Source organism: Varroa jacobsoni, unplaced genomic scaffold (genome assembly GCF_002532875.2).
Source record: "Varroa jacobsoni isolate VJ856 unplaced genomic scaffold, vjacob_1.0 scaffold_1201, whole genome shotgun sequence".
Classification (NCBI taxonomy): Eukaryota; Metazoa; Arthropoda; class Arachnida; order Mesostigmata; family Varroidae; genus Varroa; species Varroa jacobsoni.
In genome coordinates, this window is record NW_019214103.1 from 34178 (window position 1) to 98178 (window position 64001).

The window sequence follows — 64001 nt, forward strand, 5'->3', positions numbered from 1 at the left end:
GCACTTGAGCCTACGATACACAATCAACGTAAAAACGTCACCGCTCAACTGAGACTGTATATCAAAGGATAATTGTCACGTCAGATTATACGTCTCATTATTACAAGAGTAACGCATAATTGATCTCGTTTATCAATTCTAGCCATAAAATGACTGACAATATAGCAAAACACTACATGCTCGTCTCAGAAGCGCTGACTGTGTCTGGCCGACATCGCCGCGCACGCAGATTTAATTCGAGGAAAAATTATAGGACACTTCATTTATATGTTGTCTCAGTAATGAACTCCGATATAGAAAAAAAAAAAAAAAAAAAGGAAAAAAAATGTCGAAGGCTCTGGTTTTTACTACTAGAATCAAGACATCGCTTGCTTCGATAAGTACCTAAATGAATGTACGCTAACACAATATTCTCGTACTTTGAAGTGTTCCAAATGTCGACGAAAACGGATCTGAAAGAACGCATAATTGTCGACCGCGATGCGAGACCATGTAAAGGAAATGAATTATACTTGGAGTGTCGACATAAAAGACTAACGAGTACGTTTGTTGCGGCAAGGCTTAACTTTTCTGCTTCTTCCGTACTTTGTAAGCGCGACATGGCCATGTTCACTGGGCACAAGCCGCTATGAGATGATTTCTTACCCACGATGCTAAAAGAAAAAAGCTAGCTCATTTCTTTCGCTGTCAACAAAATATTACTAAGCAAAAAGCTTTCAACTACGCTACACATGTCAAAATAATGTAGCGTTATTCAGGTGCACCTATCACATAACCTACACATGGTGTAACAGTCAAGCACCGGTAAAACGCCCCCGTTAATTCTATTGAAAACGTCAGCCTTCCTGTACGAAAAATGTACGTAACTGACGCGTCCTAACCATTCGAGACCAAGCCTCATCCAAACAGCACCGTTTTTTCTTCTGCGGAACGAGTGTCTATTGACATTTATTTCGAACGACAGTTGTCTGAATCGGATGCCAAGCTATGGGGCGCAGCATTACCATTAAAAATTCAGAACCTCCTCGAATACGAAGCGCGAAAGCAGTCAACAGGCACATAATGTTATTTGTTCTGATAACATCGGCGTTGACGTTAATCCCCGTCGCACACACAGATGCACTGGTGATTATCTTTGAAAGTCCTATTATTCATCCGGTTTTTGTTGATGAAGGGATGATGTGAGTTCAGTGAGAACGGAGCATGTCGCGATCGTTTACCAGGCCTGGATTTCATAGTCGAATCGCCTACACGGCCCTATAGGACCAAGGACAAAAGGCACAGTACCGTTATAGAACGCGAAAGATGAACTTGCTCATATCTCATGACAGTGTGAAAATAGCAACTATACAGAGATCGGGTTGAACGATTGTCAACCTTAGACAAAAGCTCACCATGCGCTTATAGAGCTTATTTGTACTTAGCATAGGCTGAGCAGTTTGTATGATTAATGTATGCGTGTACACAAACAACTGAAAGATATTTTGTTTACTTTTCCGGAAGGATATGAGAAATCGGAAATTTGGAATTTGCCGATTCTGGAAGAGACAACGAGTTGCGTCTTTTCGCACTGAATAAACTAACTGGTGCCGGAATTTCTGGAAAACGCTCATATCTTTCCCAGTCGTTAAATAGCAAACGTAACATAGATAGCAACCATATCAAGCAGCCCGTCGCAGCTGTGCTCCTTAGCTAACACAACAGTCCCAACCCGGGGACTATGGCAAGCAACTTAGTTGAAGACAAATTAACTCCGTGGACGGCTAACAAAATCCCATTAAAGTATTGATTATATATTTTTATATGTGTTACTATGATTTTTTCTCTGCTATAGCTGTGTGCTTGCCGTGGATATCTTTGTTGCGTTTCCCACGTTGTCTATGTTCATCTTCGTCGATCTTTAATCGTTGCATTTTAGCTGGCCGAGTCGGGGTGACTCTCTCGTGTCTGTCTGTGTGCGCGCGTGTGGGGCCGGCGGATGGGTTGAAATCTATTTGACTCTCGATTGCGGCCGTTTTTTCCCGGTACGCGCTGCCAGTGGCGGTCTTGGGAGCCGCACGCGGCCCACGGCCATGCCATCGTGAGCTGCACGCATGAGAGAAACCACTGTTCTCTTGGCGTTGAATGGTTTGGCAGAAGTTGGAGCGCCATAGTTGCATAGCGACCGGGTTGATCAGACCGTGAGAGATGCCTGGGCCGCAACCTCGCCGCTTTCTCAGGCCTGACAACAAGGATGGCGGCGCCGGAGGCGACAAGCAGTCTGCTGAAGTATTAACTGTGGCTGACCATCTGGCTGCATCTTGATTGCCTACCGGAAGCTCCACCAGTCGAGTGCTAGCGATGTTGCCTGCGACTCGTTGGTCTTGCAAAAACTGTTTAGCCTTTGTTTCTCTCTATTCTTTTTGTAACTGTTTTTCTTCTATTGTCGATACCGTCGCCATCGACAGTGTCGCGGCGGTCCCCTTTCACAGAGCTACGTCTGTGCAAACGGATCGCCCGGCGCTGATCAGTGCTCGACTTGGGCCCAACAGGATACAACGGTTTGCTCTACTATCCATATAATCAGCAGATCCATACTGTTCCAGCGGATAATGTGGTCGAGATACAGCGACGCAGCCCCAGCCCAGCATATCTGCATAATATGAAAAGTTTCACATTGTGGTCTGTTTACTGCAGACTAATTGACACACTGTCCACAGCAGTATCCGGTATCAGGAAGAAAGAACGGAATAAGGCACGACCAGCATGTCGTTAAAACGATCGATACTGCTGGCGTTTCTGTTCAACACTAATAGGCTTGTGCGTGTGTTTCTCATCCCCCCCCAGCCGCCAGTTCTCAGGCACACTTTCCCCAAAACGGAAGACGGAACCGAATTCGGTTCTCCTTTGTAAAAAGAATGATATCGAAAAAATACTGTGTTTGTGGCACACACGGCTGACGTATATGTAATAAAATGTTGACTGACTGACTGACAATTTAAATTTTGCATTTGAAATTATCATACTTCCAAATCTAGCACTGCGAACACGTACTGCTCAGGCTGTGCAGAATTAGCTATTCGAAATAACTTTTTTTCTTTTGCCTTTCGCGCGCTGGAATGGGTACATCACAAGCATGTCCAGACTACTGAAAACGCTCGAACGATCCCCAATCCAACGCGGCATTTTCGATCGATGTACCCATAAATCAAAATCAATACCCAAATAAGTTACGATCTAAAACTGCCCGCGCCCATGGATATGGGCAGTCGCTGATTGCAGTTAGCAATTTTCAAAACGTCGCGTTCGGATGCCGCCGGCCGAATCATTAGGGTTATGCTATGACAATTCTTTTTAACATACATATCCATCGAAGAATATATATCGTCGCACCATATAAAGTAATCGAGGCATTACGATGTCGGGGCGTTGCTGGTTGGTCTCATCAGATTCATGTAATCTAGTCTAGTTTTTAGGCTGTCTGCTTGATATTTATCATAAACATGAATGAAAAAAAAAATACAAATATATAAATAAAGCTCATGTTGTTTGTAAACGTTTTCAGCGGCCAGTACGCAGCGCAGAGTACATAGGGACTCTCACTTCTATTTCTCTAATCCCGCGTACCTCTTTTTCTCATTCTTACTACCTTTCCGTTTCATACTTTTCTCTTGCGTTCTCTTGTCTACGATCCTTTTCCATCTTTCCCGTCTTTAATTATACATCTATCGATGTGACCCATCGATTTTTCTGGTAATTGGCGTTACTAATCGGCAATGATTTTATGCTTGTTTATGGCTTCTCTACAGTCATATAAACATAAAAACATACCTCTATATAAACGCCATGAACAACGAAACAAAGGCCGCCTGAAGACTGGTAAGGCCAGCCACACGCGACGCTATCACGTGCACTTCATCCACACACAGATACAGCTGCCCTTGCTATGGCTGGTTGGTTGTGGTCGTTGACGCTGTAGCAATTGTTATTGTGATGCCTATGTGCATTCTATCTTTATGACATATTACTTATCCGTTCGGCTGACTGCTGGCCTGGTTGGATGTCACGCCGTCCATTTGGTATTGTGTTTGTGAGTGCGTGCATCTACGTGTATGCGAAAATGTTCATCCCTTCGTAAACATGTCCTATTGCAGGTCACCCACCGCGTCCAAACACTGCTTGTCGGATGGTACTCAAATTGTAATGGCTAACATAGAAGCAGCAGCGTCAGCGCCACCACTAAGCCACTGATATTTTCTAAGACCGGCCGCAATGTCGATAATATCATAATAATAATAGCTTTGTAATCATGGCAGCAATGTCGGTATACTAATAGAGCAGATAAGGCGACGGATAGAGCTATGGACTGAGACTGATCGCGCAGGCCAACATTATCCGCTCTGATGCCGCGCGCCGTATCGTGCCATCTGCTTTGAATATGTTCGTTTGGTGAAGAAAGGAACGCACGAACGAACCAGTTAAGTAGATGGACTTCACCCGGCCACGTCTGTCGATGGTCTCGTCAAATTGGCCGCCGGTGTGGCCGTCGTATTGTCGCTTTCGCTTCGCTACTGCATTCTGCACCGCTTCGCTAATTCTTCCAGCCAGATCTTCTACAGGTAAGTCGGAATCAGCATGTGCAATGTGTACTCTATGTACTGCTACTACCGGCTCCGCCATTGCTGCTTATATTATTCTGTAATTCTGTGCTTTGTCTGCATCCGCCGCTCCCAAAAGCCATGCTATATTGTACCCCGTCGGGATCCCTTCGCAGTAACAACAGCAGTAGGAACGGAATCAGCTCACGGTAGCGGCACAAACAACAGGGCACAACGACAATAGCAGCCATTTAGTTAGAGGACTGATTAATGGCTTTGTAGCAGAAACAACAATAACAACAGCACCAGCTATGGTAATGGCTGACGTGGTGATGGCGGTAGCTCGTTTCGGCATCATGACCGTGGTGGGACACGTAACACAGAGATAGGAGAGGCCAGTCTGCAAAATGGCCACAGCCCAATGTGAGTGCTAATGGCCTTAGTCGAGCTCTGTTTCCAGCATAACACGCCGAACACACAGACAGCATCTCGAGTTGATCACTCCCGAACGGACAGAACACAAATGCATAGATATATACGTGTCTAAGCAGCAGATAGTTTTTGGTCGACATACATCCAAAAACGTGCGCGCGAATAGACTGAGCCTCTTACTTCATTGCCAGCAGATTGTGGCAGTTCCGATACACTTGCGCCGTAAGCAGTACGTTGGGGATTCTTGCTCGTCAATATCACTCTTGCACATGTGTGTACACGTCGATTTGTTACAGATGCAGTGGGTATGCGTTGAGCGTAGCGGCCCTATGCAGAGCGCTCAATTAATGACCCCTTTTTTCTTCACAATAGAGGTACTGATTTTTCTTGTCGCAGTTATTCGATAAAGTGTGTAAGATCTACCTGTCGATAAAAAACCATACTCCTGTTGGACTTAGAAGCGCAAGAACAGGTATACATATCTATACAGGTGGACTATAAGGTCTAAAAGGCACATATGTTTGCTACGTTCTATGATTCGAGACTAGCACTTCGCCAGTCTGCTGACAACAATCCAGCATCTGTGTCCTATTTTTTGTGTGTTTTTCTGGCTTATCCTTTTTGCCGCTGGCGTTTCCATCGATATCCCACTACAGTCGACTTAATACAACAATAATATTTGTAAAAATGCGCTTGTATGAGCTATCGATATAAAACATTTTCGTAGATAGCTTGCAATTACCGCCACACTCTGACTCACGCAGAGAGAAAGCGACGTTTGAGACCCTAGTTTGACCGGACCGCTAACAATCAGACGCTGCATTTTCGTCCATGTTTGTTTCCCTTTCTTCATTTCGTATGGCTTTTTTGGCAAACGTTTCTGTAGGAACAAGACTCGCCTTATTGCGGTTAGCGGCAGCAGAGTTTCTAGCACTATCGTTGTCTGAAAAATAAAAATAAACGATCAATATGAACTTGATCGATTCGATCACGATTATTCGAACGAGATTATTGATTCGATACCAATTCGAAAAACGATAGAGAAATAAAGCTAAAAAGAGTCAATGGCCTACCAAGTTGCGGATGTGTCAATACGGTATCGTACGACGCTGCAGCATCTACGCTTTTTTTGCTTTCCCTGTGTGTACGTAGTATATGTGTAGTAGCACAGTAGTGTAAGCGTACGCCATCGAATGGGAAAATGGGCGACTGATGCCGAAACAAAGTACGACGATGGGAGAACATGCGGCAAATCGCATGACGATTACGTCTACAATCGGCCTCAAACGTTAAAGCGTGTCGAAACTTTCAGATGAACGCGGATATGCGACACCGAACGCTTATCCTCCATAATCACCACGAGTAATGTTCTGACCGACGACAGGAACGGCAGCAGTTAATAGGATTCCGGCAACGACAAGCGCGGCCTCATCGTTGTGGCAGCATTATCGCGTTCATGGGCGTGCGTTGGGTTACTCCTAAATAAAAGCTATTATATTGTTATTATAAACGACGTTGTTGTTATTATAATTATCATCACTGCGGTTCAACACAAGTTTTTTCGACCACACTTTGGTTAAAAAGGAAACTATCTATCTATCTATAAGGTGTCTAAACAACGTATGTGTTGTTCGTACCTTTTTTTGGCGGCCAACGTAATTTTTTCCCATGTCGCCCAAACCGTTTTGCAAAATAAACAACGAACAGGAATACCATAGTAATAATAATGATTATGTAATTATTATTTTTGTACGAACAGACTTAGCATCCTAGAACACTGTCTATCGGAGCTTATCGTACATTATAGACAAATAGCGATATATCTCCGGGTAATAACGGCAAACGTTTTCACGTCACGTGAAAAGCGCTTAAAAAGCACCCGATCCCAAAGAAAACGAGACGGAGCTTGTGTTTCCTAAAATATCCTCTTATTATCAAACTTGCCAATGGATAATTGTTCCACGAAATCCTTTAGTACATACTATAATTTTTATACTTATTATACCTACAGATTATGTATATATATCAAGGCGCAAATAAGCGAGCTCAATTTTAAAATCAGTGCACCCTGAATAACAAATTCGCTAAGACAAACTCAAAAACAAAACAAAGCGTAGCCAATATATCATAACAAGCACGACGGTAAATTTCCATCAACCGGAACAAAGTCCTGAATTCGTTCGGCGTCGCCCCAGCGTTCGCCCTTTGCTTGGATATGTCGTCATGACCACGAGGGCCCCATAACCTGCGAATACAGAATCACAGACAGAATTCTGTTTTATCAAGCACAAAAAATAAATTAAGAGTTTTGTCCGTTTCAGCAAGGCGCTCGTGACCCGTTAGCGACAACGATAAATCGTCATCCATCACAAAAGTGAGAAGAGCGGACACGACCTCTTATTTTGGACAAAAATGCGCACTGGCTCCAAGACAAATACGAAGGCGCTAGTTAGTAGAAGATGGTAAATATCGATGCAAAGGAACTGATTTGAAAACACATTTGAAAGGCCTATGCCAGCCTTATAGGTGAGTATCCCAAATGTACCGTAGTATAGATAGAGGATTAAAGCTATGCACCGTGCAAGGAAATAAAAATAACATCTAGAACCTCGCACAAACGAAGTAGCAATGAAATCAATCTCACCTTTGAACTCGTGTAATTGTTAGTTCGTCCAGGAACTCCCGATGCTTTGGTTTTTCCACATCAGCATGTAGTTCGAATAAAATGTCATACTTCTAATAAAAATAAATACGTACGAAGTTAAAATAAACTTGTGCTTGACGCAATTCCGTACTAACGTTGAGCGTATTTATTGAAGTACAGCACTAATTAAAGCGTTGCATAGCTGGAAATGGTTTCTGTTATGATTCTGGGACCAGCAAATTGGAGCTCTATCATATAACATACCATAGAGGTGACGCGAGCGGGTTGAAAATAAAAATACAGTATGAATACATTTTGTGCTTTTCGGACACATTGGTTAGACATAAAATAATATCTTCTGAAATATATTATCGTTATAATGTCTTTATGCTGATTTTTGTCGATACGAAGCAATTTCAATTTTTTTTCTTTAAGCTTAATATATTATTGAATAATATTGGCTTGAGGTAAAACATTTGTTCACGTCTGGCCCCATACGGTAAGTGTCTGAAACAACGGACTCAGCTTATTCCCTGGGAATCATAAGAGTAGGGTCAGCCGAATTGGGACTCTTGGGATAGTTATGATTTGTTTTAGTTCACTTTTATGTAGAGCATTACCTTCTAACATAAATGAACTGAATTTCTACAGATTGATGATCATAGACAAACAGACCTTTATTAGTTCCATTGATTCAATTATATGGATAAATGTGTATTAAAAACTATATATCTGATACTCGCCATAGGTTGCTCTAGAGGCACATTGAATGCCCTCGTTAAAAAACAACCCTAAATATATATATATTTTTTTAATTTTAAATTAAACTACTTGTCACCGCTAGAATTTTTGATAACTACTACTTTTTATTTAAAAATGTACTGTACTTCCCAACTAAATCTTGAAATTTGGCTTTCATTTATGTAAAGCTAGAAACTAATTTTGCGTCAGAAAATTTGACATGTGAGGAGGAAGCTATATATATAATTTTTCTGGACTATTAAAAGTTACCTGAAAAAAAATTTATTATGTGAGCTAACTAAGTTAACCGAAGAGTATTATTTGTCCTTACTTGTTGAAGACGCCTATGTCCTTATTTAGAGATGAGCTACGAGGGTTAATCAAGCTGTCGAAACTTCTTTTAAAAAGCTATCAAATCTGACAAGTTTTTAACAACGACATGTGTGTGATACGATGAGTACGAAAATAATATAACTAAACTTTGATACATTTCTAAAGTTTCAATTTCATGTTCAATATTTTAAAGTCGCGATTTCATGTCTGCTCTGGTCCATATGGTCCTACCCCATGGTAATTTATAAATGATCATGTAATTTGACCAACTGTTATTACCTTTATGAAGCCTACATAGCCATTAGCTTTAGAATAGGTGAAGTTACGATAGGAAAACGAGCTGATCATCTTGTTCCTTAATGATGCAGTAAAAATTGAACAAAAGAGTGAAAAGAATAATTTGCTATTCCATTACAGCTTTGCCTTTTGAGATTTGGACAAAAACAAAGTTCCCGTGATGCGAACTGTCCTAAAATTGACTTGCGCGTATCTGAAGAACTCTATTTAAATTTAAAATTACTCTTCACTTACTAAATAAAAAACAGAGTAATCTCATAGCCCGTGTCCTCCGCCAATTGATGTCGGTTGATTGCATCGTATCTTTCTCGTACGAAGAAGAGTGAAAACGTAGAATTCACAATTCCTTTTATATCAAGCCCAAACCGTTAATTCCGCCTCTCATTGATCATGTACCGTACACAGAAAGGGTCATAAGTCTTCTAACATAGTAATCCAACGTGAAATATATCTGATTCGAAGATTTGCCAAGAGAGCAATTGAATAATATACAAGCATATACGACCTGTCTTCCTCTCGCGAATTGAGACTACTTAAACATGTAGCTAAAAGATCGGCGCGTGACAACCGCACACATGAGAGGAGTACTTAATCAAGTGTATAAACTGTACTCCCGCGCGACGCAATCGCGGAATTACCATTAGCTGAAAGTGATGGTATCACCATCGCTGGATTGCTTATAATTTAATTCAAAATTTTCAAACAATAAACGCGTATGACAAAAAAAAGTAGATTAAGTTCTTTTGATTGTATACGATTTTAGGCTGAAAGAAGAGCTAAGAACAGTTTTTTTTCCAAATGACTCCTGATTCGGTCTGATCTTGCCAGAAAGCGAGCAAAAGTCGTGTATACTAATTACGGTTTAATTCGAATTTTTTCTATTCTGGCAGCAGTGTCGTTATCATCGTTAACATAAATTAACTTGCATCAGACAATGGCGCACGGATTTCCCGGGTGATCCACATAGGTACACATTCATACCAACTGGTTAATCGATAAATTTTCATTAAAAAATTCGCATAATTTCGGATTAGAGTTGTACTGACAAATAGACGCAACGTCAACGACCGTCTGATTCAACTTCCAGTGTGTTTCGATATCTGAAAGCTATTTATTATCGTGGACTGCTGCTTTAAAGAGTTTATAGCACTCCATGAAAAGTTTAATGCCCCCAACGAACTTCGAAAGATGTTCAATAGTGTAGAGCTGGTCAACTTAAACGGCTTAAGTTTTTTCCCAGATTTTCGACATAGTTGCTTACTATCGCTGGTAAGTGAAGGCTTGCCACATCACCGACCGCAGCTGATTGTTGTGACCAGATATCAGCTGGATCGGATAATATTTGTATTGACCCATCACCGCTTGCATTGTTTTGTTACGAAGTTAGCCAGCTCAAACGGGTGCTCATGATCTTTTTTATGTACAGCCTTTTTTACATATGCCTGAATTGTTTTATGCTAAAGTCGGCCATTGTAAAGAATGAGTTGCTCATTGATCGCTTCTGTACATTTTTAATCACTCGTGTTCTACAAGCCTTCCACACTGCCTTGAGATTAACTAATCCAAACTATTTCAACACGTTAGTGTGTCTTAGAGCAAGTACCATGCGAACATTACTTAAATGGGATAATCAAAGATAATAAAGTATGCCTTCATACTGCTTATTGCTGGAGAAACTACAGAACCACGAAGTCATTTTACAGCGAAAATGATAAATAAAGACGATTTTTTAACCTCGATTACCTGTATCCCTGGTAAAAAAGGAACCTCTGACGCTCACCATGCTCAAAATAAAAATAGGACTTGTGCAAAAAATACAAACCTCAGGAGCTACGTACCTTCCGGTTGCTGTTAGGTACATTTACGAGTGTAAATAGCCCGCAGGATTACTTTGACCATTCTTATAATATGATCAATAATATACTGCGCCCTTCGAATTCGTTTCGATTAGATCTATTGCCAAAGCTGTCTGTCTCTTTCATATTTAAATCCGAATGGCGGGTTCGTAAGAAACTATTCAAATAATTTTAATGCAAGGCCGTAATATATAATGGTGTAATGAACAGTAGCTCAGTGTAAACCATAAGCAATGGTCTGTCGTGAATGTGTCGCGTTGTAGCATAGCTGCAACAGAACTTATTCAGAAAAAGAGATTTATAATGTCCAACACAAGTCGAAGCCAGTGAACCAACGCGGAATTCTTCACTCGCACTTTTTGAGGTAACCGGATGCGCAAAAGTCGCTCATAAAAGAAATGAAAAGTTTCTGGGCGAACGCGCCCGAAAGGCTCAGGAAGGTGCATGAGTGTGTGCCATGTCGATGCGACAATGGCACTAGACCTAGGTGAACCTATGCGGGTGGCTCGGTCTAACCGAGCTCGTAGTCCGTCATGCTGCAGTGTTGACAGTGAGCATTATAGATGAATTCGGAACACTCAAGGCCATTGGATTATTTTGAACGGAAAGGACATGCGCCAGTGGCATGGCACATTGCCGCATCGGGGCAAGCGGCGGTAGCAAGTTTGAACAACCGGGTCACACATCGCCTTGGTAATAGTAAATGAAAATAATAATAAATGTACAAATATATGAGTACCGTGGGGCTCTATGGGTCAAAACTTAACGCTATGGTTAGAACACCCGGTGGGTGCTACGGTAAAGCAAAAATTACACCAATATATTTGTTAGTAGCCTTTTTTGTGATCTGAATGATTTGCTACAAGCTATATATTTTGGCGAAAATATCAGAAGATCACTATACCGTTGGTCCATATAACTCGACTATGTAGGATCATATGGGGTAGAAGTGGGGTTATATAGGCCACTAATGATTTTGTACGAGAAAGTCCGTCCAACAACAACAATAGATACTTGGCCAAAGAAAGCAGTGCTCTCATTTGCTGCCAAGCTACACGGGTTGTTTTAACATGATTCGTTTGCCTATCTTTACATGAAGTTTTGCCGCGCAATGTGAAGCCAGTGTTTGAGGCGTGAGGAGAAACAACAGCAATGCGTGGATCGTTTTCCAAAACCAAATTACTATCTGCATGATTCTGGAGTAAATCATTACTAATGGTAAACTTTAATTAATTATTCCTAATTGATTAACATGTCGACAGTATTGTTTCATTTGTGGGTCCGAAGACACAGAACTGACCTGTACTCTTGAGCCAATCAGTTCTTTTATTCTCTCAACAGATGGAGCATATTCGACATTCAATTTATGTACGTTCGAAATGGCACAACGTAGTACGTTTTATTAAACGTAACTTACTTCTAATTTCCTGAGACATTCTATAATAGTTCTAAGAAGTTTTAAAGCAGACATCGAGGACAAAAAAATAAGCAGTTATCTTGCTAGCCCATCATTTAACATTTTTAGTGTCAAAATTTAAAACCAACTTTGTCTTGCTTCAAAAAGTGGAGTGGCCCATATAACTTTACCTTCACCTATATGTAACACTTTTCACGTTGTCATTATTAAGATTTTTGTGAATGGAAATGATTGATTTCTATGAAATAATATGATTCATATCTAAACATTCGTCTTTATCGTTGTTTTTGTATGTAGGTATTGCTAGATGTTGATCTGTACCGTTATTATGTTGAATGATTGTAGTACTGTGGGCTTAAAACGTACTTATTTTTACTGTCGTTTTAACGCACGTACAAATGTCAAAGATGAATATTACATCACCTCGAGAAAAAGTTCCTTTACTACACGCTAACCCAATAGGCGCTTTGTTGTCAGATACATACTGCCCAGGATACATGCGTAGCACCTTGAAGTGACATTTCATAAACGCTTTCTTATTGCATTTGCGAAACCTATAGACTACGTTGAGCGTCCTAACAATTTAGGTTACCCTCTAATTTACCGCAGTAATGCGTACAACAACAAATACAGGTCCATAGGACGTGTTGCAATGATGTAATGGGGAATACTTATAGATGTGCTACGCTTCTGTGAAAAAGAAATTAGGGATCAACACCATCGAGGAACCTGAATTAAATGAGCTAGAACATCAACGATGAACCCTTGAAGGTGTAAATCAGGTATTTAGGATGGCACTGGGGTGAATATACTACAGTGCGCACGCCGCCAAATTGCGCATGTGTACGAAACACTGCCCTTTGTTCCCGCTTTTCCTGAAAATTGTGTTTTGGAAATATCATTTGGCTTCTCGTCTCTGTCACTAATAAACATTTCGTCTGAATCAAGTCAGGTGAAACCTGTAATTCTCCCCCTCTTCCCGTGTGGGGTAATATGAGATCGGGAGGTTTGCGCCTAAAATTGTTAACTTAGTCCTTAGTTAAAGAAAACATCTTCACAAAGCTCAACTCGATATTTTTAATTGGTATATTTTTTGATTATCGAGCTACCAAACTGCTTGAGAACAATGCAACGGTAAAACAAGGATAGCTGATGTCGTTTTTTCGGTACATACACCACTTCTACAACTAAGCAAGATTCAAAGGTGTTATTTATTAGAAATTGATTTATTTCAAATTTCTTAATTCAAAAAGGTTTTTATGATAATTTTTTTTATTTATAACATAGGCAGTTGTTAGTTTTATTATGTATTAAAACCTCTATTTCAAGAGAAATTGTTTAGTTTTAGAGTTTTTAATAGGGGCAAACGTTGTCCTGATGAATGAGTTTTTTTGCGTATGTTTCGGTAAATCTTTTAAACCAGTGCCATTTCAATTAATGACACTTCACGAAGACGCTAAGTACTGACAAATTTTCATCTAGATGTCTTGGCAAATTCGATCTTACTGTAGCTTTCGCCTCGATGTTCGTCGATATCGAGAAACAGGGTACTGCTTGAAGGACCGACTAATCAACTGAACGCTTTAAACGCTCAGGTGATCTTGCCAATTTCGTAAAGCTGAACTTGAGGTTCATAAAAACGAAGTGAGCTTAAGAACGACGCATGAATATGAAACAAAGTTATTCAACAACTTTAATGAATTTACCAAACTACCTTTACCTCTAGTGCCCTAAACCCAAGAAAGGGGCTTAGCGTTTAACTGACTACTCGCTTTCTCATATGGCCCGCATTCTACTTTAAATGGCTTTTCTGATTAAAGAAGATTCAAGTTTATTAAAAAGTTTATATTTGCCCGCCGACTTAGCTCTCTTTGGTCAGCTTTAAAAGTCACAAATAAACGAACTTTTCTTATCTTATAGGCATGAAATACCCTTGCTGGTTCTTATTCGGGTTTTTGTCGTCTGCTAGCAGTTAGTTACGTAGAACTGGTCTACCAGCACCCTTTCAGTGTATTTACTACTTATTGTGGTGAATGCGACGGCGCGACAGTATCTCGTTCTCTTGGTCTATGGTGTTGGTTTCTTCAGTGTATTACGATCATTGCCGCCTATTTAGTCAGTACATTATTTTGTCGTCTCAAAGTGTCTCAGGATATACTACATCAATGGAGTTTGTCGTCTGAGCATTGGCGATGCGGGTATCATCCCTAAGGTTGGTGTCGCTGTCAGCGCTGTTGATGCAGCTGCAACACAAGCGATCTCTCTCGTTGTGGTTGCCGATTCATAGAACTTGGTCCGATCGTCGTGTCAGTGGCGAACCGAGGTCGCCAATATTCGAAAATGGATGTAACGTAAAAGTTCGCTACAGCCGTCTGCGGCGTGCTGTGCTGTGCAGCTGTGGACGAGTGGCGACCGGTGCTAGATGGTGTTGCTGAATTTTGAAGATTTCTAACAAGACGGCTTCTGTTGCCGCCGCCAGGCGTCGCGTCAAGTAATCGATAAGTAGGTGCTCTCAAAATTTCACTCATTGCCGGTAGATCTCATCAGAGCATTGGTGACGTTTAACAAGTGGTTGATTGCGCTGCGAAGCACTACAGATATGGAGAGCTTTAATTATTTATTTGTGGTCGAAAGTGTGTAACCCATCAAAATGCTAGCAAACTTTGCTAGCCTAACAACACATTAATTAAAGCAATTTCTGAATAAAAGTGCGATTAGACTGATTGCAATTGTATAAAAGTAACTGGTAGCGAGGAAATTTAGAACAGCGTTTTTTTTGAAAACGTTAACTACCGGGGTATTTTTTGTCCGCAAGTTAATAGTCTAGTGATATGCCATTGTTCCATGGATAGGCTAGTCGATTCCTAGCCACAGTGTCATACCGGCGTTGCACCGAGGTTGCTGTTAATCGTTACGATTATATTAATAAATAGATCTGCTACTGCAGAAACCACTTACTGTAAGTCGCCTATATTTATTTATAATTTATATGGAAAATTAACAACTCTGATTCAACTCAATAACAATAACCTTATATAATATAATTAACTACAATATATAAACACATTATTTATTATTTCACAACAACATAAATCTAGCTGTGTACCTCTGTGTACACCGGAATATAAAAGCATATGTGTGTATGGGCCACTGGATATACAAATATATGCATCGATATTTGCTGCGATCTGGCCTATACCATCAACTTAAAAATATATTTATCGAACCTTTATAAACACGCTATACTACGTGTATAGGGCAGTAGACGATAACGAAACATGGTCGGTCATCTGTATAAGCAAAAGGTTAAAATTCGGTAGTTCATGAGACCTCCTAAATTGTATAGGCACCAGGCAATCAGCATGACTGTGGTAAAATTCTTCAATCCAGTCTATATACCTTTTCCGGTACACTCAGCGCTCGAAACGTACAGAAAGACTGTACTCAATTTTTTTGTAGATCGATGTTACTCACAGATAAAATACTGAAAAATATAATTTACCCCAATGGCTTTTACTTGTAGGAAATAGGACGAATGTTCTACTGCGAAATCTTATAGCCAGCTCTCACTTCCTTACTTTTAGAGAATGGTATTTCCCTTGCTTTCATATGTTTTGTACATATATATGCTGACTTGTTTTTGTCCTTCTCATAACATAGGTTCGATGAAATATCGCGATGGCGGCAGAAACCGACGGTACATGGCAGTCTGAATGCATATTGCTGCGCCCAGGTGCCAGTGGCCATTTTGGAACTGTTGCCTTGGTCCGTCGAGGAGAACAACGTATGGTGCGTCACGTTCTGCATCGCGCGACCAGCGTTGAAGATCGGTGGCAGCGACTACGCGCACTTCAATTTCCGTCACACGTCAACCTTGAGAAGGTTGTGCGAGTATTCGTTTCGCCCCAAGAGATCGCCATTTACACGGAACATTCCGGTGATTTGACTTTGTTCGACTTTATCCGTGGCTATTTCGAGCCGATGGTCCCCGAACCGCAGGTGCTGAGATGGATGTGCCACATCCTAGATGGACTACAATTTCTCCACGTATACGGACTACAGCATGGTAATCTTTCAGCAAGAAACATCTTGTTAATTCCCGGTCATTCAAAGCTTCTTCGTCTAACCAACTGGACCATGTCTATGTTCGCACAACGATCGGATTCACGCAGCGACCTTGAATCCCTTGGCTCAATTTTACTCGTCCTTATAACGCTCAATTCGGCTTTAGATGGTCGCAGTCTCCCGCAGGACACCGTGACGTCATTATTAAGGAGTGGCCAGGCGTATTTTTCCGACTTCTTACTAAACATTACGCATGACCTCGTCACGAACTCGATGGAAAGCGTCTCGTACTTACGAGGTCTGATGGCTGCACCGGATGATTTGTTATACGGAAGTCAGCCAGACATGCCCTCATTAGAAGGCGATCAACATATTTCGCAGGTGGATGCTTCACCGGTTCATCGACGAGAGCGGGCTCGTATCTTGCATCAGCTTGCCCTAGAAGCGGCTCGGGCGTCTCATGGAGCAGTACCAAAACATCCTAGTATGATTGTCACCTTTTTCAATCTGTTCAAAATTTCTATAAAGAGTTGGAAACGTGTGCTCAAACGCTTTCCTTTCGTTTCAAATAGCTTCAACGGTAATTTTGGAAAAAGCGAATGGTATGCGGGTGATGGTGTGGGAAATTCGGGTGCTTTATTTGGCAGAAAGTTAGCCCGAAGCGCGTCCTGTCCAGGACTATTTTTTCGAAAAGCAAATATCTTTCAAGTCAATATTACTGAAAAGGTCACAGGTTAAAAGAGCTACTGTACCTGAATGGTGAAAGATAGAACCATTGCCATAGCAAAAGCCGAATATATAGCGCTTTCTTCTAGACCTGAACAAAATCATGTATAGGTTCAGTTTTTGCAGTGCTTTAATTAGTGTTTTATGTTTTGATACGGTGAGTTATATTTGTATAAGTTTATCAAAAGGAAAATAGTTTTTGTTAAAACTGCTAGTTCTTTGTGGATCCAGATCTGAAAGAAAAAAACTAACGTTGAAGCCAATACTAATATTTCAAGTGTATAAAGCTTTAGACCCAAAAACTCTACTCACTACTGTTTTGTGTCGCGTAAAGTAGTCTTTTGTTTTCCTTTAAGACGATATTTTTGTCTATTTTACTGTCGAAATACGTAATTTGTCTTCTCCGCAAAGCACAGAATAAAGGAACTTGCTGCTTGTCACAACGGTTTTTTAATATCCAATGTGATTTATGTTATATGTATAGTTTATACATAAGTACGAGTATATAATATTTATTTCCACCATGCGCTGACGTTAATACACATCTCATGCAATGACTTTTAGCCCTATTACATTTATGACTTCACGCTCACCGTTATTGTGGTAGCATAAAGATGTAATATTCACGTTAATTAACATCATGCCTGTTAATTCGTCCCCAAATCGGTACTTCTATTATTGTAGTCGGTTTGTGAAGATAACAGAAATGGTCTAGATTCTTTACAACGAGGTGTTTGAATATTTGAATTTCTTATTTAAAAGTATCTGATGATTACGTGTCCTTTTGTCTCATTAGAACAGTGCACATATCCTTGTCGTAACGTTCGTATCCTTCAGAATTTATACCTGCATATAGAAACGTGCATTCACTTGTTTGTGAAAACCGCTATGCCAAGACAGGATACTGATATCAACCGTTATTTAGACAACATAACAGTATATCGTGAAAACTAAGCGGAAAGTGGCTTTTTCGTAACTGCATAAATTGTGAAAAGACTGCTTGGAAAATAACAATGCTGCTCCATGAGTACATGATGTCAAAATGAATTAACTACTTGAGATGCTGTAAAATCTTTGATGAGTGGTGTCGTTCGCGTTACCAGTTTATATATAGCTGGTGCTACACGCTTGGACTATATAACGCAGGATAAGTCACGATCAGTTTAAGTGCTCATTTTATGTGGATCTGTCCTTGAAACACCCGGGCGAAACCTATGCAGACGCCGAATATTTAAAACCATGCGAAAATGTGTGGTCAGTTATTAAACTTCACTTTTACATGACAGTTTTTTCTACTTAAAATTCCTTTATTAAACTGAAGAATAATATGAATATTTCTTACATTCGCGTTTAGATATTTAAATCTAACTAGCGGTTACGTACGTAGTTTACTAATGTGGTACGTTCGCTCAGATGTTCCTCATGATCTGATAGGCAGTCAACAACGGATAAACTGTACCGACGAATGGCGATGTGAAAATGCAAACGTGTAGAAGTTAGCTATGCTTATTGAACGAAACACATTAGCTTGAATTTTTTATCAACTAAATAAAAGAAATAGCTGTACAAGCTAAATTTGTGTGAAGTTTTAAGAATGCAATGATTTCTTGAGTATAATTAAACGGTACCCAAAGTATGTTTGGCAGTTTATCTATGAATCAATCTGTAAACGTGTTGCTATAGAGAGGACTTTTTTAAATTCATTCTGCGGGTATGAGTCGTATACACTCAGATCAACGTAAAACTTTCAAATAGGTTTTACACTAATCCTAGTTTTTGGTTCTTTTACTTTACTAAACGTTTTTTTATACTAAATGTTACTGATGAAGTAGCGAATGTAGCTTGCTCAGTTTGTTAATTACAGCGGAATTCTACACTTTTTAAGCTATACTACCACTGTCTTATCTTACTCAAATAGTAAAAAATGTGAGCAGTAGATCTAGGTATATATATGTGAGTTGTTGTGATTACCCGTACGGTTAGCTTCAAAACAAAGCATTACTGTGGATATCAGAAGCGTAACGTGACGCTGTTCTTACGAACATCTTGTCACTATATATATGTAAATATACATACGTGTATCAGTAGTTTACCTAAATGTCCGAGTTTAGTGGCTCTTTCATGTATTTTCGATGCCTTCATGGGACGATGGATACAGGATACAGGATACACAAAGTACACGATTTTGCATACTGAGGTTTAATTGCCATGATATCATGATAAAAAAATCTTTATTTGCTTCATAAGGTACACCGAAAGAATCTCAGAACAGTAGAATTTTTACGAACTTAACATGCACTTTAATTTATGAAGTCTTTGTTAAATTCTGAATTCATTACTGCGTAATATACCTCAAAGAAATATTGTGATTAATTATTTGTGAATAGGCTTTTAAGCAATGATGTCTGATGAGGCATAATTTCTCATTGGAGTCGCTTCGGTGCAACTATATTTGTCAAAGAGCATTCTGAGAAGATCCGTGTATTTTCCGTTCATACTTGTATATATATATATATCTTAGATATTTCTTTTGGATCCGTTGCAAGTTAACAAGAATATGTCAACAATATTCTAATAGCACAAATAAAACAAAGCCATTTTTTAAACAACCGTACGCGCTTTTCCTACTAGTAGAAGAATGGGACAGTATTGAGTATTGATATTTTTTAAATAGAATTAAGTTACCATCTGTGGCTTACAGGTGTGAGTTAATAATATTAGTTCATGATAATAGCAACATGCTGTACTCGTAAGCCAATCCAATTTGATGCGTATCAAAAATAATATCAATTAAAGTGTTTTTTTAGAACACTCGGGTACTCAACAACGCACATTTCGCATTTTCGTTTCTTCAAAGCTAATTTTTTTCTCTTTATTATTTTGTAATCTGCTTATTGATTGCAAATCAAACTTATTATTATTCAAACTAAATGGTAGAGCCGATTTTCACTGTACCACTTGCTGCTGTATGGCTATGGAGAATAAATAAATAGAGGTACGTCGCATATAGACTTCGAGCGCATTTCAAACAGTAAATTTCTATAGTAACAATTTAGTTGCTCATCAAATCCTCTACATTCATATATACCGCCGAACAAGTTGTGACGACTGATGCTTTAATAATTGAGTTTACACCAGAGCTTAGAGTGCTCTAAGCTATACCAGACAGTACAAAAAAAAAATTGTCAGCAGAGTAAATAGACAATATGCTTCCAGTGTGTTTACCACAGCTACAAAAAATTATAGATCAAACTTCCAGTTAAGGTTGGTTTTTTTCCCTCTTGTAGTACAACTGTTCTTTTTTTCTTTGTTCCACTTTTCGTGTTATCGGCAGCCGCATCGTAATATGTTTATATTCTATACAATCATGAGCCAGCAAGATGTCAGGCAACCGAATAATTCCAGTCAACCACCGGATGTTCACTGAGGAATCATTCTGAGTTATACTTCGCTCTCTGCTCACTAGTGCACTGTTACCCAAAAAGAGCCCTTAGTGGCTTTTTTCAAAAGGGGGAAGTGAGACCAGATTATGTTCTGTGCCACCTCTTTCAAGTGAGCACTATTTTATGTCATAACCCTTCAGCTTATATTGAGCACTTCTTGGCTGAGTAAGGAATGATCTTAACAAATGATTTCAGTCGGTTTACTCTGTGGAACATAGAATATACGGGATACACCCAAGTGGCGACAGGCTGAATCACATGAAAACAGAAAAAAATACATTTATCTGCACTCGTTTCGACTCCATACTGTCCGGCTGGCCGAACACTTTCTTTATATAGATCAGCACGTATAGTCAAAATCTTTACGAGGGTTCGCTTGTCATTCTGTAGTATAGGCTTGTCGTTTGCATAGCAGTAATATAGGGCCCTATAGTGGCTTTAGCGTTGATTCAGACAGAGGACGTACTCAGATATTGCTACTTGAGACACTTCGTCTTGATGTTGTGTTTTTAGTATTGAGTAGTTTTTACTCAGCGGTGACATCATCCTCCAGTGATGGCTTCCGTAGAAGACCTACCTGACGAGGTAAAGTTGCGAATCATACATAGAAATATTGTTATTATTTATAATATGTCATAATAAATCTATCTGTACAGATGTCGGTATACGTCTCAGTGTGTTAAAATAATCTAGAGTGGACTCAGATGAAAGTTTCTCGAAGAATTTTACAGAGGAGAGGTATATAAACGTAAATAGCCCAAATCCCAGATAACTGAACTAATCCCCGCTGAATTCAAAGTATGTATATTACTGTTTTTTTTGTCGTTGAAACAGATTTAAACTCAATTCCAAAAATATATCTTAGCTTTGCTTTCCTTATTTTTGGATATTCTCGATACCCTTAAAGTTTTTGCATCCAGGTGTGTTTTAGGTCTTAGGAAGAGGGAGAATCACGGCGAGTTATATCAGATGAATGAAAGGGTTTTAACGGCACTGGCTCGACCGAGTTTTTATGCAACAAAAATGTGATACGAGTAACGACGTGTAAATCGGAGAATTATCATGACGAAGAATCCGCACCCATTTTGGCGGACAGCATTATACGCTTTTCTTATAATTTTTCGTAATACCCTTTATGCTCCTTCGGAATGTATTCAAGACGCCTGGTTTCGTCATAATCGAAGAAGATTGCAGAAAATAGGCTTAGTTTTTACCATGGACTTTGTAGTAGTTTGTAGGTTGGGCTCATATTTGAAGTGATAAATGGATAAGAATAAACGTAATAGCCATACCCCCACGTGTCGCCACCTGTTATGACACGTGAGAGCAGGTTCTGCTCCTCTTTGAGCATGTTAAGGTTCTACATAAAAAATTATTGCAGGCGAAATAGTTAAATAGTCGTTAAAAATTCGGAATCTTTGACCCTATTTGTATCGTGAGCCTCCTTGAATTCGAATGATTTGCTGTAAGCATCCCTTGTTTGAGCTAAATAAGGTTGAGAAACGTGCTCTTATTCTCTTGCTTTACCAAAACCTATACGTTTTCTTAGCATTATAGACCAGTCCCAAAATTGTGTGAACACGTTTCTTATGTATCCCTTATATCCATGGACGCTGAAATAATCCAATCTTCCACATCTGCCACATGTTTTTTGTTATTTAGCTTTTAGAGAAATTATTGCTTTACTTGAGACCTGGGGATCGTCTGAACTGCGCCTCTGTATGCCAACGATGGAATGTAATTTTGTGCGGATCAAGAATGGTTGAAGATGTTCGTCTTGTTATAGCCGAGGGTGGGTTGCAAAGGGCGATGGAAGCCTTGCAGGAGTCTAGCAGGGCATATCCTTCTTTACGAATAGTTAATGGTAAGTACTAAATAACGGCCGCGCTTATTGTATCGTGGGGTCGCGTTAATTACGGTTTTATATTTTTACGGTATAGAAATATATTAACAAACGGTGCCGTAGTTAGTATGATCTAGCCAGAAGCTTCTCACTGTCTGTTTTGAGTTCTCGTTGTGTGAGACTGTTGTTATTTGGGTGCTGCTGGAACACATAAATGGCAATTACATTAAAATGTTGTATATTTGTCAACTAAATGTTCTTGATAGTACGCCATTTGTGTTTATGAATGTTTTTACACTTTTACTAAATAACTAACACAAAATTGTGTGTTGTGTAAGCTACCATAGTAAGGTCTGTAGGCTAGAGGCAAGCAGTGCCACATTGCGCCTTTGTGGATGTTTCATGTCTCAAGCGTTCCTAGGCACTCTGTATGACTTCAACGGATCGTTCTGGGAGCGTGTTGGTGAAAGTTTAATTGAGCTTCATCTCGATGATTGCGATCTCTCGGCACTTGTATTCTACGCGATCCTTCGGGCGTGCCAGAATCTAAAATCCCTTGAAATCACAGGTTAGTATAGTATACAGAAGATTTTACACTAAACGTTGTCCTATTTATTCGCTCTGTGTTACCGTTTTATTAATGCGCCGCTTTTATTGGAAACATTTTTTCAATACCAGAAGTGCTAATCTATTAGTCGTAGTTACCTGGATTACCTGAATAGTAGTTCACCGAATTTGAAGCCTTTTAGACAATGACAGAAAGGAATAGAATAAAAAAAATCGACTTTAAAAAGTTCAAATCACCAAATTAAGATGCTAAATTTTATTTTCATCTATCACTGCGTTTGTAGGATGTTCAAGTTTAATGATGTCAGACAGTTTGTTGCGTCCTCTGGAAAATGTCTCAAGGGAGAAGGTTCAAGAGTCGCTACGTGGAGTCCGTCATCTTTCACTGAAATCCAATCGCTACTTGACGGATGCATCATTTCACTGCCTACTTGAGTTAATGCCTCACCTAACATCGCTCAGTTTGGCCGGCTGTACTATTCTACAATTTCATCCAGCAGTCTTCAAACGCTTCCACACCGAAGCAATCGAATTCAGCACCACCGTGGTTACGTTTCAGAATGTACTAGCCTGTATGATGAAATGCAAAAGTCTATTTACCGCTCTCGATTTCAGTCAGACGCCGATTAACGCCAAAGCAATGGCCTGCCTCGGTGAGTTATACCGCGATCATCTGGTCGAACTTCGGCTTAATCGATGCGATCAGCTGACGAATAACGCATTTTTGTCGATTGCGGAATGCCAAAAACTCCGTGTGCTTTCACTGGCCAGCACTTGTCAGGCTAACGACGCGCATCTTGAAGCCATTCTAAAGAAGACGGTGGATTTAGAACATTTAGATCTTCAGGGCTGCTACAGAATAGGAGATTCAGCATGCCACGCTATTTCCGGATTGAGAAGGTATGTTTTTGATTATTTTTAGCTATAAGGGAAACACAGAAACAGGAAATCGATACAAGCATCCCCTGTATCGATTTCCTCTTTCTGTGGATCAGTTATATCCAAGTCGACGCATTCGAAATACAACTAAGCATTACCTTATGTATGTCCTATCGATGTTTTTAAACATGTTTTGCCAGAACAAGTTATTCAGCAAGTCATTTAGTTTTCTAGACTACCTAAACGAAAGCGCGCGTATGACACCGCCCGCACACGTATAAGATACTGCTACGGTTATTGGTAATAAAAATTATAAGAAAAGCAAGTACAACAGACGCAACAAATAGGATCTTGTTTTTGCAACGCCTGTGGTAAGTTAATGCTAAATGGTCGAAAGCCTTTAAAGCTTCAAAGATGGCGTAATTTAAACAACCATATATACTCTCATAATGTAAGCCTGCAAGTATAAATTTTGTATAATTGTATTAGGTCCATATATTTCATGTGTTTTGTGTGAAACTATTTTTATTGCATTCAACAGAAAGTGCAGCTTCTAGATAATAAACAGCTTTTCGTTAGATTATAACCTCTTTTTGGAATAAACAAACATTCATATTCTATTTGTTTTCACTTGATTTTCAGATTACGCTACTTGAGTCTGTATTCGTGTGCCGCAATCAGCAACGAAGCATTGAGCAGTCTACAGAATAATCACACGCTGCGCCATTTAGATCTGAGCTATACGAAGTGTGATGTAACGGTCTTCCAGTCCTTGACGGCCCTAACTCAACTGCGTGTCCTCAAGTTAGCAAATTGCCGGCGTTTGGACGACGAGTGTCTGCAGCTGATCTGTGATAATCTTCGAAAGCTTGAGGTGCTCAATCTTGATTACTGCCTCACATTTACGGACGCCGGTGTATCGCAGATCCATAAATTGTCCGGGTTGAGAGAGCTCACTCTTACTGGAGCCGTCGACATTACGGACCGAAGTCTAAACAGAGGGCTCGGTTCACTGGACATGAGGTTACTACAGCTCTGCTTGGCTAGTCAACTGACAGATGCGGCGCTCGTCAGTATTGCCACTCATCACCGGTCTCTAGAGTTGATCGACCTTTCTGGGTGCCCGCAGGTATGATGGCAGACTTTTCAATAGTTTAACATTCATGACCGGATGCAATTTGGTTTAATGAACCGTAAGTGATTTTCATTAACTCAATGTTAGCTAGCATGATATGCTAGAGCTTTTACCTGAAATTTATATTATATAGTTTTTAGACCAAAGCTCTACTTTAGCTCAAATGAAAAAAAATAACTTTTTATACGAAGAGTAAATAAAGAGCTCATGTGTTACAACCAGAAGTGGACCTAGCCTGCATTTTAGTACAAAGATCGTTACACTCGCCTTTCTTTGCTAGCTTTTTGTAGCCAACTTTTAGAATGCTTATATTGTCAGATTATCGAGCTTGTTTTCTGCTTTCTTCGTCGTCCCTTTGTCCTACAAATAGTCTCAAGAAGATTCAACACTATATATATATATATATATATATATATATATATATATATGTCCTCTTCTAATTATTTTTTTAATTCTTAAGCTACATATCTGTATACATATATGTATTTTTTCTGCATAAAACTCATATAGCCCGATGCATATTAGTACAGTTGTGCGGACCCGAAACCATAAGCGCGATATACGACTCAGCAATGAGTCAATCAATCGATACATTTCTTTGGAGCAATACGTTTTTCTCCTATTTCGGCAGCTTGTAGAATAGTTGCCCGAAACACTTAGAGTTTCAGTATTTAAAATCGCTATAAAAGACGCAAGTATTCTTTCGGCTATCTTAATTACTATTTCTTGTTACGATTTTTTGGCTTCCGTTAAATTCTCTTCCGCTATCTCGTCTTGTCATTCCCTGCAGATCACAGATGTGGGGTTGATCTCGCTAATTCAGGGCGTACCTCGTCTTCGAACATTGCTTTTAAAGGGATGCCGTTCTTTAACGGACCGAAGCCTTCACGTGTTGCTGTCACATTGTCCGGTGCTTCGACGCCTACTCGTGGAACACTGTTCGATGTCAGAAGATGCCGTTAATCTCTTCGCACACTTGAGGCCGACAGTTGATGTAAATTAGATTGAGATAATGAAATGGTAAAATGAGATTGACTGCACGGAGAGCTGTGTAACATGCCTCCTACATAGGATACATACGGCATAGTAAACTTATAACAGCTTTATGTTGCCATAAATGCATTGCTTCAGCTTATTATAATATATACACTGTTATTAGAAACAGGGTTTTGAAATTGCCAGAGGCAACCAATGACAGGGAGCGCTACGCATTATCGAACCGTAGCACAGCGATTACTGATGCGAATTCAAAGTTCATCATTAACAAAGCTTATCTGTTCATCTCGCAAACGCGATAATCCCAAATTGTCATTTCAAACAAGCTACGCATTTTTTAAAAGCAACAAGTCGTTTTATTCACAGGTGATGTTTTCATTAACAGGAACATGAAAAATGGGTTAACTATTTCTACATGTATATACGAAGTGCTTGAAAAAAGTAGGTAAGATAGACTCTTTAGAACCGCCCATAACATTCAACCCACAGAATTTTGATTCCAGCTTAACTAGTGTATCAGGAAAATACCAGAAAGTATTTCGGTTCTTGAATACATATAAAAAATACATGTAGAACTTTTTAATATTTTTTGGTACATGAAAGAGGGTGCCTCATTCCACAGTTTAGAGATTAACCAGTAGTTCCGAGTTCAAATTAAAATTTTATTGAGCTTCTGAAAAACTTCAGGTTTTATTCTTGCTGCTCTAATATTCCTTACATAACCTATACAAAATGCTCCGAAAGATCAAAGCCAGAAACTGGAAATCAATTTAATGTAAATATGAACTTACAAGATCTTAGGATATCAACTATTGCGCAATCCTCGCTATCAGCAAGTCTTTTATCAATCATATTTGTGAGTTTCCTTTATACGTAAGCGCGTAAAAAAGTCAATAATAATGGCCACAATGATTTAGAGCGGCCATACACACACGGTGCTACTCTCTTCCTTGTTAACATAGTATATATGATAACGCTTTAGTTGTATTAGTAATTGATAATTCTAACCAATTAAGCAACATCAAATAGCTAAAATCGTTGTAACGGTCAACAATAAGGGTTATTCCCATGAAAAAAGAAACCGTATTTTTAATGTAGGCACTTTAGAGACTTTCCTGCCTGACAGTAGTGTCATTCTATGTTATACTCTTAAATATACATATATTTTTTTATATATATATTATGTTTTTACAGTTATTATATTCATATTTTATTATATACATGAACTGTGCAAATTTCGTCGATGAGAACAGATTTTCTCTCGACAAAAAAGCTGAGCTCATCTGATGAAATGAAATTATTTCCCAAACGTCATTCACGATCTATTCAGAAATATCATTCGTAAAGCCTGTGGCAAGGAATTTAGCGAATTTCACTTTTAATATTAAGATACACAAGTTATTATGCTAGTCGTCATGAAGCGTTCGTAAAAAATAGGTGCATAGCGCAGATAACAAATAGAAGAACAAAAAGTCATTTGTTTGTGTTTAAGACCTTTTATTTACCTCACTTCTACTTTAAACAAAACTCAAGCACTATTCTACTACTATTAGATATCCAAGAAATCGTCTCAGTCGCTCTATACTATCGTCGACGCTGCCGCACCCTTCTTTGAGCCGTATGGGTATTTTCATAGTCCACGAATTCTTGAATTTCGGTTCATTGCAACTCGAAAAATAAGCGTCGAATAACTAAAAATGAGGCCTACATTTCAGCTTCAAACTAGATTTGCTTGTTACTTGATTGATTTAAATAGGCATTTCATGACGCTGCTTGCATGCCCTCAGGACGTCGTTGAAGCCCTAGAAGGCAAACGATCAGATTAGAAAATTGAATAAAGGTAACATCTATCAATCTGACATGCTACCGGCCAAACAAAAGAAATTACCAAGGGGATTTGTATTCTGTCCAAACCTTGCTTAGCAGACAAATAGCTGTGTCAGATGAATGATTAATACAGCGTAGGTTCAATAAGGTACCTGGCAAAGGGTGATATCATGCTGGTTCTTAGCGCACTCCATGAACTGCTTCATTTCAAGATAGCAAGGATCGTCGACAGCCTGTTGGAACGAACGCAACAGGATATTACAAATTAGTCAGTATTTTTTGGATTATAGGTGTGTAACAAAGATCATTATTTATTGTTACTTCTAAAGAGAGGTACTGGCTTAAGGCAAGCCATGTATTAACACCCAAGTTCGGAGACGTTTTTGTTTTCAAAATGATAACAAGCATATATTGCGACATGAGTAACGATAGATAGATAATAACATGAAAAATAGTAAATAAAGCCTTAGTTGTTATTACCGGTTGCTGCGAAACGGGCTGAGATGCAGCAGGAGCATCTGAGGACCCCCCTATACACGAAAACGACAAGATATACAACGCACCAAAAGTTATAGAATTCGCCTGTCTACAAATGAAAAGATCTAACATCATATTTCACAATACGTGCTATCGAAAAAAATATTGGACTTTCATATGGACTGCTGTAATAGAAAGCAGATAGAATCTATCCCAAATAAATTCAACCTACTAAACAATTATACACACCTCAGGGTGAGTAATTATAATACATACCAGAAAAAGCACTGGTCACTGCATGTCCAACAGTGTGACCTACTGCTGAACCCACAGCGACTCCAGCAGCTGTTGTGGCCATCTGGGCAAATAGTCCTGGCTGTTGGGAAGCCTGTGGCGCTGCAGGCGGAGCATGCGCCACCTATCAATTTTGTGATCAAAGGTAGAAAAGATAATTAAGCTATAAATTCGAAACTGATATCGCGACGGCAAAAAAACACTTTGAACCTAGGCCACCACGTGTCCCAAACGTTCAAGTAAACACGTTACTTGGTGTGCTACCACGGGAACAGACGTATCATATTTATCACAATCCAACAATACCTGAGTCTGAGCAGGTGCTAAGGCAGGAGGAGCAGCCTTTGCTGGTGGAGCCGGGGCTTGACGGCGCCTGAAAAATCAACCAAAAGAATGCTATTATTGTATGATGGTAATTAGAAGTCACCCATCAAGACGTAATATAAAGTAGCGATACTAATGGCTGCACGTGCATGGTTTTTTCGACAGCGAATGCTAAAATTTAAATTGTTCTTTGAAGCATAATACATTAGCATCATCTAAAAAGAGAACGTTTTAGCTGGTCGAAACACGCTTGCATTGATTAAAACTAGTTAAAAGAATGAACACTGATCTCGGCTACTACTTATATATATTAGGATATATCCCAGGTAAGCCCTCACACGTAGTCATGGCTAAACGTTGTATAGCTCTTCAATGGAAGCTCTTTGCACGGCCGCTGTTAGCTAGCGAATGGTTACTCCTTCATAAAATGCAACAGGCTGACACAGGTCCTAACATTTATGCCTTTCTTTTCGTCAGTGTCTTTCTCAAAAGATAATTCGAGGCGTTTCCAAAAGATTCGAAACGTTGTTCTATAATTAAGAACAAAGTAGTTGATAACCGCAGCTCGCAACAATGAACCGCGGCTACTCGCCATTCACTCATACATAAGGTTGAGCTGGCGTAACGGTTCAAGTTGGAGAAAAAAACACCTCGAGACGCAACGGAACTAGCCTTTCTGAGGTCTGTAGACCAGTGCCCTCAAGAGCAGACTATGCAAGCTTTACAATCGGTTTTTCGTGCCTACCAGAAAAAGACTACATCAGCATAACATTTATTCGCGTGCTAACATTGAATTACATCGCATGAGAACGCAAAAAGTGTCTGAGAAAAAATTACGCGTAACCTAGCGTCTACTGAAGAAACGTTGACACGTTTCTATTTGGCAGAAGAAATGCTAAAAAAATAGTTCGAACAGATTGTAATGACTCCGTTTGAATTGAGAAATTACTCAACTCGAATTATCTATAAATTGCTTCGTACTGAGAAGAACGATCGACTTGTTTACAATTTTCGTATTCCCTTCAATGATGATGCAAGACAAATAATGCTATAAAACTAAAATTATAGCATTAGGAGCTGATCCTGTTCAATAAGGTTATCAACGACAACATAAATGTCTGGTAACGTCACAGAAATACTGTATTGGGTTATTCCTATTAAAATGGATTGAGAAACTTTTGTCAGTCCTCCAGCACATTCACGTTAGCGTCTAGTGACGAAAATTCAATCTGAAGTATATAGTCGTTAACTGGAGTTGTTGTTTTACAGTACGCTATTGGTTGTACTAGCTATATCATCAAATAGAACAGGGAATAAAAGACAAATGATGATAATCACGTTCGCTATTTTGAATAGCAAACAGAACGAATACGAAATTTAAGGCGGCATAGTGTAAGAATATCACTAATATTAATCCCGATGTCTTATGCAGTACAAATTTACAATGATTTTGTATGTTTAACGTCATTTCAATATGTAACGCGTGGAGTTGTAATACAAACAGTAAAACACAATGCCTACATAAGATTTATTTCTGGTACTGTAAATCCTACACGCCAAAATTCCAGTTCTTTAGAATTTCACGTAAGGTTTAACCATTGATTTAACGAGGCCAGTTGTATATAGAACAGACTATTCGAATGCCCAATATGGCCCACTGTATAGGTATATACCTGTGGGCATATCGAACAAACGTTCCCGAAACTTCTACACAGATAAAATCACATTCCAGTGTGAATTATTACGTACGCGAGCATTTTTTTTAGGTAAGAGAACTTTGTTAGATCAAACACATGTTCCCCTACACTGTAAATCAACCTGAAAGTTCATATTCTAATAGAAACGGTACAAAAGGTCAATTATATAGCTGGAGATCACATCATCACAAATGCCCACAACTTTATCAGTAGCCTTCGGAAAGCAATGCATACTTGCTGCAATAATAAGCCTTAATATCAGTTAAACATAAACCTACATTGGAGAAGCCGAACGACGTTGACGAGCCATTTCACTTCAAGAAAAATGCACGTTTTTCGACAACGGTGCGTGTTAGTTTTGAAAGTCACGGCGAAATGCCCGAAACTGAGCTCATAGAAGTCTATCGTTAGAATAAACTCGGTTTATATATTTTCGATTTCGAAAATCATCTAGCTGTGCTCGATACTTTTTGCAATACTGCTGTTTTTTCAAATTTTGTCAATGTTGCATTTTTCTTTTCCTAGTATTGTCCATTATAGCGTAAAATGTATTAATTAGGAAAATCGTCTTTGAAAGCCAACCTTCTATACAACTACTTCGCCAGGTCCGCTCCAAAATTCAAACATGTGTTTGTACATTTACTTTAACGGTGATTAGTTCCATGATTTGAGTTTATCTGGAGGTAATAAGAAGACGTGTAATGTATTAAATATATATTCGTTATAGTAGTGAAGACCAGTCGTACTAATTCTGTGGTAATGATAGCTACTGAACGTCACTACGACTTAGATCAGTCTATTTAGGGTAATGTTTTCTAATCGACATCGTATACGATAAAACGAACTACTGCGAAAACAAACGGCTATTGCATTAGTGTTTATGAAGGCTTTTAAGTTATTTCGGGAATGATTTACCTATAGGCTGAATTCTTCTGCTGGGGCCGCGTTTGTACCCCACGTTTTTAAGGTGCATATGGAAGAATTATTACAATAAGCTGTATCGAAACAGTTAATCGGAAATCAAAATTATGCGTTTTGCTGTAGGTTAAGAGTTACCCAGTTATGAGTTCCATTTAAGTTGTACTAAGAAAATGTCGCTTTCGGATTACAAATACATTACATGAGAGAACCGTGCGCGAAAATACTCATATACACTTCAGGTGTTTACGTTGTTCAGGCGTAGTAACGGGGGTAGGTTGTAAGAAACCAATGGCGCATCGCGTCTAAAAAAAGAAAAATTCAAACAAATGCGACACGCTGTTCTAAAAGAGTTCTAAACTATAAAATGCCACCATAGGAAAAGGACAGATATAAATAAATGATATGTTTCCTAATCAAAAAGCAGTTCTGTGTTCTAACTTGCATTCCTGTAACTAAACTAAACGTAAAAGCTACAACACATACCATATCGTCACGAGTTTAACCCTAGGGTGTAACTTTATAGTACTTTATAGTAAAGTACTTATATGAATATTTTGGATAATGAACGTTCGTTGCTTATTATTAAGTACTGAAAATTTTGATGTAGTGTGCACCCTTTTTTTGTCGGGATAGCGTACTATCGTAATCTGGACCTTAAGGCCGTGAAGCCTCGGGTTCTCGCACGGTAAGGTGTATATATCAGACTATTCCATCTAGTTTGCAAAAAAGTTTACGGTAATAATTTGTAATACCTTTTCAGCTTCCTAGTACGACATCATGTTCGCGGTTCAGCGTTGCGCTGTGAGGCGTTGTTTCAGCTTGTCAACATATCAACGCAGTATCGTAACAAACTCTCATAGCATCTCTTCTCAGTTCCCGCAGGCCAACTTTGCACACCAGACGGTTTCGGTTCTAGTCAGAAGTCTCAGAGGATATGCAAAATCAAAGCAACGCCAGGGTATCCATTTTTAAATGTGTAATTTACATTTGTTTTACTTGATAACACTTTCTCTATATTAAAGTTTAAGTTCGCTTTTGATGTACGCCAACAGCAAAATTCATAAATATATGCTGATGTTCTGCGCTACCTTGACATACGCTACGTTGTTTTATTACACTAAAATTATCTTAATGATGTACACTCACATAAGCTTTAAGCATTTAAAAAAAAGTTGTCTATATAAACCTCTTGTGCATCTAATAATTCTTTCAGGGTCTACTAGGCATTCATCGGCACGACCAAAAGTCGAACTTAGGGACGACGAATTGTTCGAGGTTATGAGCGTGCAGTTATTTCGAGATAGTATATCACGTGCGTTGCAGAATCTTAGCGATTCTTATCTCAAGCAGTTAACTATTAGCAACGCTGCTGGTATGTATGACTACGGTTCAGCTTTTCCAATTGAAAGCTATTCGCATTTAGTTGTTGCAGTTTTTACGGGAATATGCATGACTTTTATATAAATCAAATGACTATCTTATACATCCTATGACGTACTTAACATTTTTTAAGACTAATTCAATTTATTTGTATTTAGCCAACGTTGAAAGTATCATCGTAAACTTCGAAGGTGAAGAAGTTCAACTTTGTGAGGTAAATTCATTTTAAATTTGAGTGTATGGTATTATTAATACTATCCGTTTTTATCTTATAATGCTGACAAACGTATGCCGTAAACGTAAGTCCGATTTCACCAATTGGATCAATTCGGTTTATTCAGGTGGCACAAATCCAGAAAAAGCCAAATTTAGTGGTTCTACAATTTACCTCGTTCCCAGAAGCGATCAAACCTGCAATGAAAGCTATACAGGACTCCGGCATGCACGCCTCCATGCAACAGGAATCTACTTTCGTGTACTTGCATTTTCCGAAGTACGTTATGAAATACCCTGACGACAGATTTGCTATTATGATGCCTATGTACTGTTCTATTTTTCCATTTTTATTTATTTTTATTTTATTTAACAGAAATTATCTTTTCAGAGTAACTCGGCAACAGCGCGAGGACATGGCAAAGAGTGCAAAGACTCTATTCCAAAAATGCAAAGATGAACTTGCACAGGTTCGTATGCATAGATATGCCTTACACATGGTTGCCTGCAGTGAAGCGACCTTGAATTGTATTATTCGTCATAGCGACGTTACTTACATATACATGTGAATTAGCTTCATGGTAACAAAAGCAATATCCTGCAATGAAAGAAACTTTTTTGAATAAAAGTGTTTATCGTGAACGCTTGTGTACCCGTCAAATAAGTACAGTTTAAAGCCTCATTGGTGGACATTATATTTAGTTTAATTTTCCTGCCATAAGACACGTACTTGTAACTATATAAAACTGAGCTTCTATTTGACAGCATCGCGCTGAAGTGGTAACAGTTTTTCTTTGATTTACATCGGCAGGCGGAACGTCGAGCTACGAAGGAAATTCGAAGTCGTAAAGACGGCCAATCACAGGATCTAATCTACAATGCGCAGCAGCAGGTTTCTGAACTTATTAATGCAATATAGCACGCTTCCTGTAAAGCGATATTTTCAAATTCTACGAAAATAATCGGATTATTTAAACATGTTTTAAAATACGTGTGTCTGCATTTTTCTAATTTCTACGCAATCATTATTAATGACAAATATGATAATCATTTTTCCTGTTCAACCAATGATTCAAGTTTGCAACAAGTTTTTGAAGTAATTCTAAACGTACTGGATCCCTCTATTAAATGCTGTATTAGTGTAGCTAATGATCGGTCTTACAGCAAAATCTCATGTTTCAATTAAATAGGCTAGCCTCCCTTCTTGTGGTGAGTGATCCAGTTAGAAAAATCACACAAATAGCTGATAATGCAATCATTATTGACAAACAAAGTCTATTGTACTGCATGTTACTGACTCATTTCAGGTAAAATACGAAGTGGAGCAAACCGTGATTAAGGCTGAAGCAATGATGAAAACAAAGCAAAATGAATTACTTAGTGAAGGCTAACCATTGTCGGATTATTTCTTTACTTTGTCGTATGCAACGTAGAAAAACGCAGTCAAAAATCAAGACTAAAGTGAATAAATCAATCACTTTAGGCAGTTGAGAACGCTTTTTCAGCTGAGCGGATTATAACTAAAGACACTGCTCAAATAAAGTAGGTATACTTCTGTCCGAGTGTCTGACCACTCATGTCTATTGGTGTGTCTTGTGTTTGCATAAGACACTCTATTTCAAAATAAATAGGTTTTATTATGTAGCCGATTTGTGAATATCCACAGACCGGAAATTAATACTGTCTTTTAAGAAAAATGCTTATATTAGGAACACGTGTCACCTTAATATTGTTGTGTTACTCGGTAGTCGTCAATGGTATCAATGTGCACTTATGTTTAGGCATTTTACTGATTATAGATGTTTGTCCGAAAAGATTTTGACGCAAAATAACATTGTCATCGCTTTTTATAATGTGTAGAATATAAATAAAATGCGTTTCTACAATAGAACTTGATGATATGTTCGACGATTTTGTTTACCATTCTTTATGTACTGATTGTATCAAAATATTAATATTTAATATAAATGGAACTAAAAAACACTTATATTTGATAGAATTAGCGCTATCTCTAGCAATCTGCCTCGTGAATATATTGAGTTTTTGGAATATGTGCTATACAAATTCAGTATACAACAGTTCCAGTAAGTTACAGATACAATTATTGCCGAGTAAATGATCGGCAGGTCCAATCATAGCGCAACAAAGCTGATACTGTCAAGAACAAAGATTTGTTATCATATTGAACTTCGATTCGACTTGGATTCAAAGGTGATATATAAAATTTCTTAACCTCCATGTCGCTGTTAGTGTGTCGTCTTTATTAAACAAGTGTAGGAATAGACACATTTTTTTGTTTGTTACACCATCTGGGTTATAATGGAAAAACGTATCTTTTCTGAAGACGCCTTCCTATATATTTCCTATGTCAGAAAGACTTCTATTTTGAATCCGTAGTTTAAATTCCGTTCAAAAAGATACTTATGCGATTTTTAAAACTAACTGAAAGTCATTCCCATATACATCGCTAAACTGGCATGTTTCTGGACAAAAATCTTTTCACTTTGATCAAAATTGGACACGGAACACTTGTTGTTGCTTGTAATAAGTTCCTTTCTTCTATCAATATTTAGATTATCTAAATCATATATGCACCATGAGAGCATGTGGACACGTTACTCTTCGCAGCAGTCTAATTATTTTTTAATGTAGATCATATGTTGGCCCGTAGTTTGTCACCATGCCAAGTGATTTGGTGTTTTGATCTCCTAGATACTCGCTCTGTTACCATCTATTAAGAAGGCCAGGGGAGAGAGATTGTCTCCGTCTTCATAACACAGCACAACAACAATACAACTGCATCGCCAGTTGGGTGGATTGGAGCGCTGCTGCCATTTTTTCTGGTATTGTACAGCTGCAGAAAGAACTGCGTCATGTACTTCTCAATAATACTCAAAAAAACGAGGAAAAAAGCAGGGAAGGTGCCAGCAGCCCGGGCAGAGGTAAACAATTAAGCAGACGAACTATTATTGACATAGACAGACAGAAGGAGAACGAGTTTGTGTGTTTGCCTACTACGATACTGTTTGTAGTGGTGTCGAGTCTGCCCAGTTCGGTGGGTTAGTGTTTGTCTCCTGATTAATGGTATTTCTGTGCATGACTGTGTGAACAGTGAAGAATCATAGTGTATTTACAATCTGGTTTTTCATTTTTTTTTTTTTATTTATCAAATACGAGCGCCCAAAGACACTCGTACCCTGGCAATTCTCACTAGTTCCAGGTTTTTGCCTTTTAGCTATCACAAGCTTGCACAAAACAGGATAGGTCAGATGCAGTCTATTATCTACGACGTGATATAAAAACACGAAGACGAGCGGTTCGGGCTTTCGTACGTCGGAGCTTCGTGACTGAGCGGTGAGTTTTGCCTAGGGCTGGTTGTAATGGACCGTGGCAATCGATTTTTTTAGTGGCATATCGTGGATTGGTTCGTATTGCGCCTGAATACGTGCCATTTTGGAAGACAGCCCTCGCAAAACGAAACTCAAGCAACACGTACCAGTTGCAATGATGGACACGCCAAACGAAAAGGCTTGTAAACTGTTGGTCCTATAGTGGAGTTCACGTTCTGTCTGTTAATCCGAAATTTTAACGGATGCGATTGTAGTCATTAATAGCGGAGAATTAAAGTATATCGATCTGAGACGTCCTGTTTTTGCTCCTTTAACCGATTAAGTTAGAAATGAATCCAACACGGTTAATCGTCACCTACTTTACACCAGAAGTTATTTATGGTATAAGAATCGACACTGATTAAGTACATACTAATTTGAATTTAATAACTAGATTTTGGACTTGTAAGGTTTGGAATTATTCAACAATGATGCGGGTGCAACACTTACACAGCAAAGATGCGTTCGAAAGAGCCCACAATTACAAGATAAGACAAAAACAATTTGACCTTTTGCCCAAGGTGAATAGATTTTCGAAAAATTATGCGGTATATTAGCTGTCTCGGTATAATTTTATAGTTTAACTTTAATTTTGACTTTCAGGATCAGCTGTTTTTGGGATTGTTCTTTGATTGTCGCAATCCGAAGGAACGCCTTTCGTTGGCGTTCTATATTGGTACGATGATTAAATTATTTCAAACGAAGAACGCGTCTAAGGATGGATCAGACCCAAGTGCCTCGAAGAGGACCTGCGCAGCTCAGCTTAGGATAAACAAGGACGTGAATGAACTGGAACTACCTCCGGGGTGCCATATTGATTTTCCTGGTACGCCGTAGTAAATACGTAACTTGAAATAGATGCAAATATGGGTGTAACAATTTTTGTATTCTGTGACATATCCAATGTCGACCTTTTTCATACGTATCCCACTAAGCGAACAGACAGACTTGGATAATAGACGTTTGTATTAATATATCTTACCCACATATTCGTGTGTGTATCTTTCCTGTTGTTTCAGATAAAAATGATTTTCTAAATTTCCGCTTATCCATCGCACCCGACGAGGGATTTTACAAAGTATGTTATTTACTAAAACATAGCATTATTATAGAGTCACTAAGATGATATACTAAACAATATTGATTACGATGCCATTTTTATAAAATAAACAGTAAATAATATATGTCCTCCATTCGTGTTACAAGCCCTACATGGTCATAGATCATTGTGTGCTGCGTTCTTGTTCGCCTCAGAGCAAACCTAAATTTAAGCCTAAAAACAAAAATCTGTTTCTAAATATTGATTGTACAGGAATTTAGACGGCGTCACGCAAGGCTGGTCGAGATAGATTTTCCTTTAAATTAGGTCACCAGTTTTGTCAAACATTGAACCATTACAGATCGCGTTTCGGTTTTTCTTAATGAAGTTTATTAGCTTGGTAAACAAGGGTTTTACTGACTTTCAGAGGCCTTCATAATGTTGTTTTTTTTTCGTAAATAAATGTTGTATATTCTAACGAGACGTAGTGCAGAGGATTTAGCACATAGTTTACGGCATGAAGTTTCTGAAAAGAGCATGTTCTCATTGGACATGCCGGTGAGAATTAAGTAAACTTGATTTCAATAGTTCATATAGCACACACTACACATCAACTGACCCAAGGTATGTTTTTCAAATTACAGGGTGGTCGCTTTCTGTTCATATTTAAAGTTCCCGCTAACTACCCTCATGATCCGCCAAAGGTTCACTGCGAGACGAGAGTGCGTTTCTCTTGTATTTCTTCTGTCACCTATCTACTCGATTCGCTTATTATTTTCTACCAAATTGTAACGGAATTAGGAGATGTACAGAATGTTGCTCTCAAGTAACTGAAATAGATTGATGGAAGGCTTCAAATTAATTATTATATTTGATCACGCATACCGTAGAATATTGGAGCACTAATATACTAATAACATGGTATATTCCATTTGATCTTTAGGTTTATCACCCAAATATCGATATGTCTGGCAACATCTGTCTCAATATCCTTCGAGAAGGTATAGGAATATTTGCGAAAGTGTAATTAATGCTGAAGAAGAACCCATTGTATCATGTGCATTAAATATTTAATGCATAAACACTTCATATTTCGTTTTTCGAAATGTACGCTAATTTTTCATTAGGCGCGGTCATATATGGTCACTGGTCTATAAATATTTTGTCCTGATGTTGTAATCGATGCTATTCCGTTTCTAGACTGGAAGCCGGTTCTCACAGTCCAGTCGGTAGTGCATGGGCTTCTGTTCCTGCTCCTCGATCCTAATCCTGACGATCCTCTTAATAAGGATGCAGCACAAGTCCTACAGACCAACAGGTATAGCTTCTGTTAAAAAAAAATGTGATTCGTGAGCTCGCCAAAAGAGTAGCATTTGATTCTTCGTGACCTTGAGTGTTTGAACCTGCTTGTCATTTTGAACGATCTGTCTTTCTGAGGGCAACTGCTTCCTGAAAACGTAGTATATTGAGCCTGGTTAAACGATGTAGTAGGCTACGAATTTTATTTTCTGCAATGCGGCACTATTTGTTATTTTTTTTTTTATTTTGGCCGCTGATGGTTACCTTAAATGCGTCTAACTTAATCTGCCAGTGTTTATTGCCCTCTAGAGCTTGCTTAATATATGTTTCATTTTATCTACTTACTATGGCTTGATATATACCACTTGCACATAATACATATTGTATATATGATCCAGATCACTGTTGTCAAGTTCTTAGTATATACTTAATAGTTGATTTAGCTCGTAAGTCTGGTTATAGCATGTGAATTACCGCGACTTAGGGAATTATAAGTCTTCAAGTATTAGTTTACCTCAATAGAGCTTTTGAATTGATTGATTTGCGGTTTGAAAGTAGCTAAATAGTTATTTATATAATTAAAATACGTTAATTTATTTTTTAATTATTTTCGACACTATTCAGTATTTATTTCTAGTAAGGGTATAATTCTTTTTAAAGCACAGTTTTAGTAGCCAAAGCCAACATACATTGCTTATAAATCTGCGTCGCATAACACAACGCCTTTTTTTGATATTTCATTACAGCCGAACAGGTGCTTTTTCCTAGGTTGTCAATAGCTGATTAACCGCTTGTCTTGTACTAACAGTTCTCTTGTTCCTATCTCTTACAGGAAAATGTTTGAGCAAAATGTGCGACGCATGATGCAAGGCGGGGGCTCTTCAATGGGGATGTATAAATAACATTAGTAATAATCATGTAAATAAAGTATAATTATAATTCTAAATAAATAACGAATAAAAATTGCAAACAAAAATATAATCATTGCTAGATGATGCTATGACTCTAAGTTGTCATGCAAGGATGTGGAAAAATGTTTAACGGAAAATCGTAGTAAGGACCGTTGGCGATACCTCCTGCTCCCAAAGCACATGAGCAACAAGGCGCAGCGATACTTAAACTCCCAATGTTCGTAAGAGCCGAAACTTCATGTATGAAAGGAGCAGGCATATATACCGCGAAGTCATTAAGCGTCTATTTCAGACAGCGTATACGTCATGCGCTGCCGTCATCCTTCGACATCCAGTGGTTGTCATTCGACGTCTGCATCGTTACGGTTAGCAAGTTTTCCTTGTTCGCGTTATATGGTATCGAGTACCGCATCTGCATATATAGATAAATCTGTGGTTCTATATATCTAGAGTACTTCGTGGGTTCATTTTTGTCATAGTGATGTACAAGTGATATCAGTTTATGGCAACATTATTCACAAATATGTTTAGGAGAATTTTAACAAAATGGTTAATGGAATCTTACTTATACTAATGCTTTTCCTCTATGTATTTTACTTTTACAAGTCTGTATGCATCAGTCCTCCCACGACGCACATAAACGTGTGTTCGTATTGCTTTTAGTTGAAACAACTGTAATTGGTTTGAAAACCTTTTCATGAATGAAAATAGGGAGAAAATGGTGATGAACGATTACGGAAATGACGACGACACTTATGAGCCGTGAATCTGTGAAATATGATCGACGGGTGTGATATTGTCGAATAAAGCAATGGTTATTAAATTGTATGTATAGGGGGAAAAGGGAATTATAATAAAGTTTAAGTGGAGAATTGATGCTGAGAGTGTAATAACTGACTAGTCCTTGGTTGATTGGTCACACTTAGAGAAATGTTGGATTTAACTCTAAGATTATGAGAGAAGAACTCTATTTAAGGAGTTGCAAGCATACTAGTTGTTGTCCGAACAACCACGGTATGAGCGTATCCAAGATGTACGAGCGTTAGCTCAAAAAAACAAGTTGAAGAGCAAGCTAACCTTAAACTTTGTATATTTGATAGGATTATAACAAAATTATAATCGAACATTTTTGTAAAGTGGGTTGCGGTATTTGTCAGTTTACAAACATGGTGCATGGCGGCAATTCCTTTTTTTTTTTGTATGAAACACCCCATTCGTTTAGTAATTCGAACTTTTGCACAGTTATGCGTTGTGATCTTTGGGTATATCTATGACTACACAATTTTTATCATACATGCTATTTCAAAAACAAAAAAGGTTAAAAATTTGGTCTCCGTAAACTTTTTTTGAAGCTACTACCTAAGCTTTGGAAAATTCTGTGCGAACTATAATTTCATATTGGATGTAATGGTTACAGCATAAATATATGTATATATATTTAATATTGAACTAAGGTTTGTTAGTAGACCGTGGACTCATATTTAATCTGAAATGATCCGATCTCGTCACAAGGACGAGTTCTTCAATATGCGAAGGGAAATGGGAAAGAGAGGGAAAACTCGAAAAAGCTCGGAAGTCCACCATTTTTTGAAAGAGATACAAGGTGTGTACAAAAATAATTCTATTCCGACGGACAACGGGTCATAATATATTCATCAACGCATTCGGAGTCGTTAGCGTCAGTCCTACTTTTCACGCGTAGATGGATTTCATCCGTTAAATTTACCGAGTCTCAACGGCTGCTTGTTTTATGGATGTTGGGTACTTCACGCGTAGGTGGATTTCATCCGTTAAGCTTACCGTATCTTAACGGCTGCTTATTTTATGGATTTTGGGTACAAGTGGCTCGTGTCTAGTGTATAAGGTGTTGTATTCTACATCAGGGAAGATGATATATAACGCCAGTAAGTACTTTAAACTGTATTTACCGTTTTTCTCCTATTTGTTTCTTCCGTATGGCTAATGCCTAAATCAAATTTAAACACAAAAATGGAATGCTTTAAAATAATTGGGTTTGTCAATGCAAAAAGCTAATTATTGTTTCAGAGTATATAAAAAAATAATTCTGCAGTTAAAAGAACTGTCTTATCAACAAGCTGTTTTTCGAACACACCTGGTAACTATCGCCGAACATTTGCAGTCTTCATGGCATTAAATACTTTATTCACTTAATAATGGGGATTCTTTTGCTTGATAAGTTTAATCTCTCATCTATTCCTGTGTAGAACATCACATCTGATACAGAAGCTCTTTTTACCCAAAGTCCTTCACAAAGGCCGCCGTGCAGGCACGATAGAATGATGATAAAACCTAGGTGATAAAATCTACCTCCATTATACATAAAGCTCTGTACAATCAAAAAATATTATATGCTACGTTTTCATGTACTGCGCTACAAAGTAAGGAAAGAGTTTGAGCCGTCGTTAAGATCAACAAGCTTCCGAGAGGTAAAAAAAATGGACGCCAGATGAAGCTGAAAGCTTCGTCGATACTGCCTCACTGTGTACCTTTTTGATGGTATAATGTATTATTAAACGCAGGAGTATATTAAGTGGGCTAGGTATGAACCCGTATACGTATATATATGAATTAGGTCAGGGAAAATATTACCACATGCTATCTATGCGTAATGAACGAATGGAAGTTTTACACTATAACTCCATAGCGTTCGTTGGAATGGTGGTCTCCCGTAATGACTTAGCAACTAACTACGTGCCGCTTATTGTACTAAAAGACTGACTGTAAATTTGAATCTTAAGGTACACATGTTTCTTTCATGCTGGAGATCAGTCGTTTAATGCAGTACTTGCCCAGTGCTGGACGTAAAACTTTATTTACTTATATGGTTTTGAAACTAGATGTAAATGTACTTTGTTTTACGCTCAAGTCATTCGTCTGAAGCAGTATTTAATGTAAAGTGTCGGACACCTTTCTATAAGATTTGATAAAATGTGATACAAATTTTATCTCAATGTGTAACGGTGAGTCATATAGTCCCTGCTTAGACTGCATGCTACTACTAAAGATCGCCTAGTAGAGGTCATTCTTGTGAAGGTTTTGCTTACAAGCATTTTATCCATGAGCATGAAAGCAAAATGGTGTAAATCGACTCTACCCTATATTTAACCGGTGTGGTGACGGATAGTTTCTAGAAAAGACCGACTAGTATTTGTAGTTTTCTATGCTTCCATTACCTTGTATGTGTCTATCACTTTACCATCACCTTTTTTGTCTGATAATGGATTATTGTAAACCGTCAGGCGTCTGTTGATAGACGCGATATAACGCGCACTACGGTTGGCATTTCGTTGGCCACTGTTCATCTGTAACCTTGATTGCAAATCTTTAATGCTAGGCTTTGCGTTCTTATATTCGCAATCTTTTTATTAGTACTGTTATCATTATTATTCCTTTAAATCGTTGATGTACCTAACAAAGGTACAAACAAACGATGGGGGTGTAATAGATAAACCTGTGATGATGTGCGTGGGAATCCCCACGCACATCATATTTTATTGTGAAGAGTTATGATTGAACTAACGCTTGCTTGTGCTCTAAAAACGCGACAACGCTTCCAGGCAAATGAGACGCAGCGGGCTATATATTAGCCGCTCTGACCGTTTCACAGAATAATTTATGACTTTAATCGCGGACCCTTATGAAGATAAGAACGGTAACAGGTCACGAGAGGTGTGAAGAACATGTAACAGATGCCATGTTAAAGGTGCAGAACTGTGTTGCAACTAATTCTAAATACAAAGCTTTATCTAGCAGGCACAAAGGTCATCGATGAGGTCGCAAGACTGGACCATCGCGTCAGCCTGTATAAGGCTTCCAAGTTTAACTAGAATTTCGGAAAGTATCGGCAGTTATGGCACTTCTTCGACCTCCACGTGTATTGCCATATTACTGCTGCAACCTGAAAGATCCAGGATGTCAGAAAAAGTTCTCAGAACTGCGAGGATCAGTGACCGATCGGACTTCTCTTTCCGTCCGCCATTTTAATTAGATCGACGTAATCAAAGGGTTATGTGAATTAATCACGCTTTTACGTTTACACAAACTGAGAAAGCGAAGCCTGTAAACTTACCGGTTAAGTTTAAAGGCTTCGCCTCATTGATTAGTGTAAATACAAAAGAAGAAATTAATATCGGTTACTCGACAACGTTGTTCGTATCTAACATTATCAATTGATGACTGACTGTCAATAGAGCAGTTCTTTAGAGGGAAAAAGTGGAAGATGAAGGGTAGTCGAAACAGGTAGATTCGTTTTTAGAGTTCTTATCTAGTGATCCAAAAATCAACGTATTTTTGCAGATTGAGAATGTAATCTACGCTCTCTCGAGACTATCCTACAGGAACTACATAGAAGTAGGCATCCTTTCAAAGGCAACACAAAAAAGGAGCATGACTTCTGTGTCTCGAATGAGATACAGATTTCCTCTCTCAAAAAGCGAGTAGCCGTAATGTTGGTTATAAACACGACGTTTCTGCGGTTGAAAATGACTGCATGAGATAAATCGGAAGTTTTCCTGACCGCGGGATATTTCGTAAAATCTGGACGTACTTAAAAACCTGGCCTTGTACTCTATTTTGATGCGCCGTTGATGACCAGATCACCAAGTCATTACGTGTCATACTGAATAGGTGGTCCTTTTGAATCCGGAGGACGCACGTCTTCTCCAAGACGTCCTCGATAAGTTCTGTTACAGATTGCTTAAGAATCACGACCTACGAATCCTTACAACACTTGAAGGGTGGTCAGCCGCAAAATGAACAAATTCGAGTGCTCCTGCCATTAGTTTAGTTACGTACAACCAAGTTTATATTCTTCATTCGACTTCAAACGGCCTTGCCGGCAATATAGCACAGCGTCACCACCTGGGTCTTACGGCTAGCTAGGTTCTTGAGGCTTTTTGCATAATTCACGAACTACTGGCAGCTCTCCACTTTAGAAAGTTACAGGTCTTACGGCGTGACCATTTCAAGCGTGACAGTCAGTTGTTGTCAATTTTTTTTGTGAAAATATAAGCTAAGGATAATTTTATGTTTCTAAAGTAAAGAGTTTGACGCCCGCTCGTCTTAGCTTAGAAAAATGGCCCATAACTTTAGTCCAGTTGGGTAAGTTTGTCGATCCGTGTATTCCATCGAACACTAAAATTTTTTTGAAGCAGACAGCAACACCTCAAATTGATTGAATGGCATAAGCCTTGTCATTTGAAAAGTAAACAGCAACTAAAGCCTAAAGAAAACTTTTGGAGTCACTGGAGACTGCAGCACCGTCGTTTTTCTAATCTTAATTAGGCAGAGTATAGTGTCAGAAACCACAACAAGCTTTCTTGTTGTTAAACTCTCAAAATACCTTACGGAAGTGGCCGTTTTCTTTAGTAAGTCAACGAGTAGCGGTTTTCATTGCATTCGTAAAAGCCATTGGTAATTCTTATGAAATCTGTAACCGGGAAAATGATGAATATGTCCGCGGCTATCTTTACTTGCCAGAAATCACCGCTTAAGTGAATATGTCCGATTCGGGTGCAAGTGGACCGACCAGTCATATCACAATGTTAGTCCACTAGTAAAAGTCTTTGCGGGGCAAATAATCGATGTCCTGGTGAAAAGCTGAAATACGAAAACCAATAATACCATAAAAGATCACTTGGAAAAATTCAATCGGTTTAAGTAATTGCCGTCAAATGAATTGTACTCGCTAGTAAAATGTAGACACTTAAGACCAGACTACTAATCAGGCCACCATAGTGATAAATAATGAACTACAGGCATTTATTGACAAGCTTTCGCTTTCATCGATCCTCGAGGTTTGTCTCACCCTAATGAACCAAGGCCAATGAAATGGCGCGCCGGATGCTTCGTCGAAAAACGGTCTACGCTGTTTCTCTTTTCTAGAAATCTCTAACGGAGTCGATACTAGCAGTACACGCGCGACTCGGTCAACAATCGTCTCTATTGTCTCCTATCGTTTCGAAATCGTCGAGGCCTCACTTCAACCTGTCATTTATTATAAAGTTGATGATAACGATTACACGGGTAGTAATCTATATTGATTGTATTGGACATGCGCAACCAATTAAAAAGATTCCGGTTATATATCGACCCGTTGGTAAGTCATTCGCCATGGTAAAAATTTCTACCTTTCTAATCAGTCAGGCGAATGTCCTTTGATTAACTGTGATAACCTTTGATGTCGAGTCGATCTGATACGATACCACAATATATGTACTGTATGTACGTACTCAGGATTGGCGTAGAACAATGTGCTGCAATTTCGCTTTTTTACTTAACGACCTGCGTCTAGCCTACGAAAATTGCCTTTGTATAAGACGTAAATAGGAATACCGCTTAATTTATTTAGACCTCTTTACTTCTTGTTTATTCACTGGCTTTAAAGGCTGCATTTTGGTCAGTTTATTCAGCCAGAACAGAGCCGGTACGGTACGGAATTCTGATAATCAGTAACCATATTATGTTGGCACGGTATGCGGAATGCCCTCTTATCCTGTTTATCCAGTTAATGCCCGCCCTTTTTGCTTGAAATGATAATAAATGGAATCTGTGGCCTGCACTTTTATTATTTTTTTAGTATTTGCTACCTTGAGTATTTATGGTGTAGAAAAGTTTAGGAAATTTAATATGGATATGATTTTTGTAGTACTAAAATTAGGGTGCTAAATAGAAAGTAAACTATAGCCCAATTAAATAACAACTTGGAAAGTACCGCATCTAAAATGTTTTTCATTATCAACATTTGGCGGCGGGAGTCCGTCTTTTTATAGCGATTTATACACTGGAAAAGGAGCTAGGGTCCGCTAATTGTAGAAAGAAAATTAATGGTATTATTAAAAATGATTGTGGTCTCCCCTATTATTGGTGCTTTCGTAGAATGCATGTAATACAAAAAACTTAAAGGTTTTTAAGGGCTTTTGCCAAAAGGAACTAAACCTTTGGTTTTCTCAAGGATCTGTATGATTCCTTTCATTTTGCTTTCTATGGTTGTTTGTCTTTCCATGGCCATGAGCCTTTTCGTTACTAGTGCGTTAAAAACCACTACTATTATACCAATTGTAAGCAGCAAAGCTAAATTTTTTCCACGAGTCACTTCTTCATTCACTCCTGTTTTATCGGGGGTCACTGGCCTGCCCTGGAAACTTATGGCCTCAATAGATTATCAGCAAAAGGTTTCCTGCACTGAACAGCACAATGTAAAGAAAAAATTTGATATAGCTCAGACTTGGTGACTGAAAACAAAATGATGTTTTGTGGGCCAAAGAATGCAGCAGTCACTGCATTACATAAGTAGGTGGCTATTTGCTAGACTAAAAAAAAAAGGTATAATAAAGCGACCTGAAATTAGGCGATGGTTGATTGAATGGATAACAAAGGAGTTACTCATTAAAAGCAGGCTTGGTCAAACATATGTAGAACGAGGAAGCACGAATAAGAGATAAAGACTCACATGGGATATTGTATATTCACGGGAACTTATGAATCACGTCAGAGGTCTAGTTTGTTCACCTTATTGGAACTTTATGAACTTCTTGCTAAGATAATCAAATCTCGACATTATATATATATATATATATATAGTTTATGTTAAACTTAAAATTTGCTGCAGAACATTGTCTTGAACATTACTGTACACATCTCCTGCATTGAGTGCCAAAACTACCAATGTCTAAAGCTATGCTATTAAAATATACATATACATATGTATCTTCAGGAGCATATAAATACGCTGCTAGATAGTAAATGTGTAGATCCAGAGACCGTTAACAACTGCGCATAACTTATAAACGTGATGTTTTATAAAATAATGTTCCACATAACATATATGTGAACGCGCAGCTTAATTTAGTTACATTGTCATATGCTATGCTTTTTGCCTCCATCATGGAGTTTGGCTCCGTTAACGACAGCCGCAAATTTTTTGTCTACCAACGACCCAGTTCGTCCGTTCTTTCACTGCTTTCTTACTAGAGCTCATAAGGGCTCAACTCGGGCCTTTCGTTCAGCTGACAAAGGCGTGGAAGTTTGGCTAACTCCAACACTCGAGAATCGATCGATTCGGAAAACGTAGTCGCACCCTGAAACTTGTTGGGGTTGGGCATCTAGCCCGTTGAAAACTCGGAGGCGGTGATCCTCAGTTATTTGTCAGCGTTTTGACGGAGGTGAATGAACGAAAATGAAGGAACATTACTGCATGACCTCGAAAAAGCGTTTGTGTCTGTATACATATGTACGGTGCAAAATTAAGATTCCCGGCACATAACGTGGTACATGTTACGTAACTAAAATATTAAGCCCTGCGTCTACAAAGAATTTATTAGCCATAAAAGTATTTCACAGTTATGGTAAATTAATGATGAACAAGAAGGTTAAAAGTTGAAAGAAAAATAGAGGACGCGCATTGACGGCGTAATATTAACTTTTGGATCTAACTAATCGGATCTTATTTCAACGTAATCAAACCGTAATTTTCTCTAATCATATAAAAAATATCCCATTATAAGTAAAAACAGAAGTTTTTAAACAATCATTTGCAAACTTATTTTGTTGCGGAACTTTGTCTACGTCTATTTTCAATACTGTCAGCTCGGGTGTATTTACCTCATCCCTTTGTGGTAGGTTCCAATCTTGGCGTTAACAGACCGTTTCGTGGTAGAAACCTGCCGTTTGAAGCAGTGCTTAACGGCTTCAGTAGCGCACGTAAAGCGGAAACATTGTTAGCTTAAGAAAGGGGGCGTATGAATATTGATTGATAAAAATACAACGTTAGGACCACAAATACTAACCCAAAAAGCCTGAGAAGAAAAATGCTGTTGTTGGAAGAATCATTTTATTTGTAAAAATCATCTTCATTTGCTTCTTATTGAGCCGTCGATCCTTGTACAATAAAGCTTATTACACAGCTAGAATATGGTATTTTTCTTTATCTCTGTGTGAATGTTACTTCTCTTTAACTACAAAAAAGTGTACAATACTTTTTTTGCCACGAAACTGTTCGGGCTACTTGTAGCTTTTAAAGTATGTTTATTCAAATATATAAAGTAGAAACAAGTTGTCTTAAAATTATAAATTTTTGCAATTTAGAAGAATCGCCTGTTTCAAAAGACGCCAGCCTTTATAAAGGAAAATTACATTATCCCGCCTTGAAAATAAGCCGCCGTGTATAAATAAACATTACCAAGAACCGGGAATTTGTTTATAGAAGCTTCGCTAACAGAGACAAATTGGTTTCAAGTAATTAATTTATGCTTTAAGCAACCTCATTCTGCTAAATCATTATGTTTAATCATAATTTCTCGCATCAGCACCGGTATTACAAGAGTGCGACAAAGCCTGCGTCATATAAGCTGTAATAAAATGTTCTTTCAACATAAATGGCATGCATAGATGTAGTTTATTCCTGGTCTATAAATTTTGACAAGATCGACGGCAGGTTTTTCCTTTTAACTTGAAAGTTTCGAGTGCTATAGCTCAGTCATTTGTCTCAAAACAAGCGCGAAAATAGAAGAAACGAATCATAAATGACTAACGATCTCCAGTTTTAGAGTGATGCAAAACTGTTGTAGCATAGAAGTCAAACAGATCAGACAGTGTTATTTTGAAAGTCTGCAATAATAGTGGTACTTTCATTTAACACTTCGCTAATAATAATAATGCACGTTTAAATTTTCACCTTTGGCACTTGTGTAAGCATCGCTCCAGACAGCTGGGCCCGAGCACGAAACGCCCAGTTCCGAATCAAACCCACCCTACGGGTCCCCAAGTTTAGTAGACCAACGTGCTCCATTCAATAACGAACGTCTATCTGCTGAGCCACCTACCCAAAACTGTTGCCAACAATTCGCATTGGTTAATTTTATGTTTTCAAAACTATTATAGATGCATTTGGATTACGGTTCTCTAAATATCCTGGACAGGATTAGTTATCGTGGCAACTATAATAAATACGTTTTAATTTATTCTCAGTGGCTTAATTAAGCTTTCGTGGCCAAAGACTCATAACAGTGCGTGGCAATAATCTCTAGAAGTTCACGTCAGAGATGGAACTAACGGTATATCTATAAGATTTATTAAAGGAGCAACCCAAACTAAAAGCCTTTGCTGTGGCTTTGTGTCGTCGAGAGGCTAACAGTCTTTGTGGTGTGCCCATGTGACCTGTATGCTCGAATGGTTTACTAACGATTATAGTAACACGTTGTTTATATACTTGTAGATTATCTATTGTACTTAGATGTACAAGTCACACCTTGACATCCTTATTTGTAATAGTTACAATACGAATGCATCATATAAACAAATAGTTAATAAAAGATCACTTAAGCTAACATGATAAAATCTTGCTGCATGTCGTTATGGCGTACTTTTATGTCCTATCTCATCTCGGAATGTTAGATGTCAAAGTAAAAAGCCAATATTGCAAACCTGAAATGGCACGATCTCTTCTAATGCCTTAACGTTCTGTTTTTTGCTCATACACCGAATAAGCAATTTGTGTCTACGCGGTTTGTACTATGAGTAGAGCAAAAAAAAAAATATATATATATATATATATATATATCTTTGTGCTTAAAAGCTGAGTGTACCGATAAGACAAAAGTAAAATGTTTCGAAAAAATTACCGACTCAAACTCATTGTGTTTGTTAGAATACGGAACGCACACACAATTTCCTAGGATGTGATATTGCTTGCATAAATGGTTGTGGTAACATACAGGAGACATTCGGAAGGACGTTGTTGCCGGTACTAAACATTGTCGTTAGCTATTTTCTTCGTGGAGAAAAGTATGGGTGTATTGTGTGGGAGGAAATTAAAAATGATTTCGATTAGGCACCATCGGGGTGTATTATTCGCTAAGAGGAGGTCAAAATTTACGAAAAAATCTAAATACTTCAGGTTCTAGTATGCATAAGCATATGCATATTTAAAGCTTATCATTGGGTGCACATTGGGGGCAAACTAGATTTCCCATTTAATTTACTGCTGTAGCAGGTACTATGCCACCAAGGTAAGCTATATTGCAACGATACTACTCGGACAACTAAGTAAATCTCTCTAAACGCATAAAAAGCTTCGAAAATGAGCCATCCCTTCTGCTTTTGTTCCAAATCAAGTTCGACCAACGGCACGTTCTATGAAATCTACGTAACCAAAAAAAAAAACGAATGATCTCATATTACTGCTATGGACTTGGTCATTTACTGAAGATGCATCGACACGAATCTGTTACTATAAACCATCTTAACGTCAAGCAGAAAAGGTAGAATTCTTTTTCAACAGGCTTGAAAGTAGTCAATGTTCCCGCTAAATGCTTACACTTCGAAGCGCCTAGAAATATTTGAAGGGCCCTCGAACAACAAATAAGTTGAAAAATTCACTGAGTCTCAGTTGGAAATCGAACCTGGGATCGCATCACTGTGATTCTGTTAGTCTTTTAAATTTCATACCGCCGCAGTAGTATTATAAAACACTATTTTCGAAGTATAAGACCGTATGGAGTAGGTCTAATATTTGTACATAATCTTTTATGCCTCCAGTCTTGTTCCAGGACTGTAATGCTGTATAATAATCTGCTCGATGAAGACCTTTTATCGAGTGGGTCCCTGTACTAATAGCCGTATACAGGACAGAAAGGGATTTATCAGAAAATAACTGACCGTGCGGCTGGTCAGCAATTTTGGTCAACCCTGCAGAGCTCCCTACGAAGGCATTCGTCGTTTGGAAAAATGTCTACTATGTGGTTATTAGAGCGATGCAAATAGAGTTACTTATGTCAAACGCCCTCCTTGCACAAACTGTAGCCTTACGATCGGCCTTCAACTTGAAATGGGTGCTTTCAGCAAATGGGACTCTGGTATTTCAACGAGTAGTCCCACGGCAAGGCAGGAAGGAGCACAGTTAAGTAATACCGGCACAACAGTTTCAGTTGACTCCTAAAGTACGTTGATGGCTATCTATATCTTACTGTCTATACGTTGTGGCCAATGATCCTTTTCGACACATAGCAACGGTCTTCTGGGAGAACAGCAGCTGTTACGCACCTACGATCTACATTTATAGCGGCCCATTCCTGTTCATAGGCAAGGAATCCTGAAAAATACTATCGCAAGAATCTCAATTTGTAGTACAATAACGTGTGTTTTTCGCGAAATCATACAGAAAGTCATCGCTTTGTGGTCTGCAGCAATTTAAACGAGTAGAAAACTTCATGAAGCTTTACGAGACAAACAGAAATATATATATATTTGTCGCACAAACAAAGATTTACGGCAAGTATTTAAAAGCTACTCTCGATATAACGGACCGAATTTAATTTCACCAAAACACATCCTTCTAATAAATCCAATCTACATAGCTCTTAGAAGCTTCGCACACTAAAACTAATGTTCCTGTTTGAAGTTATCAAATCCTCTACAATCTGGTCCGAAAACCAGTCGTCTACGTTCAGATAGTTAATTCAAAACAATCCTTTTAAAAACAGCGTACTGCCTAATTGGGACTGTACAACAAACAAACTAGTAAGGTTAACCGGAGTAATGTTAGAGCTAATCATTGTATTGTCGAAGACTGGGTTGGCGTCAACGCGATCGAACCCTATTACGTAACATGCGCCAAAAGAAGCCTAGAGGCCGGCTGTTGCACGTGTGTTTCCACACACGAATTAGAAATCGTTCGACCTGAGGCAATGGTTCGTTACACTGTAGACGATTTCCTTTGCCGAAGGGAATTTTCCTTTTTGGACAAACTAGATTCGAAGGCATCAGAGTCAGAGAAAGAATAACAAGCAGGAACCGTGGTCAACGATATCTAAAGAATCGAAATTCAGCTCATTAATAAGCGTCAAGTTGAAACGTCGACTGGGAGCGTGCGTTTTGTGCGGCACGTTGCTGATTAGAAGCGGTTTTACTCTATTCGTTTTGCAATCAGGTGCGGGCCAGCAACAACAACAACGATGCTGACCTGGTCGAATAGTTTTTGTTTTTACTATTAACACTTTACCGTATGTGAAAAAATATTCTAGTGGACCTTCATAATAATAGGAGATAATTGATTTGTTCATGCATTCGACAACTTTTCTATGGGAACTATTTAAAACTACGATCTTTATGATGCATCTCTTTCAAGACAAATCCTATAGCCGAAACACTTAGATAAAATAATGCCAATATAACATTTCTACAATATCGACTATGTCGACCTATTGTCTTCGAATAGTTTGCGTTAATAATTAATATCAGGAAAAAGGTTATCAATATTTCGTTTTGAAATCGCTACCCGCACTGGAACCAGAAGCCCGACTAAACGTAATAGGCTATCGTGATATACAAGCATCCCTTTTAGCCTTATGAACATGAGCTCCGCACGGGCCTTGAAGGTGAAGATTAGGGGCCTGCATTGCAAAAAACTGTATGCCACTGTGAATGCTAGATCATCATTGTTTATATTATGCTTTTTCTCTTGTTTACCTCAACAAAAAAGCGGGTGGCATCTTATTATCTACAATCGATGCCTGATACTATGCGATTTTATAAAAATGTGGATATTCTATATATACTATCTAAAAATATAGATGTTCGCGGTTTTCGTGTTACTATACCAGAGATTTCTATCGGTGTCTATGCTACGAATGGAAAACATCTGGAATTGTACCAGTCTGGCGGCAAGCTGGACGCAATGTACAAGGTGCAGATGTCGGATACGTGGTATAGATTTTCGGTTTTTGTAACACCTAACAATCACTGCAACGTGTGACTGCACCATCGGTTTTTTGAATGCATCGTTGCCCGAGGCTACATTCGCGGAAAAACAGTTGCAGTGCATTCTGACTAAACATTTCCCTTCCAAATTTTCCTTACCTGCTGCTCTGAATGACTATTGTCTATCACGCAGCTTACTGTTTTGCAGTGACCTTATATTTTATAAAATAGCTGGCCGCAATGCATTCACATAGCTACGATTGTTGTCATACCTGTACATTTCCTTACGTTTTGCAAGAACCTAACGGTGTTCTGTTGGAGTCAATGAGGTACATAGCTCTTAGTATATTTTTAATAAAATTCAAAAACGGACTTCGAAAATAATCACTGTAATAATTTGCTGAACGTATCCATTTTTATGCCTTCATCATGCCCTAGTTACTGTCGCATTTCGAAACATTAAAGCAAATCTAAACCTCTATGTAAGTGGGAAAAATGCGCATTATTTCAATTATTTAATGATACGATATCGCATAAAAACCCTTTATTCTTCATCTGGAGAAGATATCATCATTTAGAATTGATCCGTAACTGTTCATGGTTTAGACTATGAGTATGAGAAGTGCTATTGGTATTTAATTGGACAATTTCGTTGTCTCGGTCCACCTTTGTCAGTAGTTGGGAGCGATGCACCCAGACAAATTCTTGTCGACACCATTTCGATTCATCTGATACGACAAAACTATATTTAAGCGTGAACATAAATAGAAACGTACAATCATATATCTTCTATTTCTGTTAACTATCTATGCGGATTATGACGTTTCAGACTTCATTTCAAATCTGCATAACGGGCTGTTTACGCTGACTCAATATTCTCAGCGCCGTAAAGCATTTAGGAAGCGTAAGAAAAAAAAAAGCACCGACGAAGTATAAACGAAGTGCGAAGACACTCTGCGCGTCACTCAATTAATGTATTACTTTTCGCTCTCCATTTTCGCACAGGCCTAAATCTGTATCAGTTAGCAATGTTTGTTCCTTCCTTAGCTAACGTCAGAATTTACGTTTCACCGTAGGAAGCACGGAAAAGGAAGTCGCTATGCTGATATCTCTCAAGGAAAGTCGTATATAATGGGCTACAATAGGTAGAAATATAGTAGAATCAATTTTAGTTGATTAAACAAAAATCGTTTACTTCTCTATAACGCTTTCATTTATCGCCCTCGGAAGGTATAGTAATTAACGAGTGTTCTGTAGGATAACCTGATATCTTTAGATATCCAACGATCCCTTATAAATAAACTATTATGCTTCTAAAGGTATTTCCGAGAAAATTAGATCACCGTCATCATAATAAGCGTATCGTACGTACTCTATGAAAAGCTACGTATACAAGGCACCTTTATGCGTTTAAAAGCCATACATTTCACCGTCCAAAGTCTGTCTGTCCAAAAAGATCAACTCCACTTTCAGAATTTTTTCCAGCGGAGGTCCATGCGACAGACGGGGGCTAGATCGTCTATGGAACAAGAAAAATGTATACGTATAGGCGTCACACTGTGCTAATGTTATGTTCGTGATCGAAAAAAGGGTTATGTCCTATTTATAAAAGATCGTTACCCGCTTTGTTGTCCAACTGGCTTCTGAATAAAATGCAAATTAAATAGGCCCGGCTGAACTGCTTTATACTCGAAGGCACTTCTTTGAAATCCAACAAAAGTTGGTAGACAATTGAGATCAATATGTTTACATCATTCTGTTCTTCTTCCATTAGCAAGTCAGTTAATGGGTGCTTTGAAGTGGAGCGCCTCGCTCATTCGAATTCTCCTAGGAAAATCGGCTAGAAGAGAGGGAAATAGCAATCATCGGATAAAATCTTAGCCAGATCATGCAGCCTAGACAAACATTAAGCGAAAAGCTAGGGCGCTCATCTCAAGCCATTGCTAACACTCTGCGAGTAGACGTGTCCTCACCGAAAATTTTTAAGGAGTTGTGTGATCTTTGCGACTTCAAACCAATGAATCGGTTATGTATTACTCTATTGTAGAATTGCTTTAGGTTCTACGTGGAAGGTTACGACGAATTAATAAAATAACCTGTAAGTATTTTTTAAAGCTTTTGTCTATAATCAAAGTCATTCTCAGGGTAAAACAAGGCGGTGTTGTATTTTTCCGTATAGAAGAGCGTCGCAGAGAAGAAGGCAGGTGTCCTATTGGGCCTCAGAGGTTGGCATTTCCAAGCCAGTTACTACCTGGCATCGGACACAATTTATATGAATAAAGAGACCTATTCTTAGACGGCATTAGTGTAGCCGAACTTTTATTGGATTGGAAATAGAAGCGATAAGATTATTTACAGAAATCATACCCCACATAGAAAGATACGTTATATACATTTCTCCAAAAAGATGCCGTAGTGTTTGTACAAGTCACAAAGCAGTAATAGGGCAATTTTTAGTAATCTATTCTATAATTTTTTCTATAATTAGTAATCTATAATTCTGGCCTGTTTGTAAAATCTTCATCACATCTACTAGAGGTAGTACAGTATTTCTCTAGAGAACAGGGTTAAAGTTATCCGCCCACCTGTAACTCTCGGACACCTCCATGGATATCTACTAATTAAAGTTATTTAGAATTATCAGCCGTGCGCTGTTTTTTCGCCCGATAGCGTTATATATATGGATATAGTCGAACGTATTGTGCGTGTTCAACTCCGGAAAATGTAAGGATTTTAATTCCTCCTTATGATAATTACAGCTTTATGACAGATGAATCATTAGCTACGCAACGTATCATAGAAAAAGACTTGAGCAGAAGAATGTGATTTTACATTACGCTATTTCTTACAGATCTGACCCATTAAAATGTTAATTCTGAGCTTCAGCCATCTTCGAAAGCGTCTGCTGAACGTTATCGCCCCCGATGCAGATGAACTAATACTTAGCGACCTATCTAAGGACCTTCATTGAACGACGGCTAATGAGTTCGTTAACCAGTTCCCTCTTCGCATCTAACTCTTTCATTAGTCGAGCAATTTACGTGACAATCCAGTGTATGGCAACATTAACCGAACAATGATGGTATACAATCGAGAATATTCGCCCCTCCACAATATGTGATGATACCATTGACATGTAAATAAAAATTAGCGTGGAGTCAGCCATCGGGGTAAGCAAATGTATGTGTCGTGTTTCCATTTTCGCTCAGAAGCCAATACCTAATACTTATCAGTCGTAGAACATTTCGCCAACCTGAGTACTTTGTAGATGAGTGTAATTTACTTCAAGTTGGCTGAACCTCTTCTGCTTTGCAGTGCTAACTTGCAGGTTCTCGACAAAACATGCACACGTTTACGCCACTTACTGATCAACCCGTTTTGCGAGTATACAAAACACGGAAAATGGACAGAAAAAGACCGTGATCTAATACGGCTGAGGGTATTCGTTGTGGGATCGAATGAGTTTCCGTAAACGAGCTCCTGCCTGACTTGGATGAATGAGCACATACTTGTACTGTCAGAAAATTCGGCAATCAGTTAATTCTTCACTGACCGATGTCTCGTTCTGTCAAGAGCCATTGCACTTTTTCTAGGTATTGATCAGCATTGCAGGATGCTTAAGAACGTGGTCAAGCACTCACGGTTGAGAAATAACTTGTTGATTTCGTAGCGCTCGGCGCTCGTAGCGCTGGACGTTCGTGATCACTAGATCGCTATTCACTAACGTTATAATGAATCCCAATCAATCGGGCAACCTCTACGGCAAGCCCTCCTCCGTAACTAGAGCACGCTTAAGCGTTGTGGTGTGTAGGGGCGTTTGTCTGCAGATGCTGTCGTTATGTCGTCTTCGGCGTTCGCCAGTGGCGCCGAAGGTAGCAGTAATAGAACAGTTTGTTCAGTGGACGCTAGTGTATTAGTGGAACTATAATAATAAAGACTGTACCAAAAATCGTTACAAAAGCCGCCCGAATAGCTCATCGATCCGGTAGAGTCGAGAAATCGTTGGTGTCTTAATTTGGACCACGTACAGTTAAACCTTATTGCATGAGCTCCCTGATTACACGAAGATCCCAATGGCGCCCAAATTCAATTTGAAAATTGCCTCTTCTTTTGATAATCAGTTGAAGACTGGTGTCTTGGCAGTGAGTTTTACCCAAGGCGATTGGCTCTTACTAGTACAATAGAACGTTCCGTGGGCGGACAGCTGTGGAAGGTTCTTAAAATGCATCTAAATCGGAAAATACGACCACAACTTGATTTACTATTTTAGCTTCGTGTTGACTTGCTCGGCTTGTGAAAGAGTTTGAGGCTGCTTAGAGTGTTTACGACTCCGCCGGAACCAGCGATTGTTCAGTACTCTCGGCATGTATCAGGAACGCATATGTTATGAAATTTTATACAAATCGCATTATTTAGGACATTAATCGAATGACTTAATGCATAGATAAATGTCTATTATCTAGAAATTGCTAATTCAAAGCATTCTCGCTAGCAGTTGCCAAATAGTCGTCTGCAATTGGCTTATAAACATAAACTAAGATCAGATCCGTTGTCTACATGAGTAAAAATACGCAAACATCGCATTTCCATTTCCACTTAAGAATTCTATGAGCAATGACCACCCTAAAACTTGAACTTAAAAGTTTCGTAAGCATCATCTCATCACCATATTTTTAATACGTCTTATAACCACGTTATGCATGCAACGTTTACATCTACTGCCACAGACAATGATTCAATAGTATAGCATCTTTATATTATATCACCTGTCCAGGGGTGGTTGCCCTCATTGAAGCTGAATTCTCCATCCGAAAAACATCAATTTGTCGTGAGTCTTTATTTAACAATGAAAAAGTAATACTAAAAGTCTTACTTACTTTATTCGCTTTATCCAGCATCGCTAATATTGTAGCCATTCTTAAGCATGACTAGAACGTTATTATGGAAATTATTTTCGCTCATTCAAGTAAAGGTCCCGTGTGAGTATTTGTACCTATTCAGTATTCGGGAGTATGTAGCTTTGAGGTACGTAGCTAGAATGAGTGTGAAGCAGGACTTGTAATGACTACATCTCGAGCGGAAGCTAGGTCACGGGAAAAAAGATCAGACGCGGTAGGCACTGCACTTTCTAGTAAGTTAATCGATGATGGCTAGCCCCCTCGAAGGGCAAGGACGGAAAGAGTGGATTACAGAGTTCAGACAGAGCACGCATCGTAAGCCCGTATACGTAGCCACGGGGTATATAATACGCTCGTATATGAATATATTATTATTTTATTACAATTTCGCATTTCAAGTGACGACTTATATTCGTGCATCTAAGTTCGTGTAGGTCTTAGCTTATAGATTTTCAGTAAAACCGTGCATTGGTATAGAGTTAAGCCTTAAGGAGCAATCTGCATTGTTTTATATCTTGATTCAGTCATGTGTATTGTTTAGCGAGGAACCATACTGCTCACTAATCAAACAGTATAGGACACAAAAGAATCTAGGCAGCGTCGCTATTGAATATATCATAAGATAGACGACCCAGAGTGGAATCCTTCCTGTTTCAAAATCGCTTTATCTATGTCCTTTGTGGTAACTTCAGCCCAATATCTGCCTTTTTATGCACTTTGAGCATTTTATAATGTTGTATGATTGTTGCTACAACCAAGACCGATGCATCCACTTGTGGCGTAGAAATACTATAGCTTTTGTATCGCTTCGTGAGAACAACGTATCCTCTTATGATTTTACGTAAATTTTTTTTTTTTTTTTACTTTATATTGTACTTGCAATAATCAACTGGTTAATCGCGCTCATGTACTAAATACCGCCCTTTTAACTTCTTATGCTTATAAGCTATCACTACGAACCATGCCATATGAGAAGTATTTTGACTTGTGTCGAGTCGGGATACAATAGCGTAATAAGGTAGTTTCGCTATTCAACGAAGCTATACATACGTACTATATATTTTTATTGATGTGAGGGTCAAAAGAGCGTCCGTTTACCTTGATACCTCGCTAAGCATTCGGAGAAACTCTATGGCTAGGCGAAGGTTCATGCTACGACAATATACCGGATATACGTTCAAGTCCGCTATCTATAGGTGTAAAATGCGTAAATAGAAATAGAGAAAAATATTCGTATCTGTGAAATTTTGTCTCATTTTCACATCGTAACTTAATCAGCCAATAAAAATTAATTATTTCGATGTTACATTGCGTCCTTGGTTAATACGTAACAGGCTCGGCAGTAAGTTACGTGTATGTGCCTATCTAAAGTTTGGAATATTATTATTAAAATCCTAGCTCAATAAAATTCACTTTATGAGACCCCAGCTGACCTTAAATAAACTAGATGGGCATTCCGCCAATAGTTCTTGATTGTCATATACTACCGTGCATCAACCATTTACCTGTTGTTGGCATATTGGGCCATGTCGGCACGTTTCGTCAACTATGCATGATTATTTAACTATGTCAGTTTTGTGTGTGCATACGAGAGCCCAGCAGGTGCGCGCTTTTGCTTAGCTTTAGACGAACAGTTTGAAAAGGACGTCGGTCGAACAATCAGACGTCCGAGTCGTTGCAGACGAGAGAAAAAAATTTGAATTTATTGGATGGTCAACGGGCAGCGGCCTCGATAAACTCACGAGTAATGATAGTTTTTTAGTCTGATACTGCAAGACTTACAGCCTAAACAAGAGACACAGTAGATAACCATTGACAGAGATTTGACTGAACGTGAGATGGCGTCGTCGAAAAGCATGTGTGCCGTTCGCATACTCAGAATAATATTATGGAGGATATCAACAGTAGTACATATAATATATTATCAGCAACATAAAGTGATTTGGATCCAGATAAAACTAATGTCACTTTTCATAGTTTTTCATTTAGTTTCATCGACCATGTTTCGAATTGGAACAGAAGCGTTCTTAGGAAAGCATTTTTTCCTAAAGCAAATTTTCAGGTTCCTCAGTATCGGGGCAAATTGTACAAAAGATGCCTTCGCCTCGAATTCTTTCTGCCCGCCTGCAAAGGACACCTAATTATATTCAATCTTGCGGTAGATTCCCAGGGTTTTTATGTGTTGTTTATATCCATTAATAGTTAGTGAAGCTTTGCGCAGCTAGACTGTTTAAATTTATTTTTCCGCTTTGTGTTCTGCTGATGGTGTTACCTCCCAGTAAACATCATTTGGTATTTTTATGATCCTCTCTGATCAAATGAGGTACAAGGCTATCGCGTCACATAATTCTAGAAACATGTAACTATGCTTCCTAGCCAGATGGTTTTTCAAAGCTTTAGGTATGCCTCTTCTAGCAGATAGAGTTGTATGGCAGGGTGTTTTTTTATCAAGCTTTCAGATAGTATATTGCCCTGTTTAGAGAAAAGATCTTAATTTTTTTACCGTACAGCTGCCTTATCTATTTATGCTAATAAAACTTGACGCATACCCCGAAGCAACTGTACTAATTGATTTTGAAAACTTTTTGAGGAGTTAATCGAAAAGTCCCACTTTCGCAAAATCTATATTGAAGTTATTTTTTTTTTCATACATAACAGAACATAAAAAAAAGTCACTTACATATTTCTTCTGAAAACAAATCCGAACGAAACAAATACCGATGCTTATCTAACCCACCACTCCTAAGTCTTGTACTGCCTGATAGAAGATTATAGTTCTGTACAGTTCTGTGATATTTAAAAGATCTTCGTGTAGATATACAATAGACCACACTGCACGTAACTTGATTCACAGCAGTTTAAGAACTGCGTCACGTACATAGGCGTTTCTAGTTCAAAGGACACCCCTATTAAGGTTGAGCATCATCATATCATAATGCAGAAGGTACCGTTAATATGGCGCTTTCACAGGGAAGCACATTTCGCCCTGTTGGCAGGTTAGGCGAAGTGCTGTAAATGAAAGCAAAGGCCGTAGAGATTGCCAGTCTCTGCGTAAGAGTTTTATAGTAATAAAGCTCCTTATGATGCAACTATGATTCCACCCTTTAGCTGTCTTCGTTTTCCTAGAAGAGAATTTATAGGCCACGTAGTATCGAGAACAAAGAAACTATTCAGTTGGAAAGCTGGAAAATGTTCTCTACGCTTCGAGTTTTAGGTCCGGCATCGCCGTTAGACATTGCATCAGGTGGCTGTCTTCCAGCACGAAACAGCATGTGTCTGTACCCGGATTCGAACCTAGACTACAAAGAGTCCCTCAGGCTAGCTGGCAAATACGCTACCCGTAAAGTTATCACAAGTCACAATTTAGGAAACTCTAGTGACTTTCTAGGATTCATAAAGAAAAAGTTTTACTTCTTCAATTATAGAGCTTAGGGCCTTAGTTATCCGTTCTTTTCCATATCTAACAGATCAATCGGCACTGAGAAATTATTCAGTGTAAACCTCGTAAGTGGTAAAAACCTGAAAAGCTGACCATCGGCTTTAATGGATCTTCTGCCGACTAGATAACGGCTAATTTCGACAATTCGCAGATGCTGTGGGATTGATGTGGGAGATGTCTGGATCAAGCAAAGCTTATTATCACCTTTGTTCTGTAAAACTTAGCAGAATCTATGTATAGATTACACTATTTCTACAAAGGATTGTATATATTCCGAAACTAGTTTTACATTATAATTGTCTAAAGTTATGTTTCCAAAATACTAAGACTATAAACAATCGGCTTATGACATTAGAATTAGATATATTCTGGTATCTTTACGCATGTTGGTGTTGCATAAAGGATCCACGCTATATCGACACAATCAGATCACTCAGTGCCTAGCCATAGCAAAAAATGCATTTTTTTTTCGTGTTTACAACAATTTTCATTTTAAAATCTAGCCGTCATCAGACTACTGTTAAACGTGTTTAGACAGTATCCACAAATTCATAGGTCGCATTATATTCTCACCTGATGATGGTTAGATGTGGCCACGAAAGGTCGGTGATAGGGTCGACTGCATGCGTCTGGCTCAACTCAATATTGAATGAAGACACAGCGTAATTTTTAGCAGTTATGTACGCGACAGATGACGACCTTTTTTTCTATTTAATTTTCGTAGCAGAGGAGGAGTTATGCTTTTTCTTGTCGAATATCGACTGTGTAGGGTACTCGTAGATCAATAGAGGAATGCCATATATGTGGGCTTTGTTTCAAGATATAGCAAAGTAATTGGAAGAGAGCGTTAATCGTTAATGTTTTTGGTTAACGCTCTAGATAACTTCGACTTGTCATTATCTAGTGACATTGTTTTAAGAAATTCAGTAGAATTATATACGTCACGGTCAGCAAGAGCGCTGTGCATTGTGCTGTTGCGGAAGTGCCTATATACAACTCACCGGCATTTTGCATGGTGGGCATCGAACATAGATGTAAGCTTCTATGTGAAGCGCACTATCTCTGTATTTGTCAATTTAGCGGAATTGTTTTTACACCACAGGTAGTAGGCTAAAATGCAGGTGCTCGTTTAGATTGAGAAAATCGTTTCCCGCCTTCAGCTCTCATGATTGAGCAAGCTTTCCTTGTGCAGACAATAGTGAATACGTGCGAACTATCTATTTGCTTTAACGAAACACTTAAATAGTAAATTGTTTTTTTCAATCACAGCAAGCAATCGAAGGAGATACTATTATAATCATGGTCTGTCTATGCGACATACAACCGTGTAGTCGGGAGCGTGGCGTCCTCTTTAGAAGCAAAAGATCAAGCATCCAGATAAAATGACTAAGATATGGTACGCGAATAGGCCACAGAAAATCTATGTACTGGCATATGAGAACTCAGTGACACAATGGATATATCCATAAGTACGGTCTTCGAATCCGATGGCAGATGACAGCGAAAAATCTTAAGCTGAACACTGTTCTTTACAACTAAGCTATGATAAATCTTGTATTTGCATGGCAAAACATGCACAGTATGTCGTTAACATTGTCTATCGGTTTTACAGATGACAGTCGATAGACTTTGCAAATCTACAGATGCACACGGGTTCACGTGTGTTCTGTGTACATGTGCCACAAATGATACCGATTCCGACCATAATAGATAAAGCTATTTTTAGTTAATCTTAATAATAACGACAGTATTAGTTTAATAGATCTGGGGTAGCTATAGGGTTGAGCATAAGATTTTGTCATTCAGATAAAAGTGCGCTGTATTCATGGCTTAACTTGTTATTTTGCCAGCGAGCGTCCGATGATTCAACTGCCCAGAAATGCGGCTGGATTTCGTATGTCTGGTCGCGGTCTGGTCATACATCAATCGAGCAGATCCCTAGTAGAGGGGCCTGTCAGCAGTGACTGGCGCACAATTACTGCGACAGTTGATGACAATCATATATGTCGTATAGTACTAAACTACCTTCCTCGTATATATTTGTAAACATTTCACGTTCTAGTTTTTCTTTTTCTTTGTAACGTACTGTCATATTAGAGAGAAGAAGCTGCTTGAATGACTCAGTTCTCATTTGGTTAACATTTTTATCAATTAAATATTTAGGAAAGATAAGGAATGACGACGATAGCTCACTCTCACGCACACATATGCCTATATATATATATA

At 38.6% G+C, this 64001-nt stretch overlaps 5 protein-coding genes and 1 long non-coding RNA gene across 20 annotated transcripts; 5 read left to right on the forward strand and 1 right to left on the reverse strand.

The window, feature by feature from the left end:
* Positions 1-4458: 4458 nt before the first annotated feature.
* Positions 4459-19698, forward strand: LOC111267581 (uncharacterized). 3 transcript variants are annotated; one of them, XM_022845870.2, is made up of 3 exons: positions 4460-4598; positions 7331-7535; positions 15958-19698. In XM_022845870.2, the coding sequence occupies exon 3, from the start codon at positions 15976-15978 to the stop codon at positions 17098-17100; it is 1125 nt and encodes a 374-aa protein (XP_022701605.1). In that variant the 5' UTR covers positions 4460-4598; positions 7331-7535; positions 15958-15975; the 3' UTR covers positions 17101-19698. The 3 variants fall into 3 exon arrangements, 2 of the variants coding, with proteins under 2 accessions (XP_022701605.1, XP_022701604.1); XR_002684726.2 differs by lacking the exons at positions 7331-7535; positions 15958-19698 and adding an exon at positions 6322-6519 and having other exon boundaries at positions 4459-4598; XM_022845869.2 differs by lacking the exons at positions 4460-4598; positions 7331-7535 and adding an exon at positions 14280-14799.
* Positions 19699-20438: 740 nt separating this feature from the next.
* LOC111267584 (F-box and leucine-rich repeat protein 13) lies at positions 20439-26884 on the forward strand. Of its 4 annotated transcripts, none has more exons than XM_022845877.2 (7): positions 20439-20640; positions 21045-21116; positions 22194-22395; positions 22787-22942; positions 23226-23841; positions 24463-24949; positions 25746-26884. In XM_022845877.2, exons 2-7 carry the CDS (start codon positions 21087-21089, stop codon positions 25956-25958), a joined length of 1704 nt encoding a protein of 567 aa, XP_022701612.1. In that variant the 5' UTR covers positions 20439-20640; positions 21045-21086; the 3' UTR covers positions 25959-26884. The 4 variants fall into 4 exon arrangements, with proteins under 4 accessions (XP_022701612.1, XP_022701613.1, XP_022701614.1 ...); XM_022845878.2 differs by having other exon boundaries at positions 20440-20640; positions 22796-22942; XM_086971366.1 differs by lacking the exon at positions 20439-20640 and adding an exon at positions 20679-20696.
* Positions 26885-27427: 543 nt separating this feature from the next.
* On the reverse strand, positions 27428-31002 carry LOC111267588 (coiled-coil-helix-coiled-coil-helix domain-containing protein 2). Of its 4 annotated transcripts, none has more exons than XM_022845889.2 (6): positions 30849-31002; positions 28856-28922; positions 28532-28673; positions 28259-28308; positions 27931-28011; positions 27428-27753 (listed from the first exon to the last, which is right to left on the reverse strand). In XM_022845889.2, exons 1-6 carry the CDS (start codon positions 30878-30880, stop codon positions 27700-27702), a joined length of 426 nt encoding a protein of 141 aa, XP_022701624.1. In that variant the 5' UTR covers positions 30881-31002; the 3' UTR covers positions 27428-27699. The 4 variants fall into 4 exon arrangements, with proteins under 4 accessions (XP_022701624.1, XP_022701628.1, XP_022701627.1 ...); XM_022845893.2 differs by lacking the exon at positions 30849-31002 and adding an exon at positions 30623-30645; XM_022845892.2 differs by lacking the exon at positions 30849-31002 and adding an exon at positions 29214-29266.
* A 147-nt stretch (positions 31003-31149) lies between these two features.
* Positions 31150-34983, forward strand: mRRF1 (mitochondrial ribosome recycling factor 1). 3 transcript variants are annotated; one of them, XM_022845880.2, is made up of 8 exons: positions 31150-31253; positions 32252-32449; positions 32705-32863; positions 33030-33085; positions 33213-33364; positions 33476-33554; positions 33896-33976; positions 34392-34983. In XM_022845880.2, exons 2-8 carry the CDS (start codon positions 32269-32271, stop codon positions 34473-34475), a joined length of 792 nt encoding a protein of 263 aa, XP_022701615.1. In that variant the 5' UTR covers positions 31150-31253; positions 32252-32268; the 3' UTR covers positions 34476-34983. The 3 variants fall into 3 exon arrangements, with proteins under 3 accessions (XP_022701615.1, XP_022701616.1, XP_022701617.1); XM_022845881.2 differs by lacking the exon at positions 31150-31253 and adding an exon at positions 31406-31537; XM_022845882.2 differs by lacking the exon at positions 31150-31253 and having other exon boundaries at positions 32332-32467.
* A 1056-nt stretch (positions 34984-36039) lies between these two features.
* UbcE2M (NEDD8-conjugating enzyme UbcE2M) lies at positions 36040-40598 on the forward strand. 5 transcript variants are annotated; one of them, XM_022845886.2, is made up of 8 exons: positions 36040-36139; positions 36320-36438; positions 37077-37299; positions 37493-37551; positions 38157-38234; positions 38456-38513; positions 38713-38830; positions 39644-40598. In XM_022845886.2, the coding sequence occupies exons 3-8, from the start codon at positions 37155-37157 to the stop codon at positions 39711-39713; spliced, it is 528 nt and encodes a 175-aa protein (XP_022701621.1). In that variant the 5' UTR covers positions 36040-36139; positions 36320-36438; positions 37077-37154; the 3' UTR covers positions 39714-40598. The 5 variants fall into 5 exon arrangements, with proteins under 5 accessions (XP_022701621.1, XP_022701620.1, XP_022701619.1 ...); XM_022845885.2 differs by having other exon boundaries at positions 36045-36143; XM_022845887.2 differs by lacking the exon at positions 36040-36139 and adding an exon at positions 36150-36168.
* A 14756-nt stretch (positions 40599-55354) lies between these two features.
* Positions 55355-56617, forward strand: LOC111267589 (uncharacterized). The gene is made up of 2 exons (XR_002684728.2): positions 55355-55536; positions 56290-56617. It is a non-coding gene; the product is annotated as an uncharacterized LOC111267589 (long non-coding RNA).
* The last annotated feature ends 7384 nt before the right edge of the window (positions 56618-64001 follow it).

Bases quoted from the DNA above. Each gene is read 5' to 3' on its own strand.
- LOC111267581 (XM_022845870.2), top strand. From the start codon at position 15,976: ATGGCGGCAGAAACCGACGGTACATGGCAGTCTGAATGCATATTGCTG.
- LOC111267584 (XM_022845877.2), top strand. From the start codon at position 21,087: ATGGCTTCCGTAGAAGACCTACCTGACGAG. The intron at 22,396-22,786 runs GTAAGTACTAAA...TCATGTCTCAAG, and splicing joins TTCTTTACGAATAGTTAATG to CGTTCCTAGGCACTCTGTAT. The intron at 22,943-23,225 runs GTTAGTATAGTA...CTGCGTTTGTAG, and splicing joins AAAATCCCTTGAAATCACAG to GATGTTCAAGTTTAATGATG.
- LOC111267588 (XM_022845889.2), bottom strand. From the start codon at position 30,880: ATGGCTCGTCAACGTCGTTCGGCTTCTCCAAT. The intron at 28,674-28,855 runs GTATTGTTGGAT...CAAAATTGATAG, and splicing joins TAGCACCTGCTCAGACTCAG to GTGGCGCATGCTCCGCCTGC. The intron at 27,754-27,930 runs GTACCTTATTGA...TTTGCCTTCTAG, and splicing joins ATGATATCACCCTTTGCCAG to GGCTTCAACGACGTCCTGAG.
- mRRF1 (XM_022845880.2), top strand. From the start codon at position 32,269: ATGTTCGCGGTTCAGCGTTGCGCTGTGAGGCGTTGTTTCAGCTTGTCA. The intron at 32,864-33,029 runs GTATGTATGACT...ATTTGTATTTAG, and splicing joins AACTATTAGCAACGCTGCTG to CCAACGTTGAAAGTATCATC. The intron at 33,555-33,895 runs GTTCGTATGCAT...TTACATCGGCAG, and splicing joins GCAAAGATGAACTTGCACAG to GCGGAACGTCGAGCTACGAA.
- UbcE2M (XM_022845883.2), top strand. From the start codon at position 36,589: ATGATGGACACGCCAAACGAAAAG. The intron at 37,552-38,156 runs GTATGTTATTTA...TTCAAATTACAG, and splicing joins CCGACGAGGGATTTTACAAA to GGTGGTCGCTTTCTGTTCAT. The intron at 38,514-38,712 runs GTATAGGAATAT...TTCCGTTTCTAG, and splicing joins TCTCAATATCCTTCGAGAAG to ACTGGAAGCCGGTTCTCACA.